The sequence below is a fragment of the Solanum dulcamara genome, chromosome 12 (genome assembly GCF_947179165.1).
Source record: "Solanum dulcamara chromosome 12, daSolDulc1.2, whole genome shotgun sequence".
NCBI lineage: Eukaryota > Viridiplantae > Streptophyta > Magnoliopsida > Solanales > Solanaceae > Solanum > Solanum dulcamara.
The window spans coordinates 5,758,503-5,830,591 of NC_077248.1; the positions used below are offsets into that span (position 1 = coordinate 5,758,503).

At 32.7% G+C, this 72,089-nt stretch overlaps 4 protein-coding genes and 2 non-coding genes across 8 annotated transcripts; 2 read left to right on the forward strand and 4 right to left on the reverse strand.

Moving 5' to 3' along the window:
• The first annotated feature begins 12,051 nt into the window (after positions 1 to 12,051).
• Positions 12,052 to 17,678, forward strand: LOC129877289 (small RNA degrading nuclease 1-like). Its single transcript, XM_055952770.1, has 12 exons — positions 12,052 to 12,210; positions 12,770 to 12,949; positions 13,042 to 13,131; positions 13,744 to 13,812; positions 14,177 to 14,317; positions 14,443 to 14,559; positions 14,638 to 14,707; positions 14,925 to 15,025; positions 15,389 to 15,523; positions 15,605 to 15,712; positions 16,756 to 16,860; positions 16,998 to 17,678. The coding sequence occupies exons 1-12, from the start codon at positions 12,178 to 12,180 to the stop codon at positions 17,340 to 17,342; spliced, it is 1,494 nt and encodes a 497-aa protein (XP_055808745.1). The 5' UTR covers positions 12,052 to 12,177; the 3' UTR covers positions 17,343 to 17,678.
• A 10,356-nt stretch (positions 17,679 to 28,034) lies between these two features.
• On the reverse strand, positions 28,035 to 30,712 carry LOC129877076 (zinc finger protein JACKDAW). Its single transcript, XM_055952555.1, has 3 exons — positions 30,248 to 30,712; positions 29,386 to 29,785; positions 28,035 to 29,002 (listed from the first exon to the last, which is right to left on the reverse strand). Exons 1-3 carry the CDS (start codon positions 30,381 to 30,383, stop codon positions 28,072 to 28,074), a joined length of 1,467 nt encoding a protein of 488 aa, XP_055808530.1. The 5' UTR covers positions 30,384 to 30,712; the 3' UTR covers positions 28,035 to 28,071.
• Positions 30,713 to 38,073: 7,361 nt separating this feature from the next.
• On the reverse strand, positions 38,074 to 38,146 carry TRNAK-CUU (transfer RNA lysine (anticodon CUU)). The gene has a single exon. It is a non-coding gene; the product is annotated as a tRNA-Lys (tRNA).
• A 716-nt stretch (positions 38,147 to 38,862) lies between these two features.
• Positions 38,863 to 47,194, reverse strand: LOC129877141 (syntaxin-71-like). The gene is made up of 9 exons (XM_055952626.1): positions 46,900 to 47,194; positions 46,666 to 46,791; positions 40,919 to 41,078; positions 39,971 to 40,056; positions 39,771 to 39,839; positions 39,649 to 39,693; positions 39,502 to 39,564; positions 39,330 to 39,406; positions 38,863 to 39,158 (listed from the first exon to the last, which is right to left on the reverse strand). Exons 1-9 carry the CDS (start codon positions 47,053 to 47,055, stop codon positions 39,143 to 39,145), a joined length of 798 nt encoding a protein of 265 aa, XP_055808601.1. The 5' UTR covers positions 47,056 to 47,194; the 3' UTR covers positions 38,863 to 39,142.
• Positions 47,195 to 55,804: 8,610 nt separating this feature from the next.
• On the forward strand, positions 55,805 to 60,122 carry LOC129876418 (protein FAR1-RELATED SEQUENCE 12-like). 3 transcript variants are annotated; one of them, XM_055951858.1, is made up of 2 exons: positions 55,805 to 58,311; positions 59,478 to 60,122. In XM_055951858.1, exon 1 carries the CDS (start codon positions 55,939 to 55,941, stop codon positions 58,276 to 58,278), a length of 2,340 nt encoding a protein of 779 aa, XP_055807833.1. In that variant the 5' UTR covers positions 55,805 to 55,938; the 3' UTR covers positions 58,279 to 58,311; positions 59,478 to 60,122. The 3 variants fall into 3 exon arrangements, with proteins under 3 accessions (XP_055807833.1, XP_055807835.1, XP_055807834.1); XM_055951860.1 differs by having other exon boundaries at positions 59,533 to 60,122; XM_055951859.1 differs by having other exon boundaries at positions 59,755 to 60,122.
• Positions 60,123 to 60,593: 471 nt separating this feature from the next.
• On the reverse strand, positions 60,594 to 60,665 carry TRNAP-AGG (transfer RNA proline (anticodon AGG)). Its single transcript has one exon. It is a non-coding gene; the product is annotated as a tRNA-Pro (tRNA).
• Positions 60,666 to 72,089: the final 11,424 nt, after the last annotated feature.

Consider the following 72,089-nt stretch of genomic DNA (forward strand, 5'->3'; position numbering starts at 1 on the left):
GGTGCAAGTTTGTTTTTTTTATCATGAATTTAAATTTAATTAATTTTTAATATAAATATTGAATAATGAACAAAAGGATGAAACAAAAAGACTTTGGTACTATGGAGTGACTATTTTGTCAGTTATAGGCATTGTATGGAGTGTAAAAAAAGGAGAAGGAAGTTCCTGTTGAGACACTTGGACCCATGGGCTTATCAGTTTATGCTTTGTGGAGTGTAGATGAAAGACAGACACTCATTACTTTCTGCACCAATCCCATTTTACTTGCATGCTATATTGTCCCCAATGTTGATGTGACTTTCTTTGGCCCTTTCTGTCTTCTTTCATCATATCTTTTCTTCCTAATCACATTTCTATAATTAATCAACATTAACATCTTATTAAAAGAAAAAGAAAAATTAAAGTTCAAAATAGTTCATTCTTTTTTAAAGAGAAAATATCTAAATTTGCTCTTGAACTATATGAGATAATTCAGATTTACGTATTTTTTTGTTGCTAATTGAGGTATAAATTGGATAAGATTTGTTTTTATTGATTAGCAACAGACTTCTAATGACAATATTATGTGAACTTTTTTAATAAGAGAAAAGGATTAAGTTTATTTTGAATCATGTCAAATGGTCCAAATTTGTCTTTATAGTTGAGTGTGTGTGAAGCGAGAGGTCCATATTGCAATCGACGCAAATGAAAATAATTAGCTATTATTATTATTATTATCAAAAACAACAAAAATTGTAACCTATAGATCGATAACCACTTCATTATCATCGGAGGTTTAACAATAACCTCGTTGATACAATCGTAGTTGTTATGAAGTTATAATTAGAATGAGGGGTCGGTAATTTAATCTTTCTTAGTGGTCTTATAGTAGAGTGAGTGATCCTCGTTTAGTCATTTATGAATTGAAGCAGAAGCAAAGAATCAATATAAGGTGAAAAAATCTTCTTTCATTTGAATTTCCTATTTAACTAGTCAACCTCTAACTTAACTCTTGAATTTGCGGACTTGAAAATCTACTTTCTAAAGTGGTCCCTACCATATATACAGTTTGCGAAACCACACCTAGCTGCGGTGTCAATCTCATATCCTCTGCCTCTTTCTTATAATGCATGATAAGGCGAATAAGGACTCATCTTCTTTCATATTATGTGTCAGAAGCATCAAATGATATTTTATGAAGTGAGAGAATCTTAATCCAATGCCCTAAGCTTACGGTGACAGAATGTTGTTATGTCTCGGGAGAGTGCTCCCCAAAGAGTTATGTGCCCGGAGTTCTGTCTTTTGTTTTGTATAATTCATAACAAATGTTATTTAACTCTTTCACATGCGATATGTAAAAAATAACACAACATATCTGTAAATAAAATATGGGAGATTTTACGAGGTTATTTTTTTTTCCTACTGAAATTGTAGGTATATTATGGACAAAGGAAATCACTTCCTCGGATTTTAAAAGACAAAGGGAGTATATATCATGGTGTGTAACTTAAAAGTACATGAAATCCAGGGGTGAAATTGTAGTTAAAAAAAAAAACCTAAGGTGTAAATTGTAAAATAGAGCATAAATCAGGGCTACAAAAAGCAAGAAACTGTTCGTATTGTGAAATGTTAAACACTATTTGTGGTATAAATTTAGAGTTTACCTTATATCCACCAATCGTGTAGATAATTTTTTTATACAATTGAATAATTTAATGGGCAAATATCTTTTACTAATGAGTTATCAACTATTTTCAGCTTATCTCTTTTTTTTTTCTTATTTATAATTTCTTAAAAACTCTGTCCATAATCCCTTCTCTCTTGCCATAAATCTTCCATTTTCATCTTCTAAGTTCAATCTTTGCATATTGGCACCTATTTTCACAAATGAACTTGTTTGAAATAAGAATTGATCGTTTATATTGTTATAAATTCTTTTAGATTTCTGAATGTAATTCTATTGATCCAATTGAAAAAAAAAGTTTTTTATGATCATTTAAATAATAAAATTATAGTCTCATTGTATGATGCAAACTTGATAAAAACTTGCACTAGACGTTTGGATGCAATTTTAATGACTATCTAGAAATCTTATTAAACTTTCGACAATTAATTTTAAAAGTGTGATGGAAGAATTTGTTGGGAAAATTATAAAGAAATATTGCTGATAATTTTTTTGTGGAGAAATTATTTTAAAGAGTTTTTTTTACTCTTAACACCAACAATTATAGAATAACAACAAAATTTATATATCTCTATATTTTGATGAGAAAAAAAGTTGATGTATGTCATATTTGAATAGAACTGGTGATTTCTTCAATGATGTGTTACGGATTGTTTCAATCGTGTTAAAAAATTAGAATAAAACGAAGAAGATATGGAACCCTTTGTATATTTGATAAACAATAAATGTAGAGTCCTAGTTATCTAATGCCATTATTTTTTATCTATAATTTAAATGTAAAAGAAATTTAAATTCTTAAAAACTACTAGTAATTGCCCGTTTAGTTACTTGACCGTGTAAAAAAATCTTTACACCACCTATGAATATTAGTCAAACTCTAAATTTATCACAGATTATTTATGTCTTCAATCAAACAAAATATTTAATTCTTGAATATCCCCTTTTTTTCTCATGAACCAAACTATTAGCTAGTTTGTTTTAAGTTTTAGAATTAAACAAAGACACGAATAATTATAACAGTATATGACTATTAGGTGAGACTTGACAACATACCAAATAGTATAAAATTTCATCATAATTAAATCACTTTCCAGCCAACAATTAATTTGTCTGATGCATCAAATAATTAAACAACATCAAGAATCAATAACGTTACAATGTTTCCTCAACTGTTGAAGAAGATTGTGTTGTTATTTTACCAAAGTCCCTGATTATGACTCTTCAAATTTTCCTTTTTCCCTAACTAACATTGAGTGACATTTTTGTCCTTTTTTGAATTTGAAGAATCTTTTGGGTAAGTGGAGTAACTAATTTGCAAAATTTGTTTTTTTTGGTGACAAAAAATAAATAAAATGAAGAAGGTTACAAGCAATAACCAAATTTTATGTGATTTGTTTTTCACTTTTCAAATCTTCTTCTTCCACAATGTGGATTTTACTCTTATTTAACTTCTCATTAGTCAAAAAGGTTTTATTTTTTAGAAACATTAGGACCTATTTGTCCATAAAAATGATATACTCTTTTTTTTTGAAATAATTTTTCACTTTATTTGAAAAATCAATGTTTGACTAAGAAATTTTCAAATTGAACTCAAAGTTATATTTCAAAAAAGTTAAAAATATTTAAAATTTATAGTCAAACGCCTAATTAGTGCCATGTATCTTTTCTATTCATGCATGCATGGCGGGTCTAGGGAGCGTAAAAGGTTGTTTGAACTACCTTACATTTTTTTTTTTATATTTTGAATCTCGTTAATAGATTTATTGGTTCGCCAGTCGCCACGAATCCTACCTCTTAATATTAATTTTTTGTGCATAAAAATTTAAAAGTTGGAAAAGCCTGATTCCAAGTGATTGAATTCCATTGGTTGGGGAAAAACATCCAATGCTTTTGACTCTTCTTCAGTCTTTCACAATACTTTTGTAAAGGCTAACAGAAAGGAATATCTCATGATGAGGCACACATTTTGAAACACCAAATATTTTTTGGTTCCAATAATAATGAAGCATTATATATATATTCAGTATATTAAATCGTCTCCTATTTTAATCTTTATTGAGAAAATATGTTTGGTTAAAGGAAGAATAAAGGCAAAAGAAAATCTTTTTTAGGAAATTTCTGTTATCAGTGTTCAAAGGCATAAAAACATTTTTCTTTTTGTTTAGAGAAAATAACATAAATTAAAATGTAAGTTTCAATTTACCTTAGCTGGCAAAATTTATACTCTTTTTGTCTTTGGATAAATCTGAAGGAAATATGTGTATACATGGAGATTGGAGAATATATGGTTCTAATAAAAATAACACTTGTTACTTTAAAATAATAACATATAATTTTATAATTGAGGTTTGAAAATATGATGTATACGCAGTCGTATTCCTACATTATAAGGTAATTGAGGAACTATTTTCGATCTCAACTTAAATTTTAAATTTTCAAATTTTTGTTTTTGGGGTATGACAGTTAATATCGTTAGCTAGCAAGTCAAACAAAAACACTCACATGTGACTACAGGACTAGAGCCTATAAAAAGTACACCTATTTTCTTTTACTTCTGAATTATTCTTAATTATCACTGCTACTATATTATTAATTCTTATCACTGTTAAAGTGGAAATCGGTATAAATCAAAATACTGTAATTAAATTGGAAAGATTTAAGTATATACATATTGATAGTGTTAATAGTTATAACAAGTTATTATCATAATTTACGAGTTAACGTATAAGAAATGTTTATATTTCAAATCTATCAAATTCTAAATCATTCTTTCTAATGTTGCACATTTGCATTGACCACTATGCACATCAACAACAACAATGTAGTGTAGTGTCAAGAAAGAATAGATTGTACGTAGATCTTATTACTATTTCTTTGAGGTAAAGAACCTATTTTCGAAAGACGCTCGGTTCAAGCAAATCAGAACAATAATTGAAAGAAAAATGTGGCAGTTAATAACAAAATAGTGCAGAACATATATGTAAAGAACTATAACATCAACAAAGAATATACGTAAGAAACCATAACATCAACAACAAGGTAAAGTCACTTAGACACAATAACCACATATGCTAGATAGAAACAAAATCGATGACTGCAACGATCAACAGGAAGCTCTACCCAGCTCAAGACTGAAATATGCTACTAATAAGAACACGACTCAACTACCTACTAACACCAACATTTTGTTTTTTTAAATTTATTTATTTTTATAACAGAATTCAAAACAAAAAGCATTTTAGTCAAAGTGGAGCTCTTTCAACTAACTAATATGAAAAAGCTTAACCACCGAAAGGAGTTTCTGAGTACAAATATGACAAGAAACTCATCACTTCAAAAAAACAAAACATGTAAATAAATAAATAAATAATTTTTTTAAAAAATAATAGAAAAACTGATGCGTTTGAAAGAAGGAATTTGAGTCGTGTAGCTCAAAAGAAGATTGTTTCAAAATTATAATTAGGATGAGTAATTTCATCTTTTATGTAATAAATAATTCAGACTTTATATATGATAATCTCAAAATTTTAGTATAAATTTTATCTTGATTTAGCTAATATTCATAATCAAACGCCAATGAAATTCATTCTCAAAATTTATGTCGGGATAATCCTCTAATCTTTGTTATAAACGGCGGAAGATTTTAATCACAAGAATTGTATTGACATTAAGGGCTCGTCTGACCATATGGTATGAAATCATGATATGAAATTAATATATGAAATCATGAGATGAAATTGAAGTTTTATTTGTACATGTAAATATATGAATATATGAAATTGAATTTGAACTTTTTATGTTGTATATTGTTAGAATATATGAAAATATATTCTGGCAGATTGTATATATTTAGTTCCTAATGTAGAGATATTTGGTTTATTTAGTTCCTAATATAAACATATTTAGTTTCCTTAATTATAGCCTAATTATACTCTTGTATTTGTGTATATAAACTATTGAGGTTAATGAAATAAATCAAGGGATTAATCTCTTTCATATATTTTCTTATAAACATAAAAACCATAAGTTCTAAAATTATTAAAATTGTCTCAGATCTTTATATAATCTTATCAAATAAGCAAAAATTTATAAAATTGCATAATAAACTATCACTATCTCCTCACATTGAACTTGCATTTCTTGATTATATGGCCGAAAAGTCCTTAATATATCTCATTTCTCAATCATTTGAATGAAATAATAATAAATTTGGTTGGTAAATAAATTCGATAAAAAATAATTAATTTGGTGAATATAAATAGTAAAGTAGGAATTGATTTAAAGTAATAATAAATTTTATGTTGATGAAAATAATAGAGATAAAAATAGTTTAAAAAGTAATGATATGAATCATAAATTTTATTTACATATGAAAGAAACGAATTGTAGATATAAGTGTGAGTCTTTTTTTTACAAAATATAAACTTGTGGATTAATTTTATATTTAAAATCTTTCAAATAATGAATAGTGCTTTCTGAAAAATTTAAGATTTCATTTCATGATATGAAAATATGAGATAAAATCAGAATAAAAGAACATATCCAAATGCTGATTTCATATCACGATATGAAATCGCATATCTAAACGAACTCCTAAATTATGATAATCGTCAGGATTTTGACCACAAGTCTGAAGAAGAAGTAATAGTAGTTACCTGACTTTAGCGATGTTAATATGTTTCTCTTTATGAAGCTATGTTTTGTCTGAAGCTCATGAGCTTGTCTAGTGTCCACCAAACATCTCTACTTGAGCCTATCCACTTCTTTCCTTACACTAATTGGCTCTTTATACAAAGTCCACCTTCTTTTTCATGGTACTTTGTGCCCCCCTCCCCCCCCCCCCCCCTTAAACCCTCTTTTATTCATCATGATGAATATGGTAAGTTGGCAATTCACATTCTATTTAATTTGGATCAATTAAAGCATGCATAAAGTTAAAAGCTAAGCTGCTAATCATCTCCCACCACCTTTGAGATCCACATCTAGAAATATAATCATTGGTAAGTGGCTAGGTGCATGCATATTACTCTTTTTATTTTAATTTATGTATTGATGCTTGATTGGAGTTAGATTTTAAAAAATAATTTTTTCTTTTAAAAAAAATTATTATCTTAAATTATTTTTTAAATATAAATAGATGAAATAGTGTCATACAAATAAAATAGAGGGAGTATCATTTATATGCTTATTTTCTCGTAACAATGAATGTGTATAAAATGAGTATATATATGTTATATACATGACTGGCAACGGTAGTGATTTTCTATATGTTCAAGTCATCTAAAGAATATCTATAATAGACCTTCTTACGATATAAGATTTAGAATTTTGAAAATAAGACCCTACAACAAATTAAAAATAACTGATAATGTAAAGTTTCCTTAATGATGTATCTACTTATTGTTTTGGGGGTGGGTGGAGGTTGGGGAAGGGATTACAACGCATAGAATCGAACCTCTGGGTATATAATTTTGAACTCATAATTATTTACTTTATTACTACTATGTTATGTTATTTAAGTGAGTCAAAGACAGGGCATGCAATGCAACCTCCATCACAAAGTTCATTCTTTCAATCTCTTTATCAAAGACAAATAATTTAATGCTCCATGTTCCAAAGTTCTCGTTATAAATTTTGACCTACAAAACATACTAGGACACAACAAACTTTGTAAAAGGGAAATCATGGAAGTGACAAATGATGTTATTTAGGCAGAAAAATTGAAGCCGTGATTTAAGTAAACCATAAAGCCTAAAAATGTGTGTGATGAAATCAAAATGGCCTTGTTAAAAAAACACTCACTCAAATCCATCTTTATATTTGTCTGTCGGTAATAAATTCACTGAACCAAGTAACCGCCCATTTCTTGACCAAAAAACACATTTGAAGAAAAAAATAAAAGTTTTCAAATCAAGTCAGTCAAGATAAGAAAGTGACTACACATGAACAATAATGTAATTCTATAATTAAGTGGACGGTGTTTGGAGAAGATGGTATATGCACGACTTTATTCCTATCTACTGAAGGTAGGTAGAGAAGCTGTGTTTTCGGATAGACCCTCGATTCAAATAAAATATATTAGAAAAAATAACAAAAGAAAAATGCAGTGATGAAGAAGTTGTAGTGAAAATAAAAGAGAAAAAGATAAGAAATTAAACTGAGTTTTGTAGAAAAAGTATTTTAGTCATATTGTAAGTTAATTTCTAATAGCTATTGTAAAAAAATTACATTCTTGGATTTGTTAAAGCAGGTTGTCGATTCTAATTTTTAGATTATCGATATATATTATGGGCAACAATCTTATTATATATATACTCTTCCACTTCTTTAGTTAATAATTTAATTAGCATTGTAGAGCCATCTACTTTATCACAATCTTTATGTTTGATTATGTAAATTTACTTGACACCAATATGGCTTCTTTCCCTGCGTGCAATGAAACTAGGTTGTGCATTAGTTAGTTCGAAATGCTGTACTTAACTTGTTGGGTTAAATATTTTTTGATCGGTACTTGAGAATCTTCCATTTTTATCTTACGTGAAATTAAAGACCATCATTAGGTGTCTACACTATATTATTATGTCACAACATTTTTCTGTCGTGGCTTTAATGAAAGTGAAAAAAATTCTCTTAGAAATGATTAATGTCACAACTTAAAAGACTGTCTTAAAAAAATGATTCAAACACTTACATAAACAAAAAGACTTCATAACAAATGAACGTAATTAATATATAATTATTAGGTAATGAAACACTCTAAATTATAGGCTTTTTTTTTTTATCAATTAGAACTTTCTAGGGTCAAATCTGTATACTTTTTTGTTTTTTCAGTTAAAGAGTTATCTCCAGAAGTTATGGGGACAAGTTAATTTATAGTCCAGTCAACTTTTCTCTTCACCGTTAATAGGATTCAAATTTTCAAGCAAGGCTTTTACTATTCTTAATTATGAAATTGGATTAAGCAGAAATATCAACAGTCTAGTCAGTCAAATTCAATGATTATATTAGTAAGAGAAATTCAATGATAATGTCAACATTCTGCCTAGAGAATATCATTCAGGTGATGGGGTGGAGATGAGTCGGATTATAGTCATGGTCCAACATGTCGCTTGCTTGATATATTCAACTCACATATGAATGAGAAAGAAAAATTTGAGATCAGATAAGGGCAAGCTATGAATTCTATGTTCGAGACACTTTTTAAATTAAAATTTAAAAGAATGAAATCATGAGATCCCAAACATTGTCTAATTAGACAATACCTAGATATTTGGACTTAAGCCATTACACATGTCACATGTATATTAACCGTTGGTGTATGCATTTTATTATTAAAATAAAATATTAAATGCATATTTTAGTGGATATAAATTGACAAGAATGTGGTCAATTATTCTTGGTGTAATTTATATAACTACTAAGCCATGTTTTACCTCATTATTCCTTGTAACATATATAACTTTCAAGGCATAATTGTTCCATTTATTTATCGATATTATTATCCACTTTATTTCTATTCAATACAAGGGAGAATTTCTCACCTATAAATAATGGTGTTTCTTCCTTTGTGAAATACATGTCAAATAAGATGAGATGAAATATGTTTAAGTTTGGAAAAATATTGTAGTATGAAATAGTGAAAGAAAGTAATTATATGTTGAAGCAAGGTATTCTTTTGGTGGAGCTTTGGACTCTTCAACTAATCCGGAGTTGCTTGAGTTGTACAACTTTGTTGGGTTGTTGTATTCTGTAGGGGACAAGTCAAAAGTATTACTGCTGGATTGGTGTAAATTATGCCGCAGTGAGCTTGAATCTCCTTAAAGAGAGAGAGAGATCTCAGCGTCTCGGTCTGAATGAATTATTTATTCATTTTTGTCATTTTATTTTTCAACTGTAGTTTATTGTAATTGTGGTATATTACACAACATTAACAAAATTGTCCCATCTAGCAATCTAAAATATACTTTCTCTGGCCATGTTTGATTTGGCATAATTCTTAAGAAACAATTAATAAAATGGTCAATTTATTGAATCACTCTTAATTATTAAGTTATCTAAATGTTGGAAAATAAATAATACTTAATAATAAGGATAAAATAAGTATAAGATGGCAAACTATCTTGTAGTTTTCCAATTGAACAAATAAATTATGAACATCTATTTTTATTATAATGAACAAATAAAAATGAACAATGAAAGTAACATATTTTAAACAGACTGCTATTAAGGGAATATAAGAAAGTATATGAACTCCTTAGGATTGTCATGGCCTAGCTCCCAATTAAGTTAATTGAACATATGTTATAGTAGCACATGCTCATTGTTCATAGTAAAAATTATGTGTTTTAATTCTCGTACTCCAAACTTTTTAACATGAATTATGACAAGAGGACTATTTTATTATTATTTTTTTTGTAAAAACTTATCTACACCTGATGTTTCCATCAAGCCAATAATGCATAATATGTGTTTATACATAGACTTTCACACTTAACATGATTAATTAACATGCATCATCAACTTATTAATTTACTTAACTAAAATAACTTTACACTATTTGATTTAAATACCAGGTGTGGATAAGCATTTACCCTTCTTCTTTTTCTCTTGCATTTTTATCAAGTACGCATATGAAGTATAAGAAATCACATACAAGTGTGCTAAAACTTAATGATACCAAATTGTCAGATTTGTGCTAATTATCTTGCTAAGATAGTTGGGCTTACTGTCAACTGTCGTGTATGAACAATAGCTTTATTAGCGCTGGGCCGAATGAAGGCCTATTCGAAAAGCCCATTCTAATGGAACTAGCATTCTTACTATGGATTGTATATTAAGAAGAAATGCACAATTGAATTGAGGAAAAATTTATGCGAAATGACAAAACATTTAATGGTTATTATGTATTTAAGTTATAGTTTTGTCTAATTATCAAACATGGCTATAATTTAGTTTTTTTTTTAATTTAATTCGGGACCCACTAACTAATTTGTATAGAAAATCACAAGAAAGTCAGATTCTTACCCATTTTATACAAATAAAAATTTATCTATCTTCTCTCCACTCATTCCATTTTCTCCTAAAATCTCTCATCCACATCAAGTTTGAATTTTGAATTTTCAAATTTCCCTCCAAATCATGGCATTCAAAATTCAGGTAATCGCACAAACGTGTTTCAATCTCTATTTTTTTTCGTTTTGAATTTTTTTTCCAGATTAGTTTGTATAATTCGGCTCCCGTTTTGTATATTGTTCAGATTAATTTGTATAGTTTGGTTCCTAATTGTATTAATCCAAAATTTGTATATATCTTGTCCTAGCTATTTGTACACCATTTGTTGATACATTTGATTTGTATAAGTTATGAAAAAATCATAACTGTTTAAATTCATAATTTGTATATAATTATCTTGTTTGTATATGATTAGTTTATACATTTGATTTGTATAAGTTTTGAAAATTCTTAAATGTATAAATACAAAATTTGTATGTACTTACCTTGTTTGTATATTGGCAAGCAAAATATACAAATGAAGTTCTTAAAACTCCTAAATGTATAAATATATATTTGTATATAATTACCATGTTTGTATATTGGCAAGTGAAATATACAAATAAAAATACCATAACAAACAAAACTATAGTTATATGGGAAGCGTAATTAGGCAAACTATAGCTAAATAGCATAATTAAAACACTTATAATAGCTATTTGTGAAAATTTCCTTGAATTAATATAACCGATCAAATATATGACTGTGTGACGATTAACGATTTGAAAACTAATTTTCTATTTTTTTTCATTTTCACGCGTTTAAAAAAGAGTGTATTCATATATTTGTCACGTCATCGTCCTAATAAAGACTATCAAATAATTAAATTTAAGAAAATGCTCAGGACTACAAATAGTTTAGGTGTGCGTTGAGTAAATAATACGAAATTTAAAGGGTTATTTAGTTGATGCATTTTTTTCTTCTAAATAATCCGCAGTTCATTGAAAGCATAAAAGCATATTAAATACAAAAACACATGTATTCTGACTTATCCTTTAAAAAATTGACGCATGAGCTATAAGTCTTCAATTGCCAATTTTTGATGATGAATTAATTTGATAATTCAAATATTGTTATTTATGATATCGATCTAATTCAAGATCAATGAGAAGTGATATTCATTCATTGAATTTACAGATCAAAGATTCATCATTTTTATGGGATTAAACTCCGAGTTATTGTGAAGTATGAAAATCGATAAGATTATGTTTTGGCTGATACTCTCTGAAATATTATGTGAAGATTTTGCAATAAAGGAAACTTATGACACCAAATGTATACATAAAACAAATATTAGGGTGCAAAGTCAACATTTTTAGCTCTCTACCATGGCTATCCCAAAACCCTCAAATCCATAAACCCTAGAATTACTTTCCATCCACCTGCTCCTTCCTTCTTACTGAAAAAATTATCAATTTTTCCCTGCAAGATCTCAACTTTATTCAATTCCGCAGTAATTCAGAATGGAAGCGAAGCTTGACTCAGCAAAGAAAGAGGTGAGCACTTCATCGAAATACAGTGCCAATTTTTTCTTATTTTTTTGATTGGTAATACAGTGTCCTTGAGCCGACGGTCTATTATACTCTATACTCCCCAGAATCCACAAATACAGTGGGTATGTTGTTGTTTGGCAATACAGTGGCAATTTTTTTCTTTTAGTTATATGGTAAATTGGTAATACAGTACATTTTCATCTTTTTTGAGCCGTAAGTCTATCGGAAACAGCCTCTCTTACACACTGTCCGACCCCACTTGTGGGATTATACCTGGGTATGTTGTTGTTGTAGTAGTAGTTATATGGTAGATTGCCAATATGCTGATTTTTGTATAAGGAGTTAGATACCAAAATCTTGTTAAACGGTTTGTTTACTTCTACGAGAGGAGCCATAATCTGTAGAGTTGGTCAATTATTGTAAGACTAATGCCATCCATATTATATAGTAATTAGGGCTCTCTAAGTGTGCAAATTCAAAATGTATGCGTAATAGGTTGGATTTTAACACTTTACTTCAGAAGAAATGATGTTGTGTTTTATCCTTTTGAATGTTAAAAAAGGTTCTTGCTGAAATCGTAAAGTTGGCTCAAAAGCGGGAGATGAGAGGAACTAAAGGAGGGTGGAAAGATTTCTTGAGATCCTATGACAAGAAGCTTGGGGTTAGCTTGAGTGACCCATCAAAGAGGTCTGTTGATGTGCTGCTGGCATTTTTAAAGACGTTTAGCGAAGATGACTTAAAGGTGGTTATAGATGAACTTCTGGATTTCCTTTGTTTAATTAAAATAAAAGGACTCTGTTATTGTGAATACTAGAATGTTGCTTTCTTGTGCAGTTTTTTGATAAGGTGTTTCAGTGTCATTCAAACCGAGATGCTGTTGAGCAGCACCAAAAAAGTTCCCCAGACAGTGAATCTGCTGAACAGGTGAACAATGTATTTTGGCTGCTATTAATCATGACTGCAACATTAGCGCATTTTTTCTTTTAGATAGTTGGGAAATCTGCTTAAGTGGGTCAAAAGTAGCTAATTGATCTCCAGTTAACTGGTAGGTCTTATAACTTTTTCTGTTGGTATTTAACTGGAGTCTGTCGTTAACTTGTTAATAATATAGTTAATCTTACTTTCTCTTGAGTTTCAAAATTGATTTTTAAATAGAAATCTCCACCGGGTTGATCTAGTAGTTGAGATGTGGGTGTAAGTAACAACCTAGAGATCTCAGGTGTGAATACCAGCTAGAACACTTGCTGTGAAGTCATTCGTTCTAGCCTTGGTGGATGGGATTACTGTAGCAACTTGCTCAGTGGGTATAGTCAAGATGCACAAACTAGTCCTTACATCATCGATATCCAAATAAAATAAAATAAAACAAATGAAGGTGCTTTTCAGATAAATTGTACAGCAAAAAATCTTTCCTATCCGGATCCCCAACCACTCTTTTTTCCAGGAAGAGGCTGAATTGGTATCTGCTTACGAAGCTTTATGATTATTGCATCTCACCACTTTGGTACTTAATAACTTCACATTGTGGCAGTGCAGAGACTGGTTCGTCTAACTTTTGAGCACCCTCAATATCCGATAGATTACTCATTTCCATCACACGAGGAGGTTCGTTACTACCTTTTGTTTTCTTCTCTTATTGTCTACTTTAGAAGTTCAATTTCTAGAAAAAGTCATAAATGAAGTGTTATCTCTGACAGTTTATAGGAGGTATTGCATCCCAAGGTTCAGCTTGTTTGTTTTGAAATATAGTATTTTGTTTTGAGAATCTTTTTCATGATTTCCTTCTTTACTTGCTCATGTTGATCCTCTGCAGGTAATTATAGATGCATTTTAATTTAGCTTGTTTACTGAACTGGTGATAGTCGTTTCGTGAAATTAATTCTGTGCACTGGAATCTGTGCATTGTATAATTGGCTGTTCTATTGTAAAACCAAATTTCTCTTACCCCAACCTACATACATGGGAACAGGACTGGTTAGTCACCAAAAGGAGTAAAAAGTCTAATTTCATTCAATCAAAGGCTATGGTTGCAATTGATTGTGAAATGGTCCTCTGCCAAGATGGTACTGAAGCTTTAGTCAGAATCTGTGCTGTGGACCGTAATTTAGAGGTATTTTTAGGATTTATACCTTTCTGCTATATAACAAATGGCAAAATGTGGCCTCTTTATCTCTGATGTAGTACAACTCTTTTTTTAATGTCACCATAAGTTATTCTGAGGTTCTGAAATTGCAGGTTAAACTCAATGAATTTGTGAATCCCAACAAACCAGTTGCAGATTACAGAACTGAGATTACTGGAATAACTGCTGGAGATTTAGACGGAGTTTCTTGTTCATTGGCTGATGTACAGGTATAAAGTTCTTCACTTTAGGCTATCCAGTAGCGCTTGACAATTTCTTTGTCTAAACTTTTGTGTGCTATGATCCAGACGTCCATGAAGAAGTTATTATCACATGGAACCATATTGATTGGCCATAGTTTACACAATGATCTTCGTGGTAAGCTACGTCTTCTGTCATATGTGTCGGTTCTTTTTATTAACATTTAAATCTCTGGTGCGTATCTACTGGTAACTGGAAATGACATGATTTTATGATCATGTCTCTTTTTAGTATCCCAGGTTTTTATGTTATTTCTATTCCCTTTTCTCTTTTGTTTCGCTGTTCTTTAGAGAATTACAACATGCTTTTCCCTCTGTTATGTCACTCTTAACAGCTTTGAAGATGGATCATGCAAGAGTGATTGACACATCATATGTATTCAAATATCAGGGTCAAACTTCTAATAGAAGACCTTCTTTAAGTAACTTGTGTAAGGTAAGCCGTGTTTTTTATTTTATTAGGTATGTCTTTCCATGCTACAATCTGTCCACTCTGTTGAATGGTTGGCCATACCAACCCTCACTTAGGATTCCAAATTTCCAATTCTATTTTGGAATTCTAAAGTGCTGGCATTTCTTCAAATGCTTGTATCTGAACACTTAAAGAACTTGATTCTTTATGTTGGTAAAAACAAGTGTGCTGCAATTTATCAACTGATTCTTTTCTTGGTTTGTCTCGCTGTTATTCTTTTTCCAACTATGGTTCCTTTACAAGCGCAAGATTTTAATGAGTATTAAACTATTTATCACAAGCTCTGTTTGATCAATGCTATTGTTACTTACAATTATTTCCAAATAGTCTGTGTTAGGGTTTGAACTTCGAAAGATGGGTTCTCCTCATAATTGTCTAGATGATGCATTTACTGCAATGAAACTTGTTCTTGCCAAGCTTGAATGCGGAGGTGATAATATCGTACCATTGGTTTGTGAGGAGGTAATGTCTAGAGCCTTTTATTTTAAATTTCATTTCCTTGTTTCCTGGTTGATAAGATGGTCATCTACTCATATAATTTAGTTGCAAGAGCCCGAGACGTCAAAGCTGCTTGTCCATAGAATACCAGCGGCTGTTCATAGCCAAGAGTTGCACAAAGTTATTCCTGGGGACTTCACTGTGGAAGTTAAGGTTAGGAGAATCTCATGCCTTTTTCTCTCATCTCATATCAATGATGAATGACATCTTTATGCAGTCTGAACTAGGTTATTAAAGCATATGCCAACATTCAATTATTGAAGAATCCCATTCTTGTTTGGTTGTTTTTGTAATGGTTTATGCTATAGTCATTCCTTACGTTACATCGATCCTTCAATTGCCTTAATGTACCGGTGCCAAACTGGTATGACATGGGTATTCATGCTTTGTGCTAATTCTTCAAAATACACCAATATTTGCAAGAAGCTACTCATGGACATGTCAAATGTTCACAGTTACCCACACATGATACGTGCTTGTAAACAAGTCCATAGACATGGGTCATTGCCAACGTTTTTTAAAAGCCAAAGCAGCTGCTTGATGCAAGTGAAAGGCAGTATAATTAAAGGCTAAAACGTGACAAAAAATTTTTCTGTCAATTGAGACTTGAAATGCTAAGCGCAATGAAGGCCCGAGATTTAATGTAAAAAGAGACAAATGGAGAAAAATGTGTGTGCAACTCAACAAATTAAATTATATGGATCAAACAAATATGAAAACTGCAATGAAATGGAATATTATGAAAAAGCATGTCAATCAACCCCGAAATGCTAGTTCACAGATCTTGTTTAGAGGCAAAGATGTTCAAGTTTTAAGTTAGATTGATGACTAATTTTCATAAATCATGCTCTTAGTGACTAAAAAAATTATGCATTGTAGTTCTCTTATAATTAGTATATTGCGGGGACCAGCAATTTTGCCCCCCCCCCCCCCCCCCCCCCCCCGGCTCCTCTCTCAGGGGAAAAAGAAGCTTCGGACTTGGCAATTTAGAGCAATTCAATGTTTCCTCTCATTTTTGTGTGCTTCTGTATATAATAATTAAGAGTAACTATTGTTTTCCTTGGAAACAATAACAATAGTCAAGATAATTGCACGCGAATGATGTTTGAGAAGCAATCTGTACAGTGCTTCATCACTTTCTAGTTTGAATTTCGCTTGATGACACTTTAATTTTTCCATTTATGATCTGCTGGCAGGCTAATAAAAAAGGGCAATCAGACAAGTATTCTGCTTTGGTCAACTTCAAAAATCAGCATGAGGCAAATGAGGCATTTGATAAGCTTGAAGGCAACCAAGATAAGGTTGGTATACTTTCAGGATTTCTTTGTACAAAAGGGCTTTGCATTGTCCTATCAGAGAAACCAAATGTGTACATGAGAGAGATATGTGCTCTAGTTTAACTGACATGTCATAACTTTTGTTTATCCGTCTTTGTTAGGATACTGGTGGACGACCACAGAAGCTCGTTTCATTTCATCTTGATTCCGGTGTATCAGGGTCTTTGTATGTTCGTAAGATGGCTACCAATAATTATTCTAAAGATAAAGAGCTTACACCAAAGAAGAGGTCACTTGAAGATGAAGAGGCTGCTGTAGAGTCAAAGAAACCGAGGACAGAAGACCAATGTACTGAACTCAAGGAGGTTGCTGCTGCAGGTTGTAATCAGTGTGAAACTCATTTGAAGGAGATTGAGAGGCTAAAGAAAGAATTAAGTCACAGAGACGAAGAAATCTCCAACTTGAACAAACTCATTGTTAACCTTGTGAGAAAACAAGGATTGTAACTTTTCGATAGATTTTATGGGCAACATCCTGCTACTGGAAAACAGATACGAATACTATTTCGACACCAGAGACCTATGCTTACTTCATGAAGGTCAAAGAGCAGATGAAGAATCTCCCTCATTGTTAATGGAGGTTTTCTCTGGTGCTCTAAGTACGATGTTGAATATGATAACCACATCTGCAGCGAAGAGTCTTACTAGAAGGGCTGATAGTTTTTTTTTGATTCACTTATTTGATTTTTTCCTCCTGAATTGTAGGCAAGATCAATGGTAACATTGTTTTCACCTTGACTTGTTCCATCTCTTTAAGCTTATGAACATTTAATCTTCTTTCAATTTTCTCTGTATTATTTGATTTGTTTGTGTGGGCCTCTTTACCTCATTTATTTTTGTGGTCTCTCTATACACATAAAATCACCTTATATAGCAACCATGAAATTCAAACAAATAACGTCACTATAATGAGATTTGATATTAATCGATGTTGTTAGCTTGGAGATATTCTTGAAAATATCTACTCTACCATTAATCATTCTTTCTTGCTTACCTATAGTGATTATTCCTCTTCTTTTTTTTTTAAAACAAAAAGTTAAAAAATACAAAAAACAAAAAAAAATATTTGTCAATGAATAAGATCTGCCTTGATTTCATCAACAATGGAATTCTTGGCTAGAAACTCGATCAGTTGTTTGTTTTATTTATTTTATTGTAGTATAAAATATATGGTATTTCACGTAATCAAGGTGTTAATTGTTTTTTTTTCTTAATGAAGATAAGAAAATTCTAGGTAAGCAATCAACAATGATTTACCCCAAATATAGTGACTCTCTGGGAGCTTAATATAATCAAAGGATTTGACTAATTAATCACCCTCTATATTACTTTTTTAAAGTTATTGGCGTCAAACCGTTTTAGGAACTTTCTGTATCGTTCCAGAAGATCTTCCGAAAGTTCTAGAATATTCAATTCTGGAAAATTCAGCTTCAACCTCTACCCCATAAATACCAGAAAGCCTAACCGCTTTAGCAATCAAATATTCAAATATATCTCAACAAACCGATCAAAATTAACAATGGAAATTCCTTTCAATTGGTCCCACCCAGCTCGCCCTCGCTATTCCTCAAACATGAGAGGAATACCAGTACAATCGATCCATCAGAAACCTGCCGGAATCAAGCCGGCGACGAAGGTTGTCCAGAATCCGGTTTACTCCGTCAGTTCGGATCCCGATCGGGCCTCCGTTTCGGCGTCCACAGTTCATAAACCTGATGAGGCGACGCCTGACCTGTCCGCTTCAGCCTTAAGGATCCAGAAGGTATTTAGAGGTTATATGGTGAGAAAAAACGTGAAGAGAATTATGTCAATACGAAAAGAGGTGGATGAAATTGAGCGAAAGCTTTTATGTGGAGAAACCGCGGAGTTGATCCGTAGAGATGAAAGGGAAAGGTTGCGGGTGAATGAGACGTTGATGTCTCTGCTTTTTAAGTTGGACTCCATTAGTGGAGTTGATTCTGGTGTTAGGGAGGGCAGAAAGGGTGTGATTAAGAAGGCTATCTCTTTGCAAGAGAAAGTTGACTCCATTGTTTCCTGCAGCTAATTAAATTGCTCCGTATTAAGAGTGCAGTAGTGTAGACTGTATACAAATTTTATTTTGCAGAAAATAAGCAAACATCAAATTATATGAAAAATGACGTGAAAACACTGATAGAGGACGAACATGTTGTTTTATATATAGGGTTAATTTTTTTCATGTATTTTTTCAGTTTTAATTTGTTTGATCTATTTTTATCTTGACTTTGGCTTATTTAAGAGAGTACATAAAATTTTTAAATATTGTGAAAATAAATAAATAAATCAAATAAATTGAAATAGAAATTATATATAGGAGACTGGAACTAAAAGAGCAACAAAATTTTTCAAAAATTCCAAAACGACATCACCCTCCATGCAAGAAACAAACACTATAGTTAAGCAATAAAAAATATATCTCTTAGAATTCTGATTCTGATTATATGACCCTCCTTTTTTTTTTTTTACCTTAAACCTTTGCCATCCATTTCTCAAACATCATTAGTAATTAATTACTTTATAAGCAAAAGCTTAGTAAGGTTTCAAAATTGTGTTACATTAATTGACATATTTAGTGATATGATTAAGCTATCTAATTTAATCTAAAATGAATATTTACTGGTGTTGATTATGAACAAGGATATAATTCATGTAGAACATTACTGGAATTATTCATGTGTACTGACTTATATATAAGTTGTTGGGTTTAATTGATAGTTTGAATGAGAAATTGAGGGGAGAAGAAGTGGAGGGAAAAGTGATTTGTTCTCTCTTACTTTATTAAATAAGCTTTGGTCCCACATAGGTGGTGGAAAGGAAAAATCTCATACTTAAAAGTAGAAACACTCCTCATGTTGCTAAAGGGTCAAGAAGAGGGTCTCCCCTCGCGCTGTCGTCATCGTCGCTCGCTCGGCTTTGGATTTGGATTTGGTCAATTGATACAATTTTTGGATCAAATTTCCTTTAAAATTTTAATTAATTAATATTATTTATTTACTTAATTAATTAAGGGAAAAAATCCTGACCCGCGATCCATTTTTTTCCCGGATTAATTTAAAAATATTTCCCTCCATTTTTTCAACAGATTTTTTGAAAGGTTGCAACCTTGTCTGAAAAGTTGCAAACATTTTCTCAACAGGCAAACCTTTTTCCAACAAGTGTCTTTTCTTAAAAGGTGTAAACAGTCTATATATATATTTGTTAATCCTTAGAATGTTTCATACGAAATTTCTGAAATAACATCTTCTTCTTTTTCTTTCTGCACTTCCTAAAAATTGTGTGATATACAGCCTTCAAGTGGTTCGCAGTCACCAGAATTTGCAGTATCTCTATTTTGGTGAGTAAATCGTTCTATCCTGGAAGAAAAAATTCCAAAAACCCCAGGTACGTTGAGTGAAATAATTTCCTTAAGGACACACTGTGCATTCAGTGGGCTCGATTTTGTTCTTACATTATTTTTTTTTAGATTCCGTGTTTTATTACTTTCAGTAGTTATTGTTACTGTTTTAATATTTACAATACAGTTTACTAACAATCTTAAGAAAATTATTGTTATTTTTGTTTTTCTGATTAAACTATATTTTGTTTTTGGAGACTAAAACCTGTGTGGTTTTCTACTCCGTATGAAATAAATATTCTGACTTGAAGAGTATAAAAACTTCGTTGAAATATTAAAGTTCATACTTGTACAACGATTTGAAGAGTATAAAAACTTAATCGTTGTTATTGTAAAAGGTCTGATATTCTAAAATATTACGATAATTTGTCTATTTTGACAGTGAAAAGAAATGACAAGTGATACTGCTACTACTTCTGCGACTGTTGCTGCAACAAGCCGCACTTCTGTGCCACTGGCAGAAAAACCAGGAAAATTTTCTGGAATCAACTTCAAAGGATGACAGCAAAGGGTGTTCTTTTGGCTTACCACTCTTGGTATGCAGAAGTTCACTAACGAAGACCCTCCTGTGCCCGCTACTGATATGCCGGTCAATGAAAAATTTATGATTACTGAGGCATGAACACATGTGGATTTTCTATACAAGGGCTACATCCTAAGTGCTTTGGATGATGATCTGTACAATGTCTACAGTGCTGTGAAAACTTCTAAAGAATTGTGGGATGCAATTGAGAAGAAGTACAAGACTGAATACGCATACTTGAAAAAATTTGTGGTTGCTAAGTTCCTAGACTATAAAATGATAGATAGCAAAACTGTTGGAACCCAAGTTCAAGAACTGCAACTTATTTTTCATGACCTTATTGCTGAAGGTATGGTAGTTAATGAAGCATTTCAAGTGGCTGTGAAGATAGAAAAGTTGCCTCCTTCGTGGAGAGATTTCAAAAATTATCTAAAGCACAAGTGCAAGGAAATGAAGTTGGAAGATCTTGTGATTCATCTTAAGATTGAGGAAGATAACAAAATAGCAAAAAAAAATCGCGTGGAAATTCAATAATTATAGGAGCGAACATCGTTGAAGATGCTGCTCCAAAGAATAAAAAAAGAAGCAACCTTTTGGAAAGAATCAGGAGCATAACAAGAAAAAGTTCAAGGGCAATTGTTATAATTGTGGGAAAGTTGGCCACAAAGCTCCAGATTGTCGTCTTCCTAAAAAGGACAAGAGAAAGGAACAAGCCAATATGGTGGAAAATAAAGAAGTTATGGATGATCTATGTGCAATGCTATCAGAATGCAACCTAGTAGGTAATCCCAAAGAATGGTGGCTTGATTCGGGAGCTTCTTCGCATGTGTGTGCAGTCCGAGAAGCCTTCTCTACTTATTCCCCTGCAGCACCTGATGCGACGATCTATATGGAAAATTCTGCAACTGCTAAGGTTGAAGGATATGGGAGAGTATTTCTGAAAATGACATCCGGCAAGGTGGTGACGCTGAACAAAGTTTATCATGTTCAAGAAATGCAAAAGAATTTGGTGTCTGCCGGTCTTTTTATCAAGAATGGATTCAAGTGTGTTCTAATTTCAGACAAAGTAGTTGTCAATAAGAATGAAATGTATCTAGGAAAAGGCTACCTCACTGAGGGTCTTTTCAAACTAAATGTAATGGTTGTTGATGATAATAAAGTTCAAGCTTCTTCTTACTTACTTGAGTCAAATAATTTATGGCATTCACGTTTAGGACATGTCAATCATAAAACCTTGCGAAAACTGATTAACTTAAATATATTGCCTAACTTTGATTGCAATAAATCAAAATGTCAAGTATGTGTAGAATCTAAGTATGCTAAGCATCCTTATAAATCTATTGAAAGGAATTGCCGTTTGCCGTTTTGGTATCATCTAAAATTGACATGCCGTTTTGAAAATTTTGTTGCCCTTTGGCTCCGGACTCTAGTAGGTGTTAACCTCATACAACTTCTTTGTTTCGAAGAAAGTGTGGAGAGAGATGAAGTAAGGGATGTGATTGAAGGACTTGATGCTGAGAATGAACATGTGTTAAATGAGGTGTCCTTCCACAATTTGTAAGATTTGTAGTTTTAGGAGCCATGTTGTTTGGACTCTTAAAATATATTGTTGTATTTGTCTCTAATTGCATTAATTTGAAAGAACTGACATACACCCAACAATATACAGGAGAGTTCGAACAACATAGGTCACTTGTGTCGAATTCTCTAATTGCATTACTTCAAGTGACATACATTTGAGCAACATAGGTCACTAGTATATTGAATGTGTTGATGAATGCGGTTTTTACTTGCAATAGTTTCCAAATAGTCTGTTATAAGTTTTGATCTTCGAAAAAAGGGATTTCCATATAATTGTCTAATTGATTTATGTGCTGCAATGGAACTTGTTTGTTCTTGCCAAAATTGAACATTAATTTTCCTTGTTTGCTGATTGATAAGATGGTCATCAATTCCTTTGAATTTAGGTGCAAGAGCCTGAGATGGCAAAGCTGCTTTCCAAAGGATACCAGTGGGTGCTTATAGCCAAGAGTGTGTTGTTTTGTTTATGATGTTTGAATGACAATTTGCTCGGTTCTTCATCGCTTTCAAGTGCAAGCAGAGAGAGGCACTCTGCCTTTGCCAATTTCAAAAAACTGCTAGATGCAAATGAGGCATTTGAAAAGCTTCAAGGCAGCCCAGAGAAGGTTGGTATTCTTTCAGGATTTCTATGTATAAATGCTTCTGCTTTCACTGTCCTATAGAGTAACCAAAGTGTGTACATGGTGGTATCAAAGCTGACAAAGGTCCTGCGTTCGAGTCTCGGGCGTCACTCATTATTAATAAAATAAGGGAAAAACTCAAATATGCCACTAAACTATTAGAAATGGCTCATCTATGTCATCCGTTAAAATTGGGCTCATCTATATCACTGCACTTTCAAAAAAGGTTCATTCGTGCTATTATTAGAAGATGGCGAGGCCGTGGGAGAGCTAAAGAAACTATGATTGTACAGAGTTCAAGGAGGTTGCTGGTGCAAGTTGTAATCAGTGTGAAGCTATCTAGAAGGAGATTGAGAGACTGAACAAAGAACTAGACCAAAGAAATCTCCAAATTGAACAAACTCATTGTTAGCCTTGAGAAAACAAGGATTGTAAAGGTAAAAAAAAAGGGACATTATTAATATAGCAAGAACCTGTTCCTTGTATATATAGGTTTAGTCTTAGAATTCCTATAATTGTGTAAAAAGGAAATAGGAATTATTAGGAACTACTATCATATCCTTTTCTGGATTAGTTGCATGCTTTCCTTTTTGCAATTACTTGTAAATACTGTATTAATCCAACATGTTTTGAGGAAATGAGGAAATAATCAAGCAATTAATTCTTGACATCTCTTCTTTTTTCATTCTTTATATGCATAATACGCGTGTCTTGGCCTCAATTGACATTTATATCCTCCAACTTTGAGTATACACAAATTAAATAAATACTTAAATTTGTATAAAGTTGAATAAATATACACACACGTTTTTCCTCAGCAATACATATCGTTGAGTCCAAAAGTTCTCCAGTATATACAACTTTTTAGACTAACTACATATATAAATATCCTCATTTTAAGCAGACATCTTTCTTGCAAATATCACTTTTGCACACTAATTAATGACTAAAAAAGTTCAAAAGAAAGATTGGTGAAAGTTGTCTGCCTCCTAGAATTTTCATTGTCCTAAAACATGAGACATGAGAAATCAAAAGGGACTACAGTTTTCAAGAATGTTTATTGGATTATTACTCTCTGTGTCTCAAATTATCAAGAACACCTTAAATTGACAACAAAGAGAAGAAAAAAAAACACACATATATATATATATATATATTTTTTTTTTGAAAAGGAGTGGTTGTACTAAGAGTGTAACAAAGAGAAATCACATCTAACATTGATTTTGTATGTATTCCTCCGTTTACCTTTTACTTATTGCGATTTATTTTTCAGAGTAATTACATGAATTTTAATTAATATTTTAAAATGTATTTTTTAAATTATATTAATATATTAAGGATTACAATTTATGTTATTTTTATATAGTTTTTGAATATTTAATTTTAAATGTTAAATTAATTAATTAAATTCAATTTAATTTTGAAGATAACTTTGATCCTTTCCAACTTCGCACACGTATTCTCTCGCTAGGCAATTAAACCATTAAACTGCTCTCTAATTCCACAATTACATTTCCTTTCTTTTTTTATTTTTCATTCGATACGTTGGACCTGCTGAATCTTAATTTACATCAAAAAAGTTTATATTTCTTTACCTTTCAAAAAGATCTTTCATTTTTGAACTAAAAAAATGAGAGACCTTTTAATAAGAACATTTTAGTAGTAAAAATAATTTGTTAACTTCCTATTATACATTAGGTTAATCGTCAAAAAAGCCACAAATTATAAATATTAATAGCTATTTTCATGACTTGAATTCGTAATTTATAATCACACACATTGTTGCAATACTCTCCTTTAATGTATACATATTCTTCTTAATATATAAAAAGCTAATAAAAAAAAAAGTCAATCAAACCAAAATCTCAAAAGATTCTGCAAAGCCAACCAAGATTGACTAAAATAGGCTGATTAGTTTGACATTAATCTTTAACACTTTTTCGTAATTTTCCGTGCCACTTTTATTCTACACAAAATGCCAAACAGAATGTTACAAAATAGAATGTGATGTTACATAGGAGTAAAAATAATTGGATTATAACCAACCGTAAAAAAAGTAAAATATAAAAAAAATTGAAGGCCACATATCAGACTTTATCATATAATTAAAAATAATACTTAATACCAACACACAGAAACAAGGGCGGAGCCAACTAGAAGTAAAGGTTATTCGAATTCTCTTTCACAAATAAAAAATAAATATATATATATTATTTTTTTTATATTTTAAATTCATGAATAAAATTTCTGACTTTACCGAAAAAACACAAATATGCATGGCTTCCTTTTAGTATTTGTATCATCCCAACACAAATGGTCGTACTCGAATTTTTAAGACCCCACAAATCTTGAAATTAGCCAAAAATTTATGTTTATTTTAGAGGATTATTATAAAGTGTATGGTCCCTTAATTATTAGTGGGACATTAACATTTGATCCTTACACGTTTTAACTATAAATTATTGTAATTATGTACTTTAGTCCCTCCTTAGCTGGCAAATTTAATTCAACAGATCTAAACTTAAAAATAAGGAGTAAATAAATGGTCTGATTAGTTAAAATATGTTAGATTCATGGTAATATAAATATTGGAGAGACCAACACCGTATCGGAATATCACAATATCTGAAATTAGAATTATGAATTACTTAAGACCAATGTTGTATTTATTTGGAAAAATTATCTATATGCACTATTTTATTTATCATATCTTTAAATATTCTCTATCATTTCAAAATATTTCAAAAATCCATTCTTTTACATCCAAAACTCATTTTTTCGGATACATAATTGCTACACTCTTTATCCAAATTAATGTATCCGGATGGACTATTTTTTCAAATTAATGTATCCGAATTAACTTTTCTGGATACATAATTACTACTCTCTTTATCCGAATTAATATATCTGGATACCACAGGATATATCCGGATACATAATTCCTTTTTTTGGTTCAATTAATTTGCTAATTAATGTATCAAAATGTATCAGAATTTATGTATCCGGGTGACTATTATGTATTCGAATGGGACAAATTTTAAGAGATTTTTGTAAATTGATAAAAGATAAGGATAAAATGCTTCTTACACTGTGTGATTTATGTAAGTTATACTTTATTTTTTCCTTGTTTTATTCTTAATCGAGATATTAAAACTCGAGTGAATAATTATGATTTCTTTCGCTTTTTCTTAAAGGACCTATGATAGTAAATTAATTATTATTTTAGCAGGTAATTAATTAATGTTTATCGTAAAGATATATCATTAAATTACATTATATGTGATTTTAATGTGTAAATTAAATATTTTTTTTTATCGTCAGCTCATTGAATTTTAGGTCCTTTGTTATTAAGCTAGTGTAGTTGGTTACAACCGGAATAATTAGGTAATTATATACTTCAAGCTTGGCCTAGTTTGTACAACCACAACCTCTATTAAGGTAAGTACATATATAAACTCATACTTAAACTTATTGGAAAAAATAACTTACACATATTAATTTAGTGGGCGATCTTTTACCCTCTTAATCTCATTTGAATTGGATTTAATCATAACATTATATTTCGCATAAAATAATATATATAAATATATGTATATATTATTTCGGTATTATCAAACACTTTCAACTAAATGCTGTGTTAGTCATGCAACAATTATATATTTTTACTACTAGAAAAATTCGACTAATTTTCTTTCGGAAAGGCAATTATTTTCGACAAATTCAGATTTGCGAATATAATGATTATTTCTATTATAATGCTCAATTTTATTTTATTTTGGAAATGGACTTTTTTGGTTATATCAATTATTTTTGATAATTTATGTAATCACTAAGACTCGCTTTCCACTATCTCTCACTAATTATTTCACTACATCTCAAATTAGTATTCAGTCTGAAAATTTACTAGATAGAAGAAATATTACGTGTATATATATATATTAATAATATTTAGTTCTTGTGTTGTAAGAATAAAAATAAAACAGAAGTCGATGAAAAATATTATATTATGTTCATATTTTTACATCAGTGTAGTAAAAGAAAAGGTCAAAAGAAAAATATTCTAAATCAACTTATTCACTATAAAAAGAATAATTTTATGTTGAAAGAAAGTGTTATTCGGGTGATTCTTCGAACACTTTGACTAATTTGAATTCGTTTAAGTTACACGATGTCATTCGATTTTTATATCCTAGAGGGCCAATGTTAAAGAATGACAAAAGTCCATATTGGTTAATGAGATGGATGAACTCCTTATAAAGCTTGAACAATCCTCCTTTTTTTGAGCTAGCTTTTGGGGTGTGAGTTAAGTTTAAAACCTAATTTTATATTGTATCGGACCCATCTCATCCAATGTTGGGACCCCAAAATTAAAATTGCCCGTGACCTAAATGCTAAGCACTGAGTGTGAGGTGTGGTGTTAAATAATGACAAAAGTCTCACATTGATGGTTAATGAGATCGGTGAATTCCTTACAAGATTTCGACAATCCTCCTTCCTTTGAACTAGCTTTTGGGATGTAAATTACACTTAAGACCTAATTTTACAGCCAAAAAGTTACACTATTGAATAGATGGTTATAATATTAGAGTGACCGACTTAAATCTTTCTAAAATATTTACGCCTCAACTTGAATATCTACAAAAATATGTGAACAATTTTACTAGGAGTGGGTTGTAAGAGTGGGCAAATGCATCCAAGAAAGGAAACATAGCCAGAGCCCCTTATTAATTAAATTTTAAACTATCTTTTTTATTTTTTTATCCTAAAATTTATATTATTTTTTTTATTTTTTCGGCATAAACACTTTTATCCAAACCCTCAACTGCTTATTTATAAAAATAACTTTCAACACTTCAAAATTTTAAAAACACTTTATACATAAAAATTATTTTTTTTTAGCTCATCCAAATAGCTCCTAGTAGGCTAGCTGAGCCAACAACAGCTTGAAGATAAGGTTGAACTTTACATTATTGTACTGCAAAATACGAATGAATAAAAATATATATGAAAAGACAAAGGCCATTGCTATTGACCAACTGCTTACTGTAAATGGCTTAATTCCATAGCTGAACTACTCATCGAAGCAAACTTAATAATATCTTGTGGCAAAAACTGACAATTCCCTTCATGTCTAATTCCCAAAAAGTCTCTCGTTAAACAATTATCCATACCGTTCATCGAAACTGCTTGAGTATTATGCATACCAACTGTTTGCATAATTGCTTCATCCAAATTAATCGCCTTATTAATCCCTGAAGAACTAAAATTCGAACACCCAATAAGTCCGTTGTTGTTCTGTAACAACGGCGTTGTGTAATCTTCGGATTTCTTGGCGAAAATTTGATCTGTTGCTTCACAACTCTGTAAATTTGGTGAAGAGGAAGACGAAGAGTTCAGTTTGCTGAAATTGTTGCTAAAGAAAGTAGATTGATTGCTTTTTGTAGAACCCATTTGGGCTGCTTTCTGTAGAAGCGCAGTAGCAGACATTGACGTGGTCGAATTTGGTTTGGTTAATTGGCTGTTTTGACTATCAGAATACAGAGAATTGAATGCTTCAGCCATTGAAAAGTTTGCAGATGTTGAATTAGATGATTCAAATACATTTTGGGATTGTATTTGCATCATTTCTTGAAATCCCCCTGTACTTGAATTGTCAAAAAGATTTGAACTTGAAGATATTTGAAGAAGATTATTATTAGCTGCTTGTTGATCTAACCAAAGTGATAATCTTGGTTTTTGCTGATGTTGCTGATGCTGATGATGAAGGGAATTATTATTATTCCCAGTTGCATAACTACCAAAATCTGGTCTAAATCCTGTGAACCCACTATGTAAATTTGATTGTTGTTGGTTCAACAATGCGGCATTATTTGGGAAGTTGATCAAATTGTTAACCCCAACTGAAGTGATTCTTGAACTCTCCTCAGCTAAAGCATCACAGAAAGCTCTGTGTGTGATAAAGCTATCTTTTCTGCAATAGAAGGCATATATTAATTTGAAGTTGAAATCGAAAAAGAGTATTTGGATTGAATTGAAGTTGTGTTTGTTTGTGAATTAAGAAAATCAATGTGGATATTAGTGGAAAAAAAAGAAAGTTGAGTTCAAGTTTGAAGGCAAAGATCTCGAGATGGCTCTAAAAGCTAACAAGATGATTCTGGTTAAACCGGGCATTTCAAAAATAGAATCAATTCGAGGACCAAACTATTATTTTCAAATAATGAAATAAGTATTATGTAAGGAGGGATGAGTATTTAATTTACTTTACTTCCATGAATGGATGAGCATTTATTGTATTTGCAACAAATATTCTCCAACAAAAAACATGTAACTAGAAATAATAAAAAAAAAAATAACCTGGAAAAGAGTGTGCCACAGTCACATTTGTACTCTCTAGTTCCACAAGTTTTACTATGAGCTTTCCAATCTGATTGAACTGCATATTTCTTTGTACACTTTTCACATTTCCACTTCTTCTCTCCATGTTTTCTACTAAAATGTTTCTTTATTCCAGTTAAGTCTCCAAGTGCACGCGATGGATCATGGTGAATACATGACTTTTCTGGACATATATACACTTTCTTCTTCACTTGTTCTAGTTTGTTTCTTTGCTTTAACTTCCATGGAAGATTGTGTCCTCTTCTATGAAGTTGCAAATTCTGATCCCTTTGAAAACCTTTGTTGCAAATCTCACATATGAATCTGTTTGTTGCCATGAGTGACTTTGGTGAAAGTGCAATAACTTCAGCATCTGGATCTGTGTGTTCAACAAATATACATGCAGTTCAAAGACGGATCCAAGATTTAACCTTTATGATGTCTAGATTCGAAATTATGACTTCATCAAAACATGGTATTTATTTAACCCCTTGACGTTCATGCGTCACGCATCTGTTATGGTTATCTCATAGAAATTAACTTTTTTTAAAAAAAAGAACACAAAAAACCAAACAACAAAATCTAAAAAGCAAGTCTTCTATATACATGAAGTTCAGAAGCGGATTCAAGATTTGACGAGTTCAAGATTCTAACTTCTTAAAAAACATGACTTCATCAAAACATATGGTATAATTTAACCCCTCATCATTCATCTGACGTATCTGATATGGTTCTCATATTCCTTTTTTTCTTTTCGTATGATTTTGCTTACTATACACTGCATGCAGATCGAGTTATGTATAAAAATATAACAATAAATTAAAACTAAATATTAATATACCTGGTGTTCCTGGAAGATTTCTTCTTTTCTTGGAAGAAGTATTAGGTTTAGGGTTAGGGTTTGTTTGAAATTCTTGATGATGAGGAAGTACTGCTTTAACAGAAGAAGGAAATGAAAACACATCTCCAGACATCATTTTGTTAATGGTTTGGTTTTGGTGTCTAAGCTACAAAACAAATTGAAGTGTTTTTTTCCAAATACAAACAGTTAAGAAAACCTTGGTAGTATTCAAATCTCACAAGTTCTTTTTTTTCTTTTTCAGATTGTGCCAAAAAGAACACAAACACAAGTAGTAGTAGCACACAACAACACAAAGAAAAACACAAAGTTGTTTAAATCTTAAAACACATGAAGAGAAATACAATATTTTGTTGGAATTTTTTTTTTGTTTGATTTCAAAAGAAAACACCAAAAAGAAATAACCAACTTGAAAGCTAAGGAGAATATTTTCCTCTCTTTTTCTACCCAACTCTCCTTTCAACTTTATCTCTACCTTTTATTTTTTCAAAGTCGGTCAGCCATAGATTTAGCTGCTGGGCCCACCTATATGCATGTCCTTCTCTATCTATTTATAATAAATTAAAATTAAAATTACTTTCCGTCCATCTTTACTTGTCCATTATATTAAAAATAGATGTCCAATTGTATTTATTGAGTTTTGAAAATCAATGCTTGCTATTAGATACTATTCAATATCTAATGCATTTTCCAAAACATTAAATTTAATATATTCAAATAAAGGATAATATAATAATATTACCTCGACTATTTTATTTTTTAAGGTGTGTGTTAAGTCAATAATGAGCAATTATTATTGAATGAAGGGAGTTATATTATCGATGTAGTTTTAACTTATTATAACAAATTATTATTATTATCTTAAAAAGGTCCAACCATATAAATAATTTTACAATGTGAATATTTTTTAGGCGGTCAGTGTATATCAATATATATTTCGACCTAACTACATGTCTTACCATGTTGTATATATATATATATTGGCTGTATGCTCCTTGTAACTAGAATGTGTAGAGCTGTGTGTCATTTGTAGTTTTTCGAGCTAAAATATTCCCATTATCAAAGTCTAGACCTAATTTCCTTGTTGTTTAAGAAAATGATGTTTGGAATATTTTACTCCATGTATATCATGTAATCGAATAGCTTATTGTACGAAAAGAATGATTATTTAAGTAACGTTCTTCATATATATCATGTAATCGAAATATTTTTTAATATATAAAAAATGATAACACGTAATTGAAATAGTTCTAAATGTATATCAAAGAAAAATCATTTTAGTCTTAAACTTTAAAGATAATAGTGTAAATAAAAGTCAAGTTAAATTTTATCAGCAACTCATGTGAGCGATGTAAACATATAAAAAATAAAAATGAAATCTTTCAACTATATTAAGAAAATGAGGGGAAAGATGTAAATTGATGGGACTTGATTTACTACTACTTTTGACAAACCTATGAAGAAATTACTCTTTAATTTATTTATTTTTTCTTGTTGGAATTGGAGTTGAAAGAGAGAAAGTGAAAGTAGAAAAGTTTGAGACCTTTTCATTTACTTGTTCCAATATAATCTTGAGAGACATGAGGAATAAAATGATTACAAAATAATTAATTCATTTTGGACCCACATGTGTCTAGTTCAAAAAAAATTAGGGGACCAGTTCTGTTGTTTTGCAATTCCCAAGGGGCAGTCCGTGAATCTGTGATACTCTTCTGGTCACGTGTGTCACTGTACACTCACCGTGTGGGGTTTCTATACTCTAATTTTCCACTATCATTCGATATTTGATATTTATTTTAAATTTATTTTGAATTCAATTAATTCGTGATTCATATTATGAATGTTACATGTTTGAGATAAAGTGTTTTATGATAAAATTAAAATATCTAATTAAAGATATATGACTTGAGTGGTGATATAGTTCTTGTGTTGTTTGTTTTATATATAGTCTCTCCTGTTTAAAAATATGTGTTATTTTATGTAAATTCACTTGGTTTATTATTATAGTAATAATAAATGTGACTATAGAAAATCAAGAGAATATTAATTGTTTTTTTTCTTTTACTCCAATAAATAATATATAAGGTGTGAACTATAATAATTAAGGATAATTTTTAAAGATATAAAAGATAGCTTAATCAGGTATAATCTTTAAGATGTTTTTTGGGAGTGAAATATAATAATCTTTATGATTAATACTATTAAATGGTATTTTAATAGGACAGAAAAATATTAAAAATACTTCTTTTTGAATTTTGATTTGAAAATGATATTGAATTTAATTCTATCGTTCTAATGAGGTTATTATTGTCTAAGATCATAAAATGAGACTAAAAATAACCCATCACCGATGTGGGAATTCACACTTTGTTTAAATGGTTGTTGTGTATTGTTTCATAATGTATCGTATTGTATTATATTGTATTGTGTTGTATTATATTGTGCTGTATTGTTTTAATGAACACCGTGGTTGAATAGATTGTATCGTTCTCCGTCGTTACATAATGTTACATATTAATTTATAAGAAATTGTAGGGTACGGAGTAGAGCTACCAAGAAAAGATAGGATAAATGACAAAATAGAATTTTTAAATAATAAGTAAAGATAAAATGAGAAGAAAATATTAAGGTAACGATGCGATCACGCCAAATCGACCGTTACACAAAATGAGTAAAATTCAATATGATATAATAAAATTTAAGTAATAATTAAAATAAAATTGTATTTAGACCAATAATACAATACAATACAATAAGTAACAACCATCCAAACAAGGTGTCAATGTCCCTCTCTCCCTTGCCCTCCCTCGAACACACATAACAGAAAATGTGAAGCATGGTCGGTGTATATATATATATATATGATCGGGTTCAATAACTCAATATCGAGTAAATCATATATATATTGGAATGATAAGAAATAGTAGATATATTAAGTCTAACTTAACATTAAGGGTGTGTTCGGTAGGAAGGAAAATGTTTTTCATGGAAAATGTTTTCTTGGAAAATAATTGGTTTCTAACTTATTTTTTCATGTTTAGTTTGTGAGTGAAAAATATTTTTTGAAAAATATTTTCTATTGTTTGTTAGAGAATGAAAATATTTTTTAGAAAATATCTTTTATTTTTAACTAGAGAGTAGAAAATATTTTTTAGAAAAATAGTTTCTGACAGGAAAATCAACCCTAGTAATTGACTCGGGATCCGATCTCGATATCTGATGTGGGACCCAACTCGACTTTCAACCCAAGATTCAACTTTCAAATTTAGACTCGATCCCCACTTTCGAACCAAAATCCGACCACACCCGACTCCAAACCTAATTTTCAAATAATTTGATTTTTTTAAAAAAATAATATTTTTTTTTTTTGGGGGGGGGGGGGGGGGGGGGAGGGGTTCATGGTAGAGGTGGGTTAAGAAGAAAACATTGTAATTTGAGGTTGGAGGAGAATTTTGAAAAATGTTTTCCTTAGTTTTTGGAATGAAGTCATTTTTCTTAAATTTGAGGAAAATAAATTGATTTGAAAAATATTTTTCAAAATATTTAAGCCAATCAAACATGAGAAAATTGGAAAACATTTTCTCTTTCATACCAAACACATTCTAAAAATTATAAGTGCGATTAGAATTACCCAAAATAATATAAAAAGGCCAAAAATATCACCCATCGATATGAGGACTCAGTGAATCGAGCAACAATTAGACAATAGTATATAACTATATAACTGTAAAACAAAACGTAAGAGAAAATATTGTTGATATATATATATATATATATAGGTAATAGATGCATGCTTTTCGAATCCTTTGCGTTTAAGCATATCATATAATATAGTATCTTACAGAAATTTCAAATTTAAACTTTGAAAAAGAATATAGTGGACGATCGATCGGATTGTCGACGATTACGACATTTTTTCATTAGCTGGAGTAGTACATAAAGTTGGAACACACTAGAGAGAAGCATGTGAAGAAATCTTAAATTCATAAATACATGTTTTACAAGGAAATAATAATAATAATAATAATAATAATAATAATAATAAATAAATAAAAAAGAATCAAATTTGTTAGCCATCATTTTCAAAATACCATTTTTTTTCATTTTTATATATGATAGCCCTTTTGAAAATAACTTCTTCTTTTAAATTTGTCATCACTCTTTCTGCCTTGTTAGTTGGCAAAATTTTCTATTTTCTTACTGCTGAATTATACCAGATTTGAAATAAATAATTGTGACATCAAATAGTTTGGTGTTTAATATTGGGAAAGGTATGGATATATATATAGTAGTGGAGCAAAAAATTTTGATTAAGGGGATATAAAATCTGAAGAAGTGGACACACAAATTAGTCGAAGGGGGTTCGACATCTACTATATATGCATAAAAAATTATTTTAACCATATACAAATTGTATAATTTTCTGTCGAAGGAGGTTCGGATGAACCCCTTAACCACAAGGTGACTCCGCCACTGGATATATATCCTTCGTTCAGCTAGATTAACAACATATGTTAAGTATATATAGATATGTATAGTATATGTATATTTAGTATAAAATATATATTATCTATATATTTTTTATATATATTTTATAAATTAGATGACTGAATAGCTAAGGCTCGTAATTATTCCTTTTATTATTTGATATATACTTGCATGATTGAATTCGGAATCGCAATATTATTGTATATATGGCCCATATATAGCTTGTCCCAAAATATCAAGCAACACTAATTTTAATGCACATTTTCAATCTTTTAATTCTTTTTTTTCTGGACGTGACAATTTTCACATGACTAGTTTCCAATTTTTTTTGAAAGTTTTTTGAAATTATTTAATTTAAGAATTTTGTCGTGTCCTATTTCGTCAATCATGTTATAATTTCTATATAATTGTACCTTTGAAAATGAGTGAAGCAATATATATATATATAAAAAATTATAATAGTCTCCATTATGATCTTTGAGAAACGTACTCTGATATGTTTACATTGATAGAATAGTTTGAACTTTGAAGGAATATTGGATTGCAAGTCTAATATAAACTGAAAGAATAACTTGCAATAAATCCAATTACGTACTCCCTCTATCGCATTTTAACCGTTTATTTATATCTTTTTTCACATCCATTAAAAAAATACTGTACAAGTACAAGATATATATAGTTTACTAAATTATAGTAGATTGATTATTTTCCATGGATAATATTAAAATTGAAACTAAAAGTTAGCGTTAGTTTTAAATTTCTAAAGTGATAACTATTTTAAGTTAAAGTAAATATTAAGGATCTGTTTCACAATAGATTTTGGAAGCATTTTTTTTAAAAAAAAAAATTCTTTTAGCAAATATTTATTTGACTATAGAATTTGTTTTAGTTTTTTGGAGATTTTGAAAATCATATCCCAAAATCTGCCCCAAGAAACCTAGTTTTGGGCCAAATGTAGTTGTTGATTTTTTAAAAGAATGTTAAAACATACTCCAAAGTTTATATTTATTTTTTTAAAAAAAACATCTATTATTACCCTAACTACTTTCTATTTAACCTTTTCGATCAACTGATCTGGAAATGCAAGCTTGTCGTGAAGAAATTATTCGTAGAATATGAAAAGATTATATAATAAAATAGTTGGTTATATAAGTAACCTTGTTATTATTTATTTATTTTTGCACTGATGAATCTTCGTAACTAATTGTAATTTGATGAATTATAATAGCTAGTAAGAGTATTATTTATAGTTTTTATTAAAATACCGTGTTATGATTTTAGGATAATGTATTAATTAGTTCATTATAAAAATAATTAATTTTTGCTAAAATTATGGATACTTTTGATAGTTTTTAGAATATATATATATATATATATATATATATATATATATATATATTAATAAAATAAAATAAAATATATTTTCAAGACCCTAATACATTTTGAAATTTCAATCTAAACTTCACCTAAATCTAATTTTCATAAAGTATTTACAAATATATGTTCAAAACGCTAGCTAAGTACAATCCTACTTGGCGTAAAGTTTTGTGTAACAAAATTGTAATTCAAGTAACGAGCAGACAAACTCAAATAACAATCTGCCCATAGCTGTTCATGTTACCTTCATTTTTTTTTCCTTTGTTTGATTTCGGTGTTTGTTATTCGCTTTGGGGATCAAATTATCAAATTCGTGTGGAAATTAAATTATATATATTTTGAGGAATAAAATTCTCTATATAAACCGATTTCATTCCTCACCAGAACTTTCTAATCAAAAATAAAACTTATTATCCACCGCAATCTTTCATCTTCACCCCCTTTTTAACCATTAAAAAACAATAAAAGAATAAAGGAACTAGCTTGATCGCATAATATGGTATATATTCATTTTTCACCAAATCAGCTTATAATTGAAAAAACGAATGATAAAAAATAAATTTGCGATAAAATACGAGAAATTTTATTAATTTTTTCATATGAAAATATATTTTTTCCTCACTGATTCAATTAAAATATTCTTGAAAATAATTATTAAATATTTTTAAATAAAAAATAGTGGTTTTTTAAAGTTGTGTCGACGTGTGGGGATAGGGGTGAGATTTGATTAACGTAAGATAACATTCATGCAAATTAATAAATTGCAAGAATTGTTGCGTGTGGGATGAGATTTGGTCTTTACTTTACTTTTTCCTAATTAAAAAACATATTGCAAAAATTATTATGAGTTAGAAACTTGAAGATCATTTTTTTTTTCTTCAAAAATTATGATATATACGTTTTGAATTTTGAGAGTCATACTTTTAAATTTTAATCGTGTGAACTTGAATATACAATCTTTAAGTTTGTGAAACAAAATTTACAAATTTAAAACTACATAAAAAGCTATAAGTCACAATATATTTCAAAGTGAACTCCTTCGAATTCTCCAATTCGAGATCTGAAAGAGTTTATCTATCAGTTTTCTTTTTCTTTTTTTCCCCATAGTTAATCCATTGAATTATTTTTTAGTAAAAGGCAAATGGCTTTTTTCAATTACATAAAACAGTGACCAAACACAATGCACGTTCCCCAAAAGCCAAAAATCTCTTAACTTTTTTTGGGACTAATCAACACATGGGGTTGTCTTGCTATAAGTCTATGGGATCCAATGCTACTATATACTCCAAATACATTTGTACAAAAAAAGTTAATTTTAATATGATCATTTTCGAATTTAGATTTCATAAGTTTAATTTAAGCTCCAACGATAAAAAGTGTTAATATCAATATGTACTTTGATAAACTATCCCAACCATCTCGATTTTTTTTTCAGTGTCCGTACAATTCAGTTAATTTTTGATTATTTAATCTTACAATAGAAGGATTGCATTGTCATTACGATGTATTATATATTTATTAAGTGAAATAATCATCTATTTTAGTATAACACGTAAAGTATATATTAAAATATTGTTTGAATCACAAAAGTGTATAATGTATCTGATAAAATATGTCAAAACCAACGTCCACTCTAAATAACTATCAATATTTCTCAAAATTGTATGTAGCTTCATTAACGGATGTTTATCTTGATTGCATTTTATTTTTTGGCCAAACATGCAAAAAGTAAAAGTATTATTAAAACAAAATTTCTCATCAGAATTACCCAAAAAATTATTTATATTATTAAAGAATGTGTCATGAAGTCAAATGTCAATCTATGAAATTATCCATAATAATGAGTATAATAACAATATAAATATTAAAAATTTATAAAGATATTTTTCTTCCATTATATTCTATTTTTATTTTAGCTAAAAAGGAAAAACAATAATCACGAACGCCCACCGTGGGGCTCGAACCCACGACCACAAGGTTAAGAGCCTTGCGCTCTACCAACTGAGCTAGACGGGCTTGTTGTTTTTTAGACATAAACAAATAATAGTCTAATAATTACTAACCATAGGATTAAAAACTTTAGTTCGAGTTTCTATTCACAATCCTTTAATATTTGTAAGCTTAATACAGTTCTCTATCGAAAAGATGCCAAGTACATGAAACATGATTTTTCTTGAGCCGAGAATTTATTGAAAATAATTTTTTCATTCAATAAATATAGGAACAAAGTCTTCATAAGTCAAGTAGTAAAATTTGTTAAGTCTTCAAAAGTCGAGTAGTAAAATTTAAGAAGGGAGGAATAAAATATGTGTACACTGAGTATATTTGTTGTCTTAATTTATAAATGATAGAAATAAAATATGTACACACCGGGTATGTTATTGTCATAATTAATAAATGTACTTAAGTATATGGAAAAAAACTATGTTTGCAAAATTCGTACCAAAATTTATTTGTCAAGTCTTCAAAAAGTAGAGTAGTGACATATATAAAGGTAGGGATAAAGTATACGTAACACGTATGTTGTTTACGTAATTAATAAATGTACTAAAGTAGTATATGGGGGAAAAACTATGTCTGCGAATTGCAAATTCGTAACAAAATGCATTTGTCAAGTCTTCAAAAAGTGGATAAGTGACATATAAAAAATCTTAACTAGGCTTCTTCCCTAAAGTTTTCAAATGGCTTAAAAATGTAGAACACATATATATACAGAGGGAACATGAAGAGAATGAGTAGAAATGTGGAATGATAATTTCGTTCAATTGACATCACTGGAGAAGAAACAACCCTTTTCCACGAAAACCGGAAATTCATAGTCCAGACATAGAAAACAACAATAACTTCATCTCAATCTCGAACTAGTAAAACACACAAGCAAGTAGAATACAAATCCTAGGCCTAATCACCGATAATAACTTGTTTTACATGCGCGCACACAAAAAAAAAGAGACTAAAATGGATCGTGAAGGCCAACATACAAGTCGATCCAACAACAACTTCACCAGAGTTTTACTTCTTCAAGACACTGCATTTGATGAGAGTCACCCAGTTAGCTAGGATATTAACACGAGGAGGAACTATGAAAACGGATCAACACATTACATGTAAATGATGGACTGACACTCTTGATTGCTGACAATATATGATGAAATAATGAAACAAAAAGAAAAGGACAAGACGTGATCTGAAAACTCACTTGTACAAATATGCTGCAATTCCAAGAATGATGCACAACAAAATGATGTCAATGCAAAAGTTGCGACTAGATCTCAGCTGGAAAACAACCAAAGTTTGTCAAACAAAGCTCATGAGTAATCCTAGTGTGCAGATCACATGCTGCAACTGAAGACAGCAGCAATTCAGTTTACCTGGTTAACTGTATGCTTAAGCCTAACATTGGTATTCTTCAAGTCCGAGGTAGCCCTGTCCACCTATTGAGAAGTCAAACCGTATCAATCTTTAGCTATGATTCTTTCCATATCAAGTATTACCAAAAAAAAAAAAAAGTTACCAACCTTTGTGTCAATCTCATCCATCAGAGGAACTTGTCTATCCAACTCCTGCATAAATTGCATCGTTTCTTTAGTGCCTATGTCAATTGGAATGATACAAAATAGAAACCATAAATGCAGCAAACCTCATTCATATCACTGGCCATGTTCTTCAAAGTATCCAATCCTTCTGCTATGACCTCCAAACCTTGGTCCTGTGTGACGTGTAAAACTAAATCTTAAACATAGTCCAGGAAGAAGCAAAGAAGTGTAAACATAACCTCAATTAAGGGGAGAAAGCCTAATTCAAAGAATTTCATGATAAACTACCCAAAAAAGAACATGCCTGTCTCATTTTTCGCATTTCATACTCTTGCTTGAATTGACTTGACTCTTCAGTTTGTTGAAAATATTCATTGTCAAATTGTCCATCTGTAAACAAAGCACACTCTGTAAGTTATCTAACAATCAACTGTAGCCTACAAGAATGAATACTTTTATTTCATAAATTGTGTTGTTAAAGGCCCATTTTAGTCGCACTTAAACCCTGAAGCTTGGTGAAGCCCAGGTTAGGTGGTTCGCCTAGTTTAGCAAGAGCTTGAGCACAGTTATGCGACTTTATCGGCAATAGGCTCTATCTTGAAGAGGGTGGCATTGAACATTAAAGATAACTGAAAAAGAGATGTTACGAGCGAATATGTTACTTCTTAGGAAAAGGAATTAAGACCTTCAATATAAGAAAACCACTACTTAAAAAATAGGAACTAGAGACAGACAAATTTTGTAGCTAAACAACAAAGTCCGTCGGTAATCCTATTTAGCGACAGATTATCACAAAGTTCTGTTAGCTACGAGCAAATTAGCGATGGATTACCAATGGATTATCACAAAGTTTCGTTAGCTACGAGCAAATTAGCAACGGATTTCATAGGTAATTCCAAATTCTTTTTGTACTGAACTAGTCAGTTAAGCTGCATTATAAACTTAAGACTGCATCTTTGCATCTAAACAAAATATTAAGTTGGATTTTGAACTTAATCTACATCTTTCTACTACATATATTTGTAGTTTTTTCAATTATTTTTTGTGTTTGTAATTATATGTTTCTTGCATTACATATATACTCTGTTTTTTCTTCATTGCATCTTTTTTTTCCTGAAGCTCGTGCTTTAATTGCTGCACACTTAGAGCGCCCCAGCAGATCTTGGGCACTTTTTCCCGTTGACAACACTAAATACACATGCAGAGAACAACTTACAGGAAGACCCGTCAAATGGCAGAAATCATCAATCACCTGAATCAAATTTCATTTCCGGGCGAGAACCAGAAGCTCTCCATCCTCCAGATTGTTTGGGTGGAGCAGCAGAGCCATCTGGTATGGCATTTATTCTATCTGGCAGTGCAAGAATCAAATCATTACGGGCAGCAAGTTCTTCACCCGAAAGTCCTTTGACCTGAAATCGAGGGTTTTTAGTATCAAGGCAACTATTTAGTCCCACAGATAACCATATAAACTCAGATTCATTCTTTTGGTAGGGAGGTCCAAAGGAGAGCACAGCAAAAGTAGTGAACACAGACATATTAGTTATCAAGTAACTGATAAGAAGCTGAACAGCATTCGAAGTATCAACAACCAAAGAATTCTAAGCTCCATTACTTTATCTTTGCCCTGAGTCCTTGTTTACTCTACAAATGAAGCAAGCTAATAACACTAGTTTTGCAGATCAAAGTTAATAACTCAGACAAACCAGTCAAGACTGAGGCAGATATCCACTTATAATGAACCAATGATACAATACAAAGTACAAAGACTCATAAACACCTAAGTTACTTTAACTTAAAAAATAGACTCATAAATTAAGACCTTTACTAAGTTATTTCTGATCACTGTCCTTTGATTTTAGAATGCGGGAACTGGGAAAGATCAAACTCTTATTTTAAGTTTGAGAACTGGTGGTTACAAACTGAAAACTTAAAGGAGATGGTCAAAAACTGGTGGGACTCACTCAATGTTAGGGAAGGCCTGATTTTATCTTAGCAAGTAAACTGAGATACTTGAAAGATAAACTCAAAGAGTGGATTAAAACAAGACAAGGAAATTTAGGACTGCAAAAACAAGGCATCCTAAGTCAATTGGCTGAATTAGATGGGATCCAAGACCAAAGACAATTGACAGATGATGAGACATATTTGAGAGCAGTCCTAGCAGTTGAATTTGAAGAAAATGCAAAGAGGGAAGAAATTGCTTGGAGACAAAGGTCCAGGGCTTTGTGGCTAAAAGAGGGGGCAGAAACACCAAGTTTTTCCATAGAACTGCGAACTGTCACAAGAGGTACAATAACATTGACAAGCTGTCTGTCAATGGAGAATGCACACGGGAACCATCATTAAATTCTATCAGAACTTATATGCTGAAACAGAAAGAAGGAGACCCCAATTCAATGCCAGATCTGGTACTATGGTGAACGAGATGGATAACATCATGCTACAAGAACAGTTCAGTGAAAAGGAAATAAAAAACTGTGTTATGGCATGTGCAAGGGATAAAGCACCTGGCCCTGAAGGTTACACCATGGCGTTCTTTACAGCCTGCTGGGATGTGGTCAGTAAAGAAGTAGTTGCAGCAGTGCAGAACTTCAATGCTCAGAGCTTTTTTGAAAAAAGTTTCAATGTGACCTTAGCACTGATCCCAAAAAAGATAAGGGCAAAGGAGTTGAAGGACTTCAGACCCATAAGCCTAATAGTCATTTACAAGATCCTATCAAAAGTTTTGACTGAAAGGCTCAAGAAAGTAGTCTCCAAACTGGTGGATACTCTGGCCTTTATAAAAGGCAGACAGATCATGGATGCAATTTTGATTGCAGATGAGTGTGTTGATGTCAGAAAGATCAGCAAGGTCCCAGGTAAGCTATGTAAGTTAGATATTGAAAAAGCCTACGACCACCTTCACTGGGGATTCCTCTGGAAGACATTGGAGAATAAGGGTTTTGGTGAAAAATGGATGAAATTCTGCATCTCGACTGTGAAGTTCTCCATTTTGATAGATGGGTCTCCTTCGGGATTCTTCCCATCTCAGGGAGGATTGACACAAGGGGACCCTCTATCCCCTTTTCTCTTTATTCTGGCAATGGAAGGACTAAATGACATGCTCAGGACAGCTCAAATAAAAGGATGGATAAGAGGATTCAATGCCAACATGAATGATAGGCAGGGCCTGGCCATATCACATTTACAATATGCTGATGACACCCTGATTTTTTGTGATGCAGAGAGCTCTAGGAGATAAGAGCAACTAAAAAGGCATATGGAACAATATTCTGGAGAAATATGAGAAGAAGCTAGTGAATTGAAAAAGCAAATATTTGTCTCTAGGTGGAAGAGTTACACTCATCAACAGTGTGTTGGATGTCATGCCTACATACATGATGTCAATTTTCCGAATGCCTGAAAATGTGATTGACAGAATGGATGCCATTAGGAGATTTTTTTGTGGCAGGGAAACTGTGATCCTAATGATCACAAATTTCATCTTGTAAATGGGATCAAGTCATTCAAAGCAAAATAAAAGGAGGTCTAGGGATAAGGAATCTAAAGCTGTAGAATCAGAGCCTTCTGATGAAATGACTATGGAGATTTGCATCACAGGAACAAGCTTTGTGGAAGGAGAAAATCAAGGCTAGGTTTGGAATGGAGAACAAATGGACTACCCACATGCCCACACAACCTTATAGGACTGGAGTATGGAAGTCTATCAGAAGTCAGTGGATCAGTTTTGCTAACAGCTGTAAAATAAAGGTAGGAAATGGGGGAAAACACTATTTTGGGAAGATGTGTGGGTTGGACGGGAGATTTTGAAGAACAGGTATCCTGACCTGTTCAATCTGAGCCTTCAAAAGGTATCCACAATCAGAGAAATGAGAGACAACCAGGGGTGGGATCTCAGGTTTAGAAGACACTTGAACAACTGGGAAATTAACTAAGTGGCTGAACTACTCAATACTCTGGAGCAATACAACGATTTAAACTCCAATGAGGACAATCGATTTTGGCTACTAGACAAGCAAGGCAGATTTTCAGTTGGTTCAGCTTACAAGAGATCACAGAGATCAGTCAGTGTGGTGGCTGGCCCTGGAAGATGATCTGTAAAGTCAAGGTACCCTTTAAGGTAGCATGCTTCACTTGGCTACTAGCCAAACAGGCCACACTCACCCATGACAAGCTTATGAAAAAAGGTTCTCAAATTTGCTCTAGGTGCTCTTTCTGTGAATATGAGATTGAGACAATAAACCATCTCTTTCTACATTGTAGAGAGGCTATGAAGTTATGGCAGATTTTCATTAATTTAAGAGGCATAAGCTGGACTATGCCAAGGAGCATCAGACAGGCTCTAGCTTGCTGGAATAGAGATGGAAATCAGTCAGGACACAGGGAGAGATGGAAGATTGTCCTGGCCTGCATTTGGTGGACTATATGGATGGAAAGGAACCAGAGGTGCTTCGAAAACAATAGATGCTCTCTGCAGAAACTGAAGATGAACTGCATGGTCCTTTTCTTGTTTTGGTGTAAACATGAATATCCTCAAGAAGAAGAGGATATTCCTAGTATTCTAGATTATTTATGAAGCAACAATAAGGTCACCTTTTCCTATTTTCCTGTAAGTATTACTGGAATACTTTTGGAGTATTTCTTTGTTCATAATACAAGTTACCTTTTTCAAAAAAAAAAAGTAGAGGTAGAATAACACAAATTCACCCCTTGGTCCTTATTTACACCATAAAGGAAACGTGCGGCAATGACTAGGTTAAGAAACATATACAAGGCTAGAGCACCAACATCCACAACCTCATTTTGGTAATGTCTACCCCAACCATCTCCAGATGATTCACGAGCTTTTCTGGTCAAATACTCGAACACAATCAAAAACTTCTTGGTTTGATTTGGGAGGGGAGCATTCCCACCTCTATCTATCTAATTATTTTTGGATATACAAATGGAAGCTCTCAAACTATTAATCCCTCAATCTGATGGAATAATACTGATTTAAAACCTCTGAATTCCAGTGGTTAAGCACTTTATCATGCACACTCCCATACTCAAGTCACTTTGCTCAATATCTTCCCAATTATCTTCAGTTAACTTTTATGTAGCATGGACATGAAATCAAAAAACAATTGATTATACGTAAAAATGCAAAATCCCCCAGAAAGCTATATAATGTACAACAACAATATACCCAGTGAAATCCCAAAGTGGAGTCTAGGGAGGGTAGAGTGTTGTTGTTGTTTTCATAATAGGGTTGTGCAATATTAGAGTTTTCTCAGTCTCTTTTGAGCAACTGAGTTTGTGCTCTACTTCCATTCTTCTCTCAGCCCTCTTCATCTCTCAACTCACCCACTCCCTTAAATTCCTGTTCCCATAAGCTTGACGGCCCTCTCTCAGATTGTTCTTGGAATTTCAACTCTCTCAAACTGCAAATGCCAAGCCAACAGCCAAATGCAACATCATCCCCATCCCCCCACCCCCACTCTTTTTATCTCTCTCTCATAGATATAATTCTCCTCCTTAAAAGGAAATAGCATGACCAATTGCATTTTTTGTTCGTATACTCTTGAATCCTAACCTATCCCTGGATCGAAAATAAAAATCTCACTAACAAAAAGACCAAATTGAAATAGCCAGAGCAAACCCAAATTGAGGAACCAAACGATAGTGTAAGTTAATAGAATTATTGAAAACTAACTGAATGAACAACCTTATTTTCCAGGCTTAACAAAGTATTTTGACAAAATCTGAAATAAGGAAGCAGTACATGAACATGATAGTCATCAAGTAGTGACATGGCTTCCAGAATTTGAATTGTTAGACTCAAGTACGATATAGTGAGCCTTCTATTTTTCTTACATATTGGACAACCAAATTTTGATTTAGTGATGTTTAACATGGTACTCCCTTTGTCCAATACAATAGTTGTCCACTATTGACTTGGCATAGGGATTAAGAAGTAGTAAATGATAGGGGTAGTTTTACCCAATTACCCTTATTAAATACAAGTCATCTAAACATTGAAAAATGAATAATCTTTAATAGCAAGGGTAAAATAGACACATCATGGTAAAATATTCATCGGTTATATAATCTGGACAAGTATTATTGAACATCCCAAAATAGTATAGTGGATAAGTAAAGATGGACGGAGGGAGTATAAAGTAACACTTTGACTATATCACTCCAAAAGTAAAGCAAAGAAAGCAACTTTGGAAGATAGTCATGTACTCACTTACAAACAACATTGAACTTAAGGATATCACGCTAATAGAAAGGAAAATTGCATACTCCTTGAGTTCATGTGGGTTTTCCATTTCAAATAACCATGGGGATCCAAATTATTGGACATTTTGTTGCTAACTAGGATAGGACAACTAAATCCTATAACTTATTGGGCTTTTTTTTGTAAAATAGAATCGTAATGCTTTGCATCAAAACCTGGTGCTCATGCTGCCAATCAAATTCCCTGTTGCAATCCAATATTCTTTTCATTAGGACTATTTATCGTATCCTTGAACCATTAAAAGGGAAAAAACTAACATCAAACATAATGTGCTAAAAGTTACATTGCATCTTTCCGCGTAATAGATAACACCCTCCACCGCAATGCCCCTTTTTTCTATAAGTACACAGGATGATCTGCACACATCCCCTCCGCAAAGCAAATGACCTAACAATAATCTATATCACTGATCAATCAACTACAATGTAGTAAAAAAAACTAGTTGTGATCAACTATATGAATCCTACAAATCCATTCTATTTATAATTCATCACAGATCTTTCTTTAATCTTACTTTTCACCCCGTCCTTCCCAGATCTTTCTTTAAATCTTACTTTTCATCGAAATCCAGAACCAATCAACCAAATTAACATAACCCCTAAAGACTTAACAGAACAGCAACAAAATCCAAGTAGAATATAACCCATCAGCTAATTTCAACACAATTACACAACCAAATCAGCTAAAACAAAAAAGTCAAAACTAAACCATACCTTCCTCACAGCCAACCTCTGCAATTTCGGAACCTCCTCGAGTAACCTCGCTTTAGTTCTCCGAATCTCAGCGTTGATCGCCACAACAGATGCCCTATTTTTCTCATTAGAAGCTGTTTCCGCTTTCTGTAACCGCAAAACAAAAAAGATCTTTAAATTCTCAATTGTCCGAAATTAAACCCTAAAACACACACATACAAAAAAAAAAGAAGTAAAAAAGATCAATTTTTTAACCTGGAGAGCAGTTTCGATGTCGGATTCAACTGAAGAATAGAGACGAGCGAAGGCGTCGTCGCCGGCAAAGTTGGAATCTTTTTGCTTGTCGACGTCGTACTTATCGTATTTCTTACAGATCGAGTCCACCCGTGTGAGAATATCAATTACACTCATTTTGCTTCTTCTTCTTCTTCCTCCTCCTCTGTAAATATTAGAATTTTCTCCGATCACGAAATAATACAGAAGAGAATTTCACTTTGCAGGCACTCTTCATAATACAGACTGGAGTTTTGTTTTTAGTTTTTTTTTTTCCTTCTTATTTTTTTAGTTTTTTTTGAAAAAAATATATATTATACGTACAGGGTTTTATTTTGGGTTTAAATTTATTTTATTTTATTTAAAGGAAACAAATAGTATTCGAATTAATTTCTATACTGACATTTAATATTAAAAAATATAGAATTAGGTACCTATTTTCTTAGCGTGGAAAGTGATTAGTTCAGGCTTGGAGAAGCTTTTTTTTTAATTTCAAAAGTCGCAGAGCCTATGTAGAAGAAGTTGTAGAAAAGCACCGTCACAATTTAAATTTCAACACATGGATTAATTTTGGACTGCACCTCTCCTATAATGTGCCTTATTCAAATTTTCAATTAGGTCCTTAAGACCTACAGCTAACCAACAACAACAACCTGCAGCAATTCATACCAACAATATACAATATAAACTGCAAATGACTTATTCAAAAAAATGATATCAAATAGGGCGTCTAGTCTTTATTCTATAATGCCTTAACAAACTAAAGAACTAGTCGAGGAAACGACTAAGGAAATAGATTCCATTAATACTAAGGTGTAACCTAAGATGCTGGAAAGCTAAGAGTAGTTGATATTCGTATTACTTTCATATTGAATAGGTTCAGAGGACGACGAGACGAGCAGGATAAAGAGTAACTCCCAAGAGGTATGTGAAGCTTCTCTTGGTATATTTTTGGTATAGGTATGTAAAGCCTATCTTTTCTCTTTTGGCATGTCTTAGATGTAAGCAGGATATGATATGAGCTTTGGGGTAATTCCATTCCCAGGTTCTGAATATGACTTTAGAGCCCTCACTCACTTTTGAATGTTAAACTTTAAAGTAGTAAGCTGCTATCTTCGAGTCTTCTATATGACTGTATAACAAGTGATTCGACTAAACTCTTGTTTGTAAAAAAGAAAGGCTCTGAGATAATCAATGCTCAGACTGCTATAAGATATTTCACATTGGCATACGTCTAAGATTTCTAAAAACTCTTTTTTACATAGTCCTTAGTGACAATTAGAGAGTATACGTCAGATACCTTCTGCCCTGATCCCCAGGTGATGGTTTACTTGATGACTTCATTGAGTCTCAGATAATGATTTAAATTGTGTTTGGTTTTTCACTACTCTACTCGTGTATACTGTAACACTTCTTCTCCGAGTCCCGGGCCTGTTATCAGATTCGTGCAATTCACTGCATTATCCACTGAGCCCTTCACTAGAGGGCCGGGTACGTATGTATATATATGTGATGATGATGTGTTGTAATAAGATGGCGATGGCATGGGGCCTGATACTGATACTACATATATGATTCACCAGACCCCTGATGGGGCCGGCTATATTGAAATTCTGAGCATGCATGTCTTTCTAATTTACAGAATACAGGTACATGTTTCTGACTTGATAAATTGTTCTCCTGCTTCTCTATTTTGGATATACCTCCAGTTGTACTATGTTACGTTTTACATACTCAGTACATATGTCGTACTGACCCCCTTTCTCGGGGGGCTGCGTTCATGCCCGTAGGTACAGATACAGGTTTTGAGAGTCCGTCAGCTTAGGATTCCACGCAGCTCAGCTGGAAGAGGCTCCATTGTATCGGGGCCTAGTTTTTGATACTGTCTACTGATGTATAACATTGTTTTGTCCATTCGGGAGTACGGCGGGGGCCTTGTCCCGCCATATGTGGTCATTTATATTTTTAGAGGTCTGCAGACATGTATATGTGGGTTGTGTATGTCAGTTTGATTCAGCTGGGTCTACATGATATACGATATACGTTATTATGTTATGGCAGCCTTGGCGGCTTGCGTGCCCTGTCATGTTGTGACACAAACGAAAAGGGCTACAGGTTTATGAAAATGTTACCACCCAGTGGGGCTCTGTTGCATGATATTATCTTATTTACGATTCAATGTGACCACAACTAATAGATATGTGTACGGGGGGTCTAGGTCGGACCCCAGTCGCGGCTTACGGGGTTGGGTCGTGACAGAATTGGTATTAGAGCTAGGTTTCGATCCTGGGACCTGTGGGTTTTTCAACAAAGACTGTGAATCAAGAAAATAATGAGATACCATGATGCTTTCAAAGGTGAAAGGCCATAGAGAGATATTGTCTATAATCTATGAATCTTCTAGTATAGATAAAATACAACTAATTTTATTTATATATATATATATATATATATATATATATATATATATTATAATTTAGATTTTCTATTTTATGTTTTGATATGTATTGATATACTTTTAAGTACTGTGTTTGAAGTTTCACTGGGTATGTTGTTGTTGTTACTAGTGTTTTATATTTTAAAAAATATTCAATATTAGTACTTCTCTTTCTGTAAAAAAATTACTTTTTCCGTCATGCAAATATATCTATATGATTGTGTTAATTATCTTATTTTGACATAATCAAATATTCATTTCTTAAAAAAATAAATAATAAACAACTCAAGAGAGAAAAATGAATCAAACCAAATTTATTTGAATTAGATAGTACTTTTTTAAAACCAAAAAATGAAAAATTGAAATCAAATAAAATAAAATCAAACTAAAAAATCGAATGCACATTCCTAACCACCTCGATGAATGGGATTGTGATAATATGGTTGCTAATAATGATTGCGAGCAATAATATTTGGTGATAGTGGATCGACAATAGAAGTGTGCGAAAATCAAACCGATTAATAAATCGAACCGAAAAAAATGTGTTATTGGGTTAATGAATTTTTAATGGTTTTATAAAATAAAATTATTTGGTTATTGGCTCGATATTGATTTTTCAATATTGAGTTATTTGTTAAATCGATAACTCATTATGGCAATAGTAATTTACTACTTTATCCCTACATAAATATTAAGCATTAATATCAATAACTTATTGGTTAGTACCTTTGCCCAAAGACTTCAATTCACATTATTGTCCTAGTTCTTTTATTTGTGTTGCACTTATATTGCTTTTTTCATGTTAGTTACTACTATTTCTATTTTATGAGCATTTTATAAAGTTACATTATTATTTTGTCGTGTCAAATTATTAGAGAAGTCATATAACTATTTATGAGCATTTCCTTATTGATTAAACCGAAAATCGAACAGTTAAAGATCAAAAATCAAAAATTGATAAAAAAATATTTTATTGATTTGATTATTGGTTTAGCATATTTAAAAATCAAAAACCAATAAATCGAATCAATAATACATAAAATCGAACCGAACCGATTGATGCATACCATTAATCGACAATAATAATATTTGATAGACTAGCTTGCACATCTTCTATTTGACACTCATTCTTAACTTGGGAATTTCTCTTTTTCTCTCTTCTATATCAGCGAAGGAAGGATACGAGCAATTGGTTGAATGATTGTTATTCCATTTATAGTTACAGTGCCTCTATCGGTCCTATAAAGTTGGCTCTACTTCACTAGAAAGATGTGGTACTCATTAGCGAGCGTCTGATTACTAACGATTTCTGGTTCCCCTGTCTTTCTGCCATAGTCTACACTTGTTCGTTCAAACGATCGACGATAGAAGGCTTAGGGGATAGGGGTATATTCATATATAAAAATTTCAATCAAAATCAATTAAGGTGATAAGACATGCGAAGCGAAAGATTTTTTCCTAGCATTAAACCTTACTTCAAAGACTGAAAAGTTTCAACAAATCTTCTCTTTTCTTCTTTAAGAAATCATTGAAATGACTGATTTTTTTTCTTTACCAGAACCTCCACTTCTCACATTGAGCTTAGAAATTGATCTTTTTCATTTTAAAAGAAAGTTTTTAGCAATTCTCATCAAGGAAGGGGTTATATTGCACATTTGATTCAAGCGGAATCCATCGGTGACCCCCTAAAGTTAGCATTAATTTGCACTTAGATACCTCAACTAGATTTTGTTCATTTTTGACACTTTAAATAAGGTCTCAATGTGTTATTTTGACATTTGGTGCTGCCTTGTCACATTGCGTGTGCTGCACCCATTTTGAGTGCGTGAAGAGCGTTTCTTTTTTTAAAAAATATTGTTTTTCTTGTTCTTCTTCTTCTCCATTTTCTAGCTACCATTTTTTATCCATGGTGAAATAGATTTGATGATGCCAAATATAAAGTGAATTCAAATGCCACGAGATTTTCTCAATCTTAAACACCTTTTCTTGTTTTGTTTCCTTCTTCTCCTCGAAATAATTTAAAAAGCATCGACAAAGATTTTTAAAATTCCCCAAATCATTTTAAAGCTATCTATATATAGTCAATTTTTTTAATAGATTCAGTAACTTATAGATCCATCAATCATTCTCTACGTATTTTGATTCCTTTGCACATACGAGAATTGATTTCCCCCCCCCCCCCCCACTAATTATTAATAACTAATTTTTAGAAGTAAAGAAGAAAAAATTGTGCTTTTATTCAATAAATTTTTCAAAAAAATTAAATTCTTCTTAAAGTGTTTCTGAAGATGATATGGGTGGGGTTGGGGTGGATGGGGTGGAGATGAAGATCTGATGGGGTGGTGGAGGGGTTGGGGTGGGTGGGGCTGGAGAGACGACTGGGAGGGGGGAGTTAATAGAAGTAGTTAATTTTTCTTCTTTTTTTTTTAAATTATTATTTGGATAAAAAATGCTACATGTCATCAAGTTATTGATCATTTTTTTTACTTAAAAGTCATTGTTTAAGAATGATTTTTGATATATATATGCCAAGTGTCATCGTTTAATTCGCCACTTTGACAAGGCGAGTGTTTTACACACAATTTTATATTTGGGTAATTGTCAAAAATGTGTTAAAATGACACATCGAAACCTTACTTGAGGTGTCTAAAATGAACAAAGTCTAATTAAAGTTTTTAAGTAAAAATAGGTGTCAACTTTAGAGATTCACCGATGAGTTCAGCCTTTGATTCATGAACATAGAATTCGTAAACAAACAAACCTAACATTTTTTGAAAGCGAAAAAGAAAGGATTTGCAAACAAAAAATATCAAATAAACTAATCTATGAGCAAAAGTCTTGAAAGAGTAAGTAGAGGAAAAATATTTCTTTTTAATAAAGAAGTTGATTTTTAAACCCACTTAAGACCGTTTCTGATCCCCAACGTTAAAAGTAAATAACATAATTGTACTCCAGGAGAATGCATTGATCTCCATGATCAGTCATTCTCAGCTTCACCAATGCAGCTGGCAGACTGCTAAAAGGACTGCAGTATCTTGGGGCTGCTTTGGAGCAGCACCCTCAGCTTGCCAAACACATTCTCCACTACTAACACACTCCAGCAACAACTCCATCAACCTGCAGCAGACAAGAAACATATACAAGTTTGTTGGTTTTGTTATTTTGTGCAGGTGCTCCAAGAGGCCTAACCACCTCAAAACAAAGACCAACAAGCAGCCTAGGGAACCTGCAGATTGGCAGCCTTGGATGCATTCCATCAACAGCTGCAACAGCTCCACCAACTTGCAGCAGCCAAGGAACAAATACAAGCTAATGCTACAGCAGCTTGCACACCTCTTTGGTTGTATGTATTGTTGGTCTTGTTTGGCTGTGCAGGTACAAGAATGAACCACTTCAAACCAAGGACCAACAAGCAGACTAACTACAAAGGCAGCAACAAGGAGTACAGGTCTGCAGCAACCATACATTTGGACCACCATGCAGCTACTTCCTTCCTTTCAACCTCCATAGCTGGTAATCATGATGCTGATACAAAGGCACACTTCACCTGGATTTACTTGATACGACAAGACTAAAAGGAGCAAAGATGAAAGGAATTTCCCATCCCATGCGAGATAGAAGTTTCGTATGCTTGTTCTTCTTCAATGTAGCTATGTCTGGTACGTAGCATAGTTGAATAGGACTAGTGTAGGTTACTTTTCTTTTTTCTCATGGAAGGGGAGAGTCTCCCTCATTTATGCTTTCATAGTTGAATTGTACCGGGAGGAGTCCTCTCACAGGTTTAATGCTTTCTAGTTATAGTTAGTTTCTTTTTTGTATCGGGGATGAGTTAGCCGACCTTAATAGGTTAGCCGACTTATGAACCACCATAGGATCGGAGGTAAGGTTTATGTCCCCCTCCTTGTATTTTTATTTTGATTATTTATGTTAAGGCTTGGGGGTGTTGCTTAACCCCTGACTGTGCACGAGAGGTGGGAGCCTCGTGTAGGGTCTGTTCCCGTAAAAAAAAAAAAAAAAAAAAAAAAAAAAAAAAAAATAAAAATAAATAACATAATTGTAAATATCTTCTTGCAAAAAGAAAAATCTTTAATGAGGAGAAAACTATTTTGTTTTGTTTGAAAAAAGAACAAAACAATATTTTTTTAAATCTTCAGAAAAACTGCAACCACTATCTTTCAGGTGCACATTAAGTAAATTCGCTCCTATGCATATAACTCATAAATCACACATGAGATGCAACCCTCTTCTATACATATAACTCATAAATCACACATGAGATATAATTCGCGCTAAACAAGTTCAGTGTGACGAACTCGATTGAAAAAACATCTGAAAAAAGAAAATCGATCTTTATCTTTTCTTATAAAATACCATATGCTATACCAACTTAATTACACAAAATAAAATTAGGAAATCGATATTAATGGGTTGGTTAGTGAAATGATTTGCTTTAACCTATAATTTATGTAATTATACGTAAATTTTACATATTGTAAGATCAACATGGAGTAAGAAAATATATACATAGAGGACAAAGTGAACCGATTGCGACACCACCAGTTAGAAGACAAAACCCTCTCTCTCCAAAGTCCAAATATTTAGAACAAGTCGCAGTTGAGGTGTTCAAATGGTTCAAATTCGGGAGAGTACATGTGTTCAATAGGTATAAGCCATAATCAAGATGTCTAAGTGAAATATGCGGATAATTTTAAGGAGTCGTCGATGACTTAATCCTTGATAATAGTTGTTAACAATGACGATCATTGTTGGTGAGCGCAACATATAATTTTGGTGGAGGATGATGATAACTATTCATAATGGTGATTGTCCGATTGATATCAATGGTTAGGAATATATGAAGGTAATTTTTGAGATGATTGATGATGGTCGTGATAACAATGATTAGTGTTGATAATTATAAATAGTAAGTTAGTTGTAGTGATAATTGACTAAAGAATCATTCCTCAAGCGGAAATATCATATCATAAGAGAGAGAAGAATTTACTAGGCGAAAGAACAGAAAAATAAACATATTCAAAACTCATCTTACTTGGAAGTCTTAAGAATGAACCAAAAACGAAGGTTTCCTCTAGATCAAATTTTAAATTGAATTTGTTTTTTTGATTTTTCAATTCGATCTCGGATGATAGTGACAATATGATTGCTAATAATGATTGTGACCAGTAATACTTGATAATAATGGATCAACAATAATAACATCTGATAGTCTAGCTTCCACATCTTCTCTTTGGCACTCATCATTGGCTTAGGGAGTGCACTCTCTCTATCGATCAAATGATTGTTATTCCACTTACGTTTTTGTGCTTCTATTGGCCCTATAAAAATGGCTCTACTTCATTAGGGAGATGCAGTACTTATTAACAAGTGTTTGGTGACCAACGATTTCGAATTTCCCTACCTTTCTATCATAGTCTATACTTATCCGTTCAAATGATCGACGATGGAAGGTTTACGAGGATAGGAACATACTCATATGAAAATTATTCTAACAAAATTAATAGGGTGATCGACCCGCGAAGCAAAAACTTTTTTGCTAACTTTGAACCTTACTTGAAAGTATGGACTGCTTCAACATATCATTTTTCTTCTTCTTGAGAAATAACTGAAAAGATAGAATGTCGTACTACAAATGAATTTTACCTTACCAAAACCTCCACTTCCCAAATCGAGCTTAGAAATTAGATCTTTTTCATTAAAAATAAAAGATTTCAGCAATCCTCATTAAGAAAGAGATTCCATTGCAATCTGATTTATGAACAAAGAATTCTGAAACAGACAAACTTACGTTCTTTAGAAAGCAAAAAAGAGAGAATTTGCAAGAAAAAGTCGAATAAATTAACCTATGAGCAAAAGTCTTGAAAGAGTGAGCACAAAGAATGATATTTCTTATAATAAAAAAGTCGATTTTCAAATTAAGTTTGTGATTCTCAATGTTAAAAGTAAATGAAATAATTGTAAATGTCTTCTTGCAAAAAGAAAAATCTTCAATGCGGCGAAAATCATTTTGTTTTGTTTTTAGAAAAAGAACAAAAAGCAAAACCTTTTTTTTGAAACTTTCAGAAAAACTATAATCACTATTTTTCAGGTGCACATTAAATAAATTCTCTCCTATGCATATAGTTCGTAAATCACATATGAGGTATAATCCGCACCTATGCATATAACTCATAAATCACATATGAGATATAATCCAGGCTAAATAAGTTTAGTTTGTCGAACTCAACTGAAAAAATATTAATAAAAGAGATCGATCTCTAACTTTTCTTATACTATACCACCTGCTATACCAACTCAATAAGACAAAGTAAACTGCATAAAATTTATGGGTTAGTTAGTGAAATGATTTTTTTTAAACCTGTAATTTATGTAATTTTTAAATATATATCTAATATTTTACATTAAAAGATCAGCATGGATTTTTTTAAAAAAATACATAGAGGACAAAGTGAACGATTGCGACACCATCATTCATAGGACAAAAACCCCTCTCCAAAGTCCAAATCTTTCCGCCGTCGGCCGCCGTCCACCGTCCACCGTCAAATCGATATGCAATAGATATTGACATGAGTAGAGAAGAGATAGGTAATAGGATGACTGTTAAAGCAAAACCTGCAGCAGGATTAGCTATAGCTACTATTGTGAAGAATAATGGCCACCATCGAGATGATGATGAAGAAGGGGAGTCAAGGCTTGAACCAAATGTCGGGTTAGAGTTCGATTCAGCTGAAGATGCACAAGAGTTTTACAATCTCTATGCAACGAAAATTGGATTCAGGATTCGAATTGGTCAGCTTTACCGTTCCCGAATTGATGGGTCTGTTGTTTCCCGGAGATTTGTTTGTTCGAAAGAGGGGTTTCAGACTAGTTCAAGAACGGGATGTCCAGCGTTCATAAGAGTACAAAGACTTGATTCTGGGAAATGGGTTCTTGCTAATATTAAGAAGGAACACAATCATGAGCTTGAACGTCCAGGTGAGATTTGCCCATCTCGAATTCAAAGAAAAATTGTTCCCTTAACCCCAACCCCAAAATCGAAATCATCTTCTGTTGTTATATCAACTAGGACAGGACTTAGATCACTTGATGAAGATGGCCCATCTGGGATTCTTGATTTTAAGCGTCTTAAAAGGGAAAAAAACAATGGAGAAACTAGAGGTGAACCGTATAAGGGGTTGGAATTTGTTTCTGCTGGTGAAGCATATGAGTTTTATCATACTCATGCTGCTAATACTGGGTTTAAAGTTAGGATTGGTCAGCTATTTCGTTCGAAGAATGATGGGTCGATTACCTCTCGGAGATTTGTTTGCTCCAAAGAAGGTCATCAGCATCCATCAAGAGTAGGTTGTGGAGCGTTCATGAGGATACAGAGACAAGAATCAGGAAGGTGGTTGGTTGATCGTTTTCAAAATGAACATAACCATGAACTTGGAGCTCCGATTGATGCTAGTGAGAGAGTTTCATCGAAAGGTTTCAAAGAAGAATTAAGTATTGGGTTGGAGAACATGGATTTAGTTGAATCAAATGGAGGCTTTAGCCTTGTTACAAGATCTAGGGAGAGTAAAATTGGAAGTGATTGGTACAATGAGCTTTTTGACTATTTTCAGGCTCGGCAAGCAGAGGATATGGGATTTTTCTATGCAGTGGAAATGCATAAGGGTAGAGCCATGAGTGTATTATGGGCTGACTCCCGGTCTAGATTTTCTTGCACTCAGTTTGGGGATGCAATTGTTTTAGACACAACCTATAGAAGGGGTAGTTACTCAGTGCCATTTGCTTCATTCATTGGGGTAAATCACCACAGGCAACCAGTACTTCTTGGCTGTGCCTTAATTGCTGAAGAGTCTGAAGAGTCATTTACTTGGGTGTTTCAAGCATGGCTTCGGGCAATGTCAGGGCATCGTCCTGTCTCTATAGTCGCTGATCAGGACAGGGACATTCAATATTCAATTGCTCAAGTTTTCCCGGGAACACATCATCGGTTTTCTGCATGGCAAGTTGTGGCTAAGGAGCAGGAAAACATTGGTGCATTATTCTCAATGAATCCTGAATTTAAGTATGAATATGAAACTTGCATTTTCCAGAGCCAAACGGCTAATGAGTTTGAAGCAGCATGGAATGTGCTTATTAACAAATATAATTTGAGAGAGAACACATGGTTAAAGGAGATGTATAGGATGCGTAAGAGTTGGGTGCCATTATACATTAAAGGCACATTCTTTGCTGGCATTCCAATGGACGGAAGCTTGAAATCATATTTTGGCACCATATTGACATCTCAAGCACCACTTAGTGAATTTCTTATACGGTACGAAAAGGCCCTTGAGCAACGCCGTGAAGAGGAAAGAAAAGAGGATTTTAACTCATTCAATTTGCAAGCAGTTCTGCACACGAAGGACCCTATAGAAGACCAGTGTAGAAGGCTTTACACTATTACTATGTTCAAAGTGTTTCAGAAAGAGCTTTTGGAGTGCTATAGCTATGTTGGAATTAAGATAAATGTTGAAGGTGCCATTAGTAGGTATCTGGTGCAGAAGTGTGGGAATGGAGATGAGAGGAATACAGTTGCCTTTAATGCCTCCAATCTTAATATCAGTTGCAGTTGTAAGATGTTTGAGTTTGAAGGTGTGCTGTGTAGACATGCCTTGAAAATTTTTCAGATAATGAACATAAGGGAGCTTCCATCTCGCTATATCCTACATCGTTGGACAAAGGATGCAAAATATGGTATACTACGTGATGTCGATTCAGGGGGTGCTTCTCATGATTATAAGGCATTGATGTTGTGGAGCTTAAGAGAAGAAGCAAAGAATTACATTGAGGCAGGAACAGCATCTTTAGAAAGATATAAACTTGCGTTTGAGATCATGCAGGAGGGTAGAAGAAATCTTTGTTGGCAAAACTAGGGAAGTACGGGGTTTAACAAACATAGATAAGAGGTATTTTCCTCCTCCTTTTATTTCATCGCCTGTATCTCCAGCATTGAATTTCAAGATTTGTACTGAATGTCTGTCTGAATGTGGCTAATGTCTGGTGCTTTTCAGAAAAACGAAAAGGAAAAAAAATTCTTATTTATTTTTATTACTTTCTCCTCACAAAATTACTTAAGTGTTATATGGTGTTGTGATTGATTATACATCTGAATCACTGATCATAAACGTAGATGCATTTTATTGCTGACGTGATTGATCATTGTATTAATCAATTATCTTCTATCAATTTATGTTTTTGTTTGGTTAAGTTGCTTTCTTTTTAGCTTTTGTTTTTTTTCCCTGGTATGCTTTCATCAAAATTCTTAGTTGTAAGTTAATTTTTGGACACGATCGTTTCTGTGTATGAGTTATCCTCAATATTATCTGATAGTTTTCCAAATGTACCAAAGCTGATGTAAATGCTTTTATTAAGCGTATCAAGTAGTTACCATTTATATACAACTGCCTGATATTTTTCACTGACAAGTGACATTTTGTTGCAGTTTTTTCTCTTTTTTTCCTGTTTAATGTCAATTGTTGGGTCTAGGTTCAGTGACAATTCAGAACATGATGTATAGATGTAGTGAACATCCAAGAAAAAATCTGAATTTGACATGAAGCATTTAAATCCATTATTCAATTTTCTGACTTAAGGGAGTGAATGTCATTAGGTTATTTCTTTGAAGAGACATTAATCATAATCATGAAGTAAGAAGGGAGGTATTTGTTATACAATCATGCTGCATATATAGCGGCTGAGTCAAAAGAATTATTGCGAGGTCTGTTGCTTGGCTTTTACTTAGTCTACAAGAAACCTTAAAATGTTAACCTCTCCTGGAGTGGGTTGCTGCCGTTTGAGTACTACACTTTAGTTTTTTTTAACTCTTCTTGACTCGCCTAGATCGCGGAGAACTTACTTTCGATGTTACTATTTCCCAATTAAACTGCCCAATTCCCTTATATGAAAAAATTGAATGCTGGAGGGGGCTCTATTTGAATCATTTACGCTAGATTATATTTTAGTCCTTTAGTAATATCCGAACAAGGAAGTTCTTCTCCACCATGTTATATTGAACTTGGTTCCTAGGTCAAAGACTCTTGGTCCTCTTGAAAACTTAGTGATATTCTTGCAGAACATTGAAGCCAGTGTCAGTTCCATGATCAACTCTGTGTGATGTTGTGTGGCAGTCTGTTATTAAGTAATTCCAGAGCTTTCAAGACTTGCTGCATATACTGGATCAGACTAGAATATTTTTCCAGTGATAATTCGAGGATTCTGTGGTGCTACCAAAGTGATCCCTCCCCCTCAAGCAAACAAATCATCATATGACTATTTTTTTTTCTCAATCACAATCACAATCACAATCACAAACTGCAACTGTGAATTAAAAATGTCGCTACGAAATCCAGGGCTTCTTTGTAAAACTGGTCAAATGTGGTACTGAAAGAAGCTTGAGCAGAATGGACAGTTGGAAAATCCATCATCAACCTCTGGAAAATGGATCCCGCAAGAAAGAGACCAATGCTATTCTGATGGAATTTCAACTCTGGTTCATTTGTTGATGCTAGAATTTTGATGGATTTTCTTTTGCTTGGAGCAGACTGTTGTAAATAGTATTGACTCTCTTTTGGAATTTGTAAGCTCCTTAATTTTTTTGTTAGGAGTCATCTGAAATTGTACAGGAGCTGTTGTTTTTGTAATCTATTTGCATCTTCTGGATGCTGAATGAATGAAATCTCCTCTTACTTTATCAAAAAACTGGACAATTGTGGTATAATTCTTTGATGACATGGTGGAGATGTCCAAAGCGTGATGGACAGGGTCAAATTGAGGAGCTTGCTGTGGAGATAGGTTTCCGGTTGGTGAACCAAATGTCTCACCTGGCTACTCCAGTGATTTAGTAAGGACAATTCGGTAAACATAACAAAGTATTTCCTTATTTCTTAAATTAAATTCCGTATCCGATCAAATGATGCCACGTAAATTGAAATGGAGGAAGTAGGGGATTTTGGGTCGTTTGACGGTGTTGGCTTTCAAGAATTGGCTGGTAAAGGTTCCTCTCAATATTTTGTGAGAATTTACGTAATACATGTATGAGTAATTTATTTAGGACGTAGAAAAAGAAAAAGAAAAACTTAAGGTTTTGTTAACAAATTCGGCAAAATTCAAGAACTTTGATTCAGGTTTGTATTTGTGTTGAAAAAAATTCATTTCGTATAATTGGGGGAGGGGAATAGAAAAAAGAAAGGGGGCATTCCGAGAATTGAACTCGGGACCTCTCGCACCCTAAGCGAGAATCATACCACTAGACCAAATGCCCATTGCTGTTGTATAAAGTTTGTAAACCTTAAATATATCATCTAATTAATACTCCCCTATTCCATATTAATTGAATTTTTGAGCCTTTTTTCATTGTTGAAAATTCATTTTTTTTTTCATATTTGACCTTTCTTTTAATGAAAATTTATATCTTTTAGGTGATAGATTGCATTACTTGGGAACAAACAAAAGAACAATAGTGAAAAATATGATTTAAATTATGTCCTTAAATATTTTTCTTAATAGATGTGCATTACCTCATAAATTTACTTAATATGGATGAGAGGGGAGTATATCATAATAACTAAAATCATAATTTGTCAATAATTAGAATACCAAAAGTGTTATTAACTCTTTAAAAGCAGTAGAAGAAAAAAGTCTGTTTTTGAGCTTTTTTTCTACCTGATAATCAAATACTTTAGCATTTTCACCATTCTGTTTAATTTGATTGATAAAAGATATGTCTTATCCATTATTCATCACTGATTACTAAATTCATATAGGAGCTGACTCACTCTGTTAGAATTAAAAGTTAAGATTATTGAGTGATTATATATTTGTAAAGTGCAATTCATATACTTAGTAACAACCATCCAAACAGTGTGTTATAGTTATTTTAACATTTTCTTCATTAAAATTACCAAACTTCTAAAAATGTAGATAATTTTAAAGTTGAAAATAAATTAGGTATAAACGAAGTTGATAGATGATGTAGTTATGCCTAATTTATTTGGATGGTTGTTACTTTTATTTCATAATATATCGTACTTAATCGGTCGTTACATAAAATGAGTTTTTTCATCGTTATCTAACGATAAATTTAAACAATACGATACAATAAAATTTAAATAACAATTGAAACAAATATTGTATTTAGTGTAACAATAAAATTACAACCATCCAAACAAGATGTAAATTACAAGAATGAAATTGAAAAAATATAAAAATAACTATACAAAGAATGAAAAAGAAGTATTAAAATAACTAAAGAATGAAAAATGTAAAAATAAGCATTTTATTGGCGACACAACAAGAATTAAGCGATTTTGTCAGTTTTTCGTATGTGTTAGCCCACGGATTTTTTAGGTGCCAGGGGTCTAGGTCGAATTTTTTTGGATTCTTTCATAGTAGCGTCCGTAACGACCTAGGAAACGACTCCAGTAGCCCCGGCGGTGCTTAAGAGGGGTTTCAAAATATTTTATTAGCAAGACAACAAGAATTAGACAATTTTGCTAGTTTTTCGTGTGTTAGACTATAGATTTTTTAGGTGCCGGGGGTTCAGGTCAAATTTTCTTTAATTCTTCTTTAGTAGCTTCCATAATGACCTGGAGCAACGACTCCAGTAGGTACGATGGCATTTTAGAGGGGTTTCGAAGTATTTTATTGGCGAGGCAATATGAATTAGATGATTTTGCCAGTTTTTCATGTGTTTTACCAAACAGAATTTTTAGTATAGGGGGTTCGGGTCAAATTTTCTTGAATTCTTTCATAGTAGCATCCGTAACGACCTGGAGAACGACTCTAGTAGCCCCGACGATGCTTAAGAGGGTTTAGGAGCATTTTATTCGCGAGACAACAGACATTAAGTAATTTTGCCAGTTTTTCGTGTGTGTTAGCCTACAAAAGTTTTAGGTGCCGGAGGTCCGGATCGAATTTTCTTGGATTCTTCCATAGCGTCTGTAAAAACTAGGAAACGACTCTAGTAGCTCCGCCGGTGCTTAAGAGAGGTTTCTGAATATTTTATTAGCGAGACAACAAAAAATAGGCGATTTTGCTAGTTTTTCGTGTGTGTTAGCCCATAAATTTTTTAGGTGTCGAGTGTCCGGGTTAATTTTTTTTGGATTCTTCCATAGTTGTATCTGTAATGACCTAGGGAACGACTCCAGTAGCCCCGACAACGCTTTAGAGGGATTTAGTAGCATTTTATTAGCGAGACAATAAGAATTAGAGGATTTTGCCAGTTTTTCATATGTGTTACCCAATGAAATTTTTAGATGCCGGGGTACGGGTCAAATTTTCTTCAATTCTTTCTTAATAGCATCCGTAACGACCTGGGGAACGACTCTAGTAGCCCCAACGGTGCTTAAGAAGGGTTTAGGAGTATTTTATTCGCGAGGCAACAGGTATTAGACAATTTTGTCAATTTTTCGTGTGTGTTAGCCTAAAATATTCTTAGGTGCCGGAGGTCCAGGTCAAATTTTCTTGAATTCTTCCATAGTAGCGTCCGTAAAAACCAAGGGAATGACTCGAGTAGCCCCGCCGGCACTTAAGAGGGGTCTAGGGGCATTTTATTGGCGATGCAACAGGAATTAGGCGATTTTGCCAAGTTTTTGTATGTGTTAGCCCATTGATTTTTAGGTGCCGAAGGTCCGATTTGAACTTTTTTGAATTCTTCCATTGTAGCATCCGTAACGACCTTGGAAATTACTCTAGTAGCCACGACAGCGCTTTATAGGGGTTTAAGAGCATTTTATTAACGATGCACCACGAATTAGGCGATTTTGCTAGTTTTTCATGTGTGTTTGCCCATAAATTTTGTAGATGCCGGGGGCCCAGGTCGAATTTTCTTAGATTCTTCCATAGTAGCGTCCGTAACGAACTAGGAACGACTCCAGTTGCCTCGACAACGCTTTATAAGAGTTTAGGAGCATTTTATTGGCGATGCAATAAGAATTAAGTGGGTTTTCTAGTTTTTCATGTGTGTTAGCCCACGAAAATTTTAGGTGCCGGGGGCATGGGTTAAACTTTTTTGTATTCTTCCATAGTAGCATCCATAACGACCTAAGGAACGACTCCATTAACCCCGAAAACTCTTTAGAGGGGTTTAGGAGCATTTTATTGGCGACGCAAAACAAATTAGGCAATTTTGCCAATTTTTCGTGTTTGTTACCCAACGAAATTTTTAGGTGTCGAGAGTTCAGGTCAAATTTTCTTGAATTCTTCCATAGTAGCGTTCGTAACGACCTAGGGAACGACTCTAGTAGCCCCGACGACGCTTAAGAGGGGTTTAAGAGCATTTTATTGGCGAGGCAACATGTATTAGGCGATTTTGCCAATTTTTCGTGTGTGTTAGCCTATGAAATTTTTAGGTGCCAGGGTTCAGGTTTAATTTTCTTGGATTCTTCAATAGTAGCGTTCATAACGATCTAGGAAATGACACTAGTAGCCCCGGTGGTGCTTTAGAAGGGTTTAGGGGAATTTTATAGGCGACGCAACAGGAATTAAGAAATTTTGTCAGTTTTTAGTGTGTGTTAGCCCACGATATTTTTAGGTACAGGGGGTCCAAGTTAAATTTTCTTAGATTATTTAATAGTAGCATTCGTAATGACCTGGGGAACGACTCCAGTAGCCCTGACAGCGCTTAAGAGAGGTTTTGGAGCATTTATTGGCGAGACAATAGGAATTAGGAGATTTTGCCAGTTTTTCGTGTGTGTTAGCCTAGATAACTTTTGGGTATCAGGGTACGGGTCATTTTTTTTGATTCTCCCATAGTAGTATCCGTAACGACCTGGAGAACGACTCTAGTAGATCCGGCAACGCTGTAGAGAGGTTAAGAAGAATTTTATTGGCGACGCACCAAGAATTAGGTGATTTTTCCATTTTTTTCTGCGTGTTAGCCCACAAAAATTTTAGGTGCCGAGGGTTCGAGATGAATTTTCTTGGATCCTTCAATAGTAGCGTCCGTAACGATCTGGGGAACGACTCCAATAGCCCGACGGTGCTTTAGAAGGGTTTAGGAGAATTTTATTGGCGATGCAATAGAAATTAGGCGATTTTGCCAGTTTTTCGTGTGTGTTAACCCATGAATTTTTTAGGTGCCGGGGGTTTGGGTTAATTTTTTTTGGATTCTTCCATAGTAACATTCGTAACTATCTGAGAGACGACTCTAGTAGCCCCGATGGCGCTTTAGATTGGTTTAGGAGCATTTTATTGGCGATGCATAAGGAATTAAGCGATTTCGCCAATTTTTCGTGTGTGTTAGCCCACATAATTTTTAGGTGCCGGGGGTCCGTAACATCTTGGAGAACAACTCCAGTAGCCTAGCGGTGCTTTAGAGAGTGGTTCAGGAGCATTTTATTAGCGACACTATAGAAATTAGGCGATTTTGCCAATATTTTGTGTGTCTTAGCCCCTAAAAATTTTCTTGGATTTTTCATCGTAGCATCCGTAACGACCTGGGAATGACTCAAATAGCTCCTGCAGCGCTTTAGAGGAGTTTAGGAGCATTTTATTTGCAACGCAAAATGAATTAAGAAATTTTGCTAGTTTTTCGTGTGTTAGCCGACAAAATTTTTAGGTGTCGGAGGTGTGGGTTGAATTGTCTTGGATTCTTCAATAGTAGCAACCGTAATGACATGAGGAACGACTCCAGTATCCCTAGCAGCGCTTTAGAGGGGTTTAGGAGCATTTTATTGACGACACAATAGGAATTAGGTAATTTTGCCAGTTTTTCATGTGTGTTAGCCTACAAAAAATTATTTGGTGGGGTCCTTGTCAATTTTTTTTGGATTCTTCAATAGTAGCATCCATAACGACCTGAGAAGGAATCCAGTTGCCCCGACAAAGCTTTAGAGAGGTGTAGGTGTTACATTCCGTATTTTTGCATTTTGGATTATTCGTAAGCTAACGATTATAAATTCAAGGACTTTTAATTTTGAATTTTAAAAGGACATGATTTGTTGTAGATGCCAAGTTATATGAATAATTTATGTGTAGTAAAATACATCTCAAGAAGGACCCTTAAGCCAAATCAAAATAGAAGCCATCAAATATGTTTTTCTTAAAGTCACGTTTCGGGTAAGCTGACTTCGGGAGGCCATAACCTCTTTATAATTTGAGAATTTGGGAAAACTATCAACATGAAAGTTGTAGATAATTGAAATATATTTCCAACCATAGGTAGTGGGATGAAATGTGATATCGGAGTAATAAGATATAGACGTTTTAAGTCTGACAGGCCAAACCAAATAGTGAATTCGGCCCAACCCAATTCTAATTCGGGTCAGGTCCAATAACCACAAAATTAATTTAATTTCTATGTCTTCCTTCATAGTTTAGACTAAGAAAATATCCAGAAAAATTTCCAGAGAGAGAGAGAGGGGAAGTTCTTGAGAGAAAAACCAAATCCGACCAAAATTTGAGTCCCGAAATCCGAAGCTCATGAAGAGAAAATTGTTGTACATCGCGTTAGCTTCAATTTGAGGTAGATATCAATCAATAAGGAGAATATTCAATGTGGTCTCTGCAAATTTAAGGTAATATTAAAGTCTCCTTTTCATTGTTAACAAGTTTAATTAGAGTTTTAACGGATTAGAACGGAGAAAATAGTGTTATAAACTAGTTTGGTGATTTGTTGAGAGTTATGGGTTAAAGGGTTGTTTTAGGTAGATTAAATAGATGGAATTATCTTAGTGATGATGTATAATAATGGTTGATATTGTTTTGATGTTGTTGATGAGTTGTTGTTCTTGAATTTGGAGGAAAAGGGTGTATGAAGATTGTGAATGTTCAAACCCGTTTTTGGAATTGAGTAGCTGTTAGTAATTCTGGAATATCTCATTGTGTAGACCTTCGATTTTAGATATTAAATATGTTTTGGAAAGATAATATACGTACCTACAACTCTTATGTTTATGTATTAGTCTATATCCGCTGTTATTATGTCGAAAACTGAGCATGAATCATAAGACAAAATTCTGTCCAGATTCTGGATTGAAAAATCCTTCATGTATAGCTGTTCGTATTTTGATGATATCTCTTTGTGGAAAATGATTTTTGAGTTGATTTCTTTTGCATTGGAAACTTAAGACAGAGATCTAAATATTTTATGAATGTCATAAAGTCCAGTTTTGCTGTTTTCATTTTCAAAATTTAGATACAACGTGAGGTACTTGACTTTCCGAATTTACTGCTTTGGTAACATGAGTCGGGTGGAAATATTCTAGGCTTATTGTCAATAATAAATCCTATTTTGTGTCAATATTTTGGATTGTTGATGTTGATTGATGATTATATGGCTGGTTTGAAAGTGGGAAAAGTGAGCGGTATAGGGGAGGTGCTGTCCAATATTTTTTAGAAATAACCTACTAACGATAGACTACGTTTTATTCTTGTCCATAGCTTAACCATAGTGCTTAACGTTTTAATATAGGTTGAGACAATATTGGACAACATATACGTATAAACGCTAAAGGTATGTAAAGTTAACATTTTCTTCTTTTGGCATGATCCATATGAAACGAACGAATGACGTATGCTTAAATTCTAAAGAAACTCTTATTCGTAGATATACTCGGATGGCTACCGTTCATGATTTTCAAAATTTATATTGTTATGTCTTGACTCATGTGTATGATTCCAGCCATCCTAGTTGGTATAACTCATGTTGTGGTATAATTCATATTTTAGTATAATCCATAATTGGTATGATTCATAATGACTATTGTCTTGGTTTTCAAATGATGGACTGTTTTGCTTATTCTATTAAGTCTCCGATAATGATCAAATTTCACAAAGTTGCTAATGATACCTTATTCGTGCATATTGTTATGGTATTATTCACCGAGTCCTACGATAGGCCGGGTACGTTATCATGTATGGATTCCACTATATTATTCACCGAGTCCCTTACTAGAGGGACGGGTACGTGATATGATAATATGATATTATAATGATATGGCAATATGATTATGGCACCGAGTCCCATAATGGGCCGGGTACGGTATCAGTGTACACTACTCTATTCACTGAGTCCATTGCTAAAGGGTCGGGTATGGTATATATATACATATGATGATATATGGATATAATTGTGACACCGAGTTCCCTAACGGGCCGGGTATGATATATGATGATGATATGCATGTATTCATTTCATAAGACACAGGTACAGTGATTAGCTCCTGAATCTTTATTGCAGATGTGATCTCCTTTACGGTATTTTATGCTTTATATACTCGGTACATAGTTCGTACTGACCCCCTTTCTTTGGGGGGCTGCATTTCATGCCCGCAGGTACAGATACTCATTTTGGAGAGCCGCCAGCTTAGGATTCTACTCAATGGGTTTGAAGTGCTCCATTGTCTCGGAGCCCAAACTTTGGGTACTAATCCTTATAATGTATATATTTGTGTATTTAGGGTACGACGGGGCCCTGTCCCGTCATATGCTATTGCTAATCCTCTTAGAGGTCTGTAGACATATGAGTGGGTTGTATATAGATGTTGTCCGGTGTACTAGTATGACTTATGTTTTTGGACGTTTACATTCAGAATGGAAGCCTTGTCGGCTTACATATTATGTTATCTTATTTTTGACAATTAAGACTCCCCAAAAAAAATAGGTGATTTTGGTATATATATAAGTAACAGTTTGAGACGACGTGCTACCCATATAAATCTTATATCATGTTTAATTGCCGATTGACTATAAATAATAGGTGTGTCTATGAGGGTCCAATTCGGACACTAGTCACGGGGTCAGGTCGTGACAAAAGTGGTATCAGAGCAGTTCATCCTCGGAGTGTCTACAGACCGTGTCTAGTAGAGTCTTGTTTATCGGTGTGTTGTGCACCACATCTATAAACATGAGGCTATAGGACATTTAGGACGTTGCCTTTCTTTCATATCTAAGATCGTGCGATAGAGTCCAGCCATAGGACATGAAATTCCTTTTTTCTATCTTTTGATTTCAGCTGAAGAACGACATCGATAGAACAAAGCGATTGATGATATTGGAAGCTACACAATATACGGGTAAGTGATGATGCGAAAGAGGTATGGTGGATAAGGTAAGCATATTGAAATATGATTGAAATGTAAAGTTGAAAATTGAAAGAAAAAGTAAACAGGAAAGTGTAACAGGTGCAGTTCGAGTCGGACATAAGAGGTTAGTCCATCATTTTCATACTGTTGTTGATATTGGGCGCCCTGTGTGGCTGCGATATGATATGAATATATATATGTTGAACCTGTGAGGCATTATTGATATTTTCTACGTGCAGATTTTGGGATAGTAAGAAATACAGAGGAAACTCTGCCCCAATTTTTTTTTCCAGAAAAAAAAGAAGAAGAGAAAGTGGGACATAAGTTCATAATATATTTTGAAGGTTGATACCCATGAGGTAAATTTATTGTGTTTTAGTAAAGAGTTAAGAAATACCACCATGTCATCATTAAGGGACACCATTCTTATTTGGAAAATTTTATTTCGAAAAAAGCCTATTTAGAATTGATTTGAATGAACCAAGATAACTTCCAATCGCATGTTTGCCTTAAAAGAAGCTTATGTTGAAGGGAAAAAAAATACGTCTCATAATTAAGTTTTACTTCCATTGAAAAGTAAAAGGCACTCAACAATTAGTTTGTGAATTAAATAATTCATTCAAAATTTAAGAATAAGCCTGGAGGTAAACTAGGTGCATCAAGCACTAAGAGGTCCGGTGGTACTCGTTGGATTCTAGCTTCCTTTTGGTGGTGGTTGAAGAATGCCTTATGATAACATTTTATTAGTCCTTAACCAATTAATTGGAGATGGAATTGGTGAATGGAAAACATAAACTTGTGAAATATTCAGGATCATGTATTTCATATGTTGTTCATGAAATGCTAGGATGATTCGAAAGGGGTGGTGATACTAAGGGATAATTTACAAAAAGTTTAAGTACGCTTACTCCACCGAGTATAATTGACCCTTAGTAAGAATCGTGAATAAGGTTAAAAAGTGTTACACTATGGAATTGAGTAAGAACAGAATATAATGTGAGTATGATGAGAATCGTTATGAAAATAAGTAAAGTCTAGCGGAAAAGTGACTAAAGGATATGATTTTGAGTAAGATTAAAAGTTAGTATTGGGTACACGACAAGGGTGAAAGCGTATAAGGCATAAAGGAGTATTGTGTATATGTGACTTCACCTCGAAAAATAGTGAAATCCTTAGATGATAGGAAATGTAGATTTGCAAAAATAACGGATGTATTGTAAGTTTACTAGAGGAACATGTGATATCTATTGAGATAAAGATAGCGTTATAAGAAAGCTTGGAACACTGATCACTAGAATATAAGTGCTACCGAATGGAGAATTTAAAACGATTATAAACACTAGCTAATTACTGATTAGAATAAATAGAATGTGGCTTTGAATGAATTGCTACATTAATTATATCATTTGAGTACCATTTATCAGAAGAGATTTTGTACTATATATCGGGAATTCTCATCACCTTGTGATTGTGTTAAGGTTTCGTACATGGGTAATCTAAGTTATTGATGATATAAAGAAAGACAGAGATAATGTATTAGAAAAGAATCGCATGAATTTGAAAATTTGAAATAGGGACATATAGTAGAATATAAACAGATAATGATATGGGTACACCCTAAAGGGGGGAAGTGGATGAGAAAAATATAAGTGTAAGATGAAATTAACTGACACTGCAACACGTTAAGGTGAACACCTAAACTTCATGTGAGATCCCATGCTGGAACAAGTTGGAAAAATTTGAAAGCCAGCAATAAAATGGAAAAAAAACCAAGATGATATTTGAGACGGTGCTGAGAATTATTGGTAAAGATCTTGGATAGTGTGACATCAAAAGATGGATGCTTATAAAAAGGACGAATACAACAGGAGAATAGTAACAAGTAGCTTGAAGATATTATAAAGGATAGTAAGGTTATACTGGATTAAAGTTATCTGAGATAATATGCTTTGACCAAACATGAGATACCCCAAGACTCACATATTTGTTGTATTGACATTTTTTGAACCAAGACTCACATATTTATTGTATTGACATTTTCTGAACCAAGACTCACACAAGACATAACACTTGCCTCCTAACTGTAAGTCATCCCATCCCTCCTTCTAATAACTACTCTTAATTTTTGTATATGGGAATGTGAATTTTTTATTTTATTTTTGTGATTCTGCATATTTTTGTGTGTTTTGAATGATTGTTAATTTATGTCTTAAGATTGAGCAGGTTTCATTTTGTATATACTATAAGTGAAGTTTGTGATTTGAAATGAATTGGAAAAAGTAGTAACCAACTCACTGTATCAACTCTTAGTAACTCAGTTTGGTTCTCGTTGGTAAGTAATTTGTTGATTCATTTTTCTGTCAATTTCAGGATTTCTAAGCAGTTTAATTTGTTAAATTTGAACTTTTAGTTCAGTTAAAACTTAAAAAACACGGGCTTTTGGCTTTTGGGCGTAGATGAAGTGAGAAAAAGTATGTGGTTCTAGACTTCTAGTTACTTGATAGATTGTTTAAGTATAGGGAAATTTTGGACTGTGTTCTGACTTCTGATAGCATTTGTTGTTAGAAACTTGACTTTTAGAAGAGTTTTATTTATGCATTTTTCCTGTTCTGTGTTCACAAGGAAAAGAAGCTAAGTGGTGTAAGTATAAGTTAATGGAAAAATCATATATCAACATTCTTGGTTCTCTATTTTTCAGTTTGTAACTTTAATGTATTGAATACTGCATTTTCCAGTGTATGTATTGTGCTATGATAGGAAGAATGAGATTGAATCTACATTACCTGATCAAAGTATCCTTCTTTGTTGCTTTGTTTCTTGCTTCCTTTCTTTCAAATGAAAATGATTGTTAATTTATGTCTTATAACATTTGTATTCTCTTCAATGTTTAGATGGAAGATGAAACAAGTCGAACGACCAATGTCATTGGAAGCACACCTTTGGCTCTTACCGAGTCTCTTGATTCAACAATGGAAGTTCAACAACATGCATTGGCGGTAAAGAGAAAAGCTATAGAATCAAGATTTGCTGCTTGGCCGCATTATGAGAAGCTCATAGAAGATGGAATTAATAAATCTAAGTGCAGGTATTGTGGTAAAGTTCTCTTAGCTGATTCAACTAAAAATGGAACAAGTGGACTGAATAAACATTTGAAAACTTGTCCTAAAAATCCAAATAAGGTTAACAATTTCAATTCCAAGTACAAACAATCAAATTTAAACTTTCCCTTAGAAGGTGAAATGTGTGATGGGCAATTTGGACTTTTGATCAAGAGGCATCTCGGAGGGCTTTAGTTGAGAAGTTAATCCTTGATGAACTTCCTTTTCGTTTTGTTGAAAAGGAAGGTTTTAAGAATTTTATGAAAAAAACCCAACCTTTATTTCGAGTTCCCTCCCGTAGAACAGTGACTAGGGATTGTTATCAAGTTTTTGGTGAAGAGAGACAAAAGTTTATGAAGTATTTGAAAGAAACATCACCGAGAGTTTGTCTAACCACATACACATGGACATCTATTCAAAGAATAAATTATATGTGTTTGACAGTACACTTTATTGATAGTGATTGGCTTTTGCATAAACGAATTTTAAACTTTCAGGTTGTTACTAGTCATAAGGGTGACGAAATGGCCCGTTGTATTAGTAAGTGTTTGCTTGATTGGAAAT

What these genes read in the sequence shown, in the direction of transcription:
- LOC129877289 (XM_055952770.1), top strand. Translation starts at nt 12,178, where the DNA reads ATGGAAGCGAAGCTTGACTCAGCAAAGAAAGAG. An exon ending in TTAGCGAAGATGACTTAAAG is followed by an intron (nt 12,950 to 13,041) that starts GTGGTTATAGAT and finishes TTTCTTGTGCAG; the next exon opens with TTTTTTGATAAGGTGTTTCA. An exon ending in ACTTCACTGTGGAAGTTAAG is followed by an intron (nt 15,713 to 16,755) that starts GTTAGGAGAATC and finishes ATCTGCTGGCAG; the next exon opens with GCTAATAAAAAAGGGCAATC.
- LOC129877141 (XM_055952626.1), bottom strand. Translation starts at nt 47,055, where the DNA reads ATGAGTGTAATTGATATTCTCACACGGGTGGACTCGATCTGTAAGAAA. An exon ending in ACATCGAAACTGCTCTCCAG is followed by an intron (nt 46,792 to 46,899) that starts GTTAAAAAATTG and finishes TTGCGGTTACAG; the next exon opens with AAAGCGGAAACAGCTTCTAA. An exon ending in AAATGCGAAAAATGAGACAG is followed by an intron (nt 39,840 to 39,970) that starts GCATGTTCTTTT and finishes CACGTCACACAG; the next exon opens with GACCAAGGTTTGGAGGTCAT.
- LOC129876418 (XM_055951858.1), top strand. Translation starts at nt 55,939, where the DNA reads ATGAGTAGAGAAGAGATAGGTAATAGGATGACTGTTAAAGCAAAACCT.
- LOC129877076 (XM_055952555.1), bottom strand. Translation starts at nt 30,383, where the DNA reads ATGATGTCTGGAGATGTGTTTTCATTTCCTTCTTCTGTTAAAGCAGTA. An exon ending in AAATCTTCCAGGAACACCAG is followed by an intron (nt 29,786 to 30,247) that starts GTATATTAATAT and finishes TTGAACACACAG; the next exon opens with ATCCAGATGCTGAAGTTATT. An exon ending in TGTGGCACACTCTTTTCCAG is followed by an intron (nt 29,003 to 29,385) that starts GTTATTTTTTTT and finishes CTTCTATTGCAG; the next exon opens with AAAAGATAGCTTTATCACAC.